General features: G+C 34.1%; 1 protein-coding gene, 2 long non-coding RNA genes and 2 pseudogenes across 3 annotated transcripts; 3 read left to right on the top strand and 2 right to left on the bottom strand.

The window, feature by feature from the left end:
- Positions 1-7,725: 7,725 nt before the first annotated feature.
- LOC120123234 lies at positions 7,726-16,550 on the top strand. Its single transcript, XR_005516177.1, has 3 exons — positions 7,726-7,738; positions 16,240-16,380; positions 16,414-16,550. It is a non-coding gene; the product is annotated as an uncharacterized LOC120123234 (long non-coding RNA).
- Positions 16,551-17,873: 1,323 nt separating this feature from the next.
- LOC120123172 lies at positions 17,874-18,533 on the bottom strand (annotated as a pseudogene).
- Positions 18,534-28,504: 9,971 nt separating this feature from the next.
- On the top strand, positions 28,505-29,735 carry LOC120123229. The gene is made up of 3 exons (XR_005516175.1): positions 28,505-28,704; positions 29,286-29,393; positions 29,480-29,735. It is a non-coding gene; the product is annotated as an uncharacterized LOC120123229 (long non-coding RNA).
- A 3,532-nt stretch (positions 29,736-33,267) lies between these two features.
- On the bottom strand, positions 33,268-35,256 carry LOC120123184 (E3 ubiquitin-protein ligase RNF126-like). The gene is made up of 2 exons (XM_039142130.1): positions 34,739-35,256; positions 33,268-33,493 (listed from the first exon to the last, which is right to left on the bottom strand). The coding sequence occupies exons 1-2, from the start codon at positions 35,254-35,256 to the stop codon at positions 33,268-33,270; spliced, it is 744 nt and encodes a 247-aa protein (XP_038998061.1).
- Positions 35,257-37,228: 1,972 nt separating this feature from the next.
- Positions 37,229-42,013, top strand: LOC120123185 (annotated as a pseudogene).
- The last annotated feature ends 27,925 nt before the right edge of the window (positions 42,014-69,938 follow it).

Here is a 69,938-nt window from a genome sequence, read left to right on the forward strand (position 1 = left end):
CTTATAAATAATTAGAGTTGATCTATACATAATTAGCGGTGCTACACTCCCTATCTCAAGATTGTATCTGATAAGATGTTTGAATGACCTACATTTATAGCATGCTCCAGAAGCTCTATGACACTCACCTGAGTGTCTCCTACCATATTGTCTGTAAGTCGGGGATGCATTGTCCTAATTGAACCATTGGTCTTCACCACAAATACTAAAGTTAGTGGATTCCAACGACCCTCTAATCCTCGTTCACAGTTTAGACCTTGTCCTAATTTTTGGGACTAAGAAGATGAAGGTCTCCACGACCCTCAAGGGTCTCTTCCCTCTTAGCCAAAGTTTGAGATGCTCCAGAAAAGTCAGGGCTCTACAGCTTTACCCATAACGTCACTATATAGTTTGACCCTCTAGTTTAGAACTCACTTGATCGTCTTTTCCTGACGGGTTATCTCTGAAAGATTATGGGTGGATCGACTGCCATATCAGTAAGAATGTCTATGTAAAGGCCTTTCCAGAACCTTTTGTAGTGGTACTCCCTAATGGCCACTAACTCTAGCGCATAGCGCCTCAAACGTAGAAACTTGCTCTCATACTCATAAACGGAGTGGTCATCCAGGGTCAAGTGCAGAAATCGATCTCTCAGGTTATTAGTATGGGTCTCATCGATGTACTTCTGTCTGAACTCTGACAGAAATAACTCCCAAGTTGGTTGCTCATGCTCTAGCGCCAACTTCATAGTCTCACACCAGTCTATCTCATCACCCTTCAATAGGGTAGTGATGCACTTTAGGTTACTCTTGGGGGTAAGATAAAGTTATCGTAAGGTGTGAATGGTCTTTTGGAGCTACTGGTCAGCAACTATAGAGCCATCGTCTCTTGAACCTAAAACATCGGTGATCTTATAATAGTTAAGTCTCTCGATGCGGGACTTCTGAGGGATACTGACAGTGGAATATATGGAGTGGGTGCCCTAGGGATGGCTCTAACAATGTGCCTCAGTACATGCAAGAGGTCATGAAAAAATATATCTCTTTGTCCATCCCCGCCTCTTTCGAGATACACATATCCTTGGAGTCAGGAACAAACTCATCACATGTGTCTCCAGCTAGGGAGAAACAACTCTTCTCACCACCCTCCTGACTATAAGCGGGGTCGTCTACCACAACCTATGATTTCTAAGGAAGAATAAGACTCAACATCGTCATTTCCAGACATTTAAGTATGCTTGACAGTGTAGATGTATGTACTTGATTGATGCCTAACGACTCTAACATGCTATTCTTAGGAATAATTGAATCTGATGCTCTGATACCACTACATATAACACCTTAATCTAATCTGACCTGAAGTCTGAATGATTAGAATGTCACATAGAATCACCCAAGTAGGGTTTATGACTCAAATAATAACGAAGGTATATGACAGTACATGCCCATTAAATTCTTGACACATACTCTAATAAGCAATCAAGTCTGGAAATCTTGAAACCTGGTGACTAGGGATGACAACGGGCCATATCTAGACCGGATCCAGCTAGACACAGACCCAGACCCATTTTCACATACTAGATCCAGATCCGCCCTGGATCCACGAGTATAAAAAATTGGGAACCATATCCAGATCCAACGAATCTCACAGATCTGGGTCTAAAACAGATCCAACACGGGTCTGTTAAATAAGTGATAATTCAATCTATTTTATAACGTAATAAAACTATTATTGACTAATTTCACAACATATCTCCAATAGAAGAAATATTAATTTCAATACAACTAGTAACATAATAAAAAATGATAAACTAAAGTCTAAAAAAAACTCCAACACAATTACACAGATATCTTTTGAATAACAAAAACATTAAAAATGTAGATCAGGAAACATTCTCCGCACTTTTACTTCCTTTAGAGTGCTACTCTTCATCACTACTTAAATCATCAACATCCTATAAAATCAAAGGTGAGCTTTTCTATAAACGAGTAAATGAGTCTAGACCTAGTATCTTAGTGTCAGATCCATACCCATATTTGTACTTTAATAAGAGGTTCCAGATCCGGTCCAGAACCGTCAGGTCTAAAATTTTATGATCCAGACCCTATAAAATAGATCTAGATCTACAGATTTGGGTCGATCCAGGATCCATTGACATCCCTACTGTGACGTGCCCTCCAATTGCACTAAGAGCCTATACACGGAAACACATTCCATACGATGAGCTCACAAGCTCAGTGCCACACAATGTAGATCAGGAAACATTCTCCGCACTTTTACTTCCTTAGAGTGCTACTCTTCACTAAATCATCAACATCCTATAAAATCAAAGGTGAGCTTTTCTATAAACGAGTAAATGAGTCTAGACCTAGTATCTTAGTGTCAGATCCATACCCATATTTGTACTTTAATAAGAGGTTCCAGATCCGGTCCAGAACCGTCAGGTCTAAAATTTTATGATCCAGACCCTATAAAATAGATCTAGATCTACAGATTTGGGTCGATCCAGGATCCATTGACATCCCTACTGTGACGTGCCCTCCAATTGCACTAAAGAGCCTATACACGGAAACACATTCCATACGATGAGCTCACAAGCTCAGTGCCACACAAATAACCCAACTATACTACATGTATCCAATATATGAGCATGTTAAAAATATGATTATGAACATTTACATACATTATCACAACAACAAGAGTATGCATCATGGTGTAGCTCGGGGTCACTTGGCATCACAGAACTCACACCCCTATTTGATTACTAAGAACTTTAGGAGAGACATGGATCACATATCATCAACGTCTCCCTAAAATTCGAGTTGAGTCCGAGTCACATAGCATTAGAAACTCACTCGGTTAGTTTACTCCTCTAGATTACTCAGGATTTGCCCATGTCACCTAACATCAACGTAATATCTATTTAGTAATTTAAAGTGCACAAGCACTAGACTATATATATCTGGATAATCATTTACTCAATCATACCAACTTCGTACACAATTAACTCTGGTGTCTTCAATGTTTCCCGAGCATCAAGCAAAGCATAAGTCTTATGGGATATTACCTCATTAAGATCTTATGATAACACACAATTAATTAAGGTATTCCACTTGTAAGCTTATTAGAAGGTTTTCTTCATCAAACCCCCTGGTTTCCTCTTTCAAATCCGAGATAAGCTTATCGCCCAAACATTCACGATGGTACAGATACTCCTCCTTGAGTATCGGTACCCCCTCTTATGGTATCGATACTTCCTAGACACAAAATTTACATTTTATATTTTGGAAAAATATCTACATGTCAATACTCCTCTGAGAGTATTGATAATGTCCTTCTTGGGTATCGATACTCCCTTGAGTACTGATACCAAATTTTCTTTTGATGTTTTGAAAAATATCTTAGTATCTATACCTCTATGGGGAGTATCGTTACTCTACCCTTTGTATCGATACTTCTATGAGTACTGATAAAAAATTACTTTCGATGTTTTTAATCAAAACCCCAAGTATCAATATTAGGCCCCGAGTATCGATACCACCTGAGTAGTATCGATACTCCTTAATAGGGTATCAATAATCTCATCACAAACCCTTTTGAATTTTTCCTTTACACGACCAGCAGTATCAGTGTTGTTCTTATAGTATTGATACCCTATGCCTAGAAAACTTTGTTTCATTCGTCTAAAACCCTCCAATTTATTCCTAAATTCCTAAAGTGTCCTAAGGTCCCTAAATGGTGTTTAAAGCTTATTTAGTACTTAAGGAACATGAATGGTCATTACTTTATGCATGAACAACAACAAATTCCCGGTTTCATGTTTTAAACCCCTAAATGCACCCAATTGCTTCATAGACTCAAAAAACACCAAAACTACACATGCTGATAAACAAGAAGTAGAGAAAGGTTAGATATGTGTTACCTTTCATCCAAGCTGTAAAAGAACTCTCCAAGATCACTTAGGGACAATTTTTTTTTCCTTATCTTTACATTTGGAGCTATCGCCAACCTCCTTCGCCAATATATTATCTTTTTCACTCGAAGATTCTTGCTTTATTCCGCTTGAAACCATCGAATAGGCATTTATCTGTCGTTTAATACCTTCTCCCTTTTTCATAGGCTTTTCTTCTTCGATCTCAACCATTACTATATCAGAGGCCTGACTAGCAACTGTTTTCGGAATGTTTTTATACATTTATTTTAGGAGAGGGTTCACCAGGTTGAGTGTCCAGTTTCTTTTAGTGAGACATCATGAGGGATGAGGTTCTGTAGTGAGTTCTGTAGTTTAGGGACATCTAGTTTAGGGGACATAAACCATCTCCATGTCTCCGCTTTCCATAAGTAGCAGAATAATTTTAGCTTTTCATATTGAAAATTTGCATAGCATAGTTGTTGTATCATAAAACAAAAGTTTACCAATGAACTTTTCAATTTGTTTTGTGACTTGTAAGATATATATCCCACTAGAATATCGTTAATTTGGACCCAGAAATCTGCTGAATGGAGGGGAACCATCATTGGATCCTCCCCTATTTGTAGTTTGTGTATGACTGAAATATGTGAATTGAAGTACCATGGACCCTCGTTCTCAATTCTATCAACATCAAGTTTGTCATAAAGTCGGAATAAGTACCGCCCTTCCCCTAGTTCTGTGATTGATATTCCTCCAATTGTGTGACGTACGCTCGTCATCATGGTTTTCATCGCCTGGAAGTTTATCAAACTTGATGCTAGATAGAACCCCACAAACAAATCTTAAATAAAATTATGCTCTCAGGGCCTTGTTGAACAATTGGTAGTGCTTCTTCTTCATCATCATCCAGATTTAGCTCCCCCAAAGTGCATTCTAACTCAGTCATTGTTGAAGTAAATACTTGTTAAACTTTAATCGTTGCTTTCTTAGTGTAATTAAAGGAACTTGAAGGTAGAAACCTTATGAGTGACCAGTCGGCCAAGAGAAAAAAAGGCAAAACTCTAATTAATCATCTTAGTTATTTGAGTTACCAATGGTGAAAGACTTGAAATTGGAACATTCAAAATTTAATAAGTTTTATCATCTAATCAGATAGTGAAATTAGTATAATTATATATTCGATCTTTATTACTCATTTATTTTATTAAATTAGTCATAATTTTATTTTAATTTAATAAATTTAATCAGATATATATGACCACCAATTGAAATAATTTTTTTCTTAATTTTATTGTATTTAGTTCAGAAAAATTTTCCTTAAACCATATGATAACATGTATAAATCTATTGTAATTAATGTAATATTAAAATAAAATAAAAGTGGTCAAATGAAGATTCTGACCCAGATCATTTGGAGAGGGTATAGAAACACTTAAGCCCCTAAAATAAATTTAACCACTGTAATGAGTTTTGAAACATTTTCCATCTCTACATTCATTTCTCCTGTGTACGGTTTCCGTCCCCAAAGTTGCTAAACACTGTAATATATATTTTTTTTAAAAATACCCTTTCTTGGTAACTTTTTATTCGTAAAAATACTATTTTATTTTTTTAGTAATTAATAAATTTATTTATTATCCTGAGAGGGTGTTTGAATTCATGGAATGGGCCAGAATAAGCAATGGAAATAGCCCGAGTAACGAGGGACCGAATTTAATCGCCGACGTCGACGCTTCAAACTATACCTAATCTCCCCCTCCCCACGCTCTCACCATGGCGCGTGAGTCTGTTGGTACCCTGAGAAGCTGTATTAGGAACACGCGGCACCATATGATTCGATGGGATTTCTAGTATAGGGCCCCACTCGGTTCTACACACTTTCCTTTTCTCTCTTTTTTTTTACTTTGTCCCACACACTTTCCCTTAGCTTTGAGGAGGCAATTATGCGTTAATGATGAAAGATGTGAGTTTCAGTCAGATTTGACAGTGTCACCAGATGGTCAGGTTAGAGTAGTGTGTCTGAATTGAATCGCTGAGTTGACTTGATTCCCATAGGGGTTCATTTAAGTAAAATGCCTCGAACTTTAACTAATTTTAAATTGGTACCTAAACTTCAAATTTCCAATTGCGATGTCAAATTAATGTCAATATAATCCATATGATCCTAGATATAATTTGAATATGATTCTCAACATCTATTAAATATACATAGATTAAATTATAGATACGAGTGTACCTACTATACTACAACAATAACGTAAATCTAAGGTTTTGAAAAAGTTAGTTTCATATGAGTTAAACATACCCTACATCATATTCAAATTGATATTTAATACCTAAATTGATGGCTAGGCTTACCAAGGCGTCTGTTTAATACTATTTTGATGACATAATTGGAATATTTTTAAAGTTTGAAAACTATATTCAAATATGAGTAATAGTCTAGGAATATTTGATGTAATTGATCTTTACTACTGTTTGCAAATAAAGCACCCACAATAATCTCTCCATTCCCGCCTATTTTAGTTCATGTGCCATATTGACAGCAGGGGCCTGCCCTACCCCATTTAATAAATCTATTTATTAATATTTAATTGCTGGGTACAACTACTATTATTATCTTCTTCATTTGTTCTCACCAACCTTTCATCTATCGTTACATAGACCCATCAAAGCCCTATTTAATGAGTACGATAACACATAAAATATGAGTACGACAATCCATTATAAAAGTAGATGTCATGTTTGTGTGTTAATATTTAAGCTAACATTCAACGTTTAGTAGTGACTAAATTAATAAAAAAAAAAGATTGATACAATACTGATAATAATGCTATTATTAAGGATTTAAATATTAAAAATACGGACAATAATTTAAAATCATGACCATAACTTGAATGGATATAATATAATTAACTCATCTCTCTTTATATAAAAAGTTAGGATAAATTACAAATTTAATCACTAAATTTTACTCTCTTTCTTATTTTGCTCACTTAGAAAACATCTAAGTAATCGAAAAACTCAATGTATTAAGTTTAGTGAGGAAATTGAAAAGATTTAAAGTACAATAAATAAAATAAGAGAGAGAGTAAAGTTTAAATACCAATTTTTTAATTTACCCAAACAATTATTAGGTATATTATCGCTAGAGTTTTTTAAATTTTTTCTATTCATATGAGGTAAGTACAAGGTAATATATGTTCATAGATAACTCTCTACCATTTGACATTGAATGCTCACGCCCCTAGTATTTTTGTGCTCGAACTCGAGACCTCAAAGTTGTTACACTGAAATCACTTGGTTTGTGCAATTTTTTATTAACTCACAAACAGGGTTGAAACTACATTTTACTTGTTTATTTACTTTATTTTATTAAAAATTTAAATGAAGGATACATAACTTTTTTAATGTCACTCTGAATGGAATAATTAGTATCTTCTCCTCTATATATAATTAAAATATGTTCTAAGTCCCCCTATTTTCATTTTTTAGAATTTAATTACTATACACTTTAGATTGAAAATTTTATTAATTCTATTATAAGTCTCAACTATTTTTTTCGAATTATACATAACATATGTTTTGGTTCTATTTTGATCATTTATCATTAAAAAATCAATAATAAAGATGGTGATTAACCATAAGATAATATCACATCATCATTATAAAATCATCACATCAGTTGTATTATTTTATTTAAGGGCATGTGATCAAAACGGAACAAAAACGTAATGTTATATATAATTTAAAAATAGTTTAATGGCCAAAAGAGAACGACAAAAGTAGATGGATGACTGAATACATAATTTACTCTATATTTTAGCAAATAGCAAATCAGATGAGGTTTAGGGCGTAAAAAGCACAATTGACGATGCATGCCTTGATTGGGGATCATTAGTCTACCTCCAACTAAGTCAGACGAAGACTTTCTGTCATTTCTCTTTCATGTCACGTCCATGATAATAAGACAATAATTCTTTTGTGATCCATTATATTGTATTAAGATTCAATTCACTCCAACTGTTTAGCATGCGAATCCACACCCAGTGCACTATTTAGTTTGAACAATGTATAGGGTTTGATATGATAGAATCTATGGCCATAGCTATTGCTCCCAGCTTCTTCCCCATTCCCTCGCCTATCTTAAAGTAATATATTTATTTCCTATTCTGATCCACTGTTTCATGTCAGAATCAGGCCTTTGACACTTTGTATTTAAGCATCAACCTTCACTTCAACTTCAATTTTCTTTTAAAATAAACCATTGGTACAAAGTTAGATCTCTTAAATAAAGTTTTGAGTTTGAGTCTTAAAAATAAAAGGAACAGTGACGAGAACTTGCCTGTTGAAATGGGGGCATAACCTCTTTAGACTTGAGATATAATCCAGACTTTTATAACTGCCTAACTTTGAGACTCGCATACTAAATCCAGGTTTTGATAAAGCTCGGTTGGATTAGCTCGGTTGGATTGGGCCATAGGCTTAAAGAAAAAGAAAGGGTTACTAATTTCCAGCTATATTTTAAAAGTGGTTGTATGAAAAAAAAATTGAAATAAGCTTTCAATTCATTAAAAAAAGGTTAATTCATCGAATAAGGAGAAGAGTTAATCACGGGCCCGAGGAGCCATGAGAGAGACGCTTAGGTGATTTTGGGCTTTGATAGAAGTTATTGAGCAACAGCTACAGTTTCGGGGATCCAGGATAAATATAAATTGATATACAGTTACCTCATACATTGTTAAGATAAGCAATGAGCTCCATCTTTTATGACATGATGAAGATAATATCACAATCGAGCAAAGAACAGAACCGACATGTCGAGGGGGAAGGAAACTGTTATCACTTGTCATAAAAGTCTCTACGTTTAGCTCCAAATGTATTCGTATCTATTTTTCCAGAGTAAAAGGAAAGTTCTTCACATGTCAGGTGCCCACTCAGATGTTGATAGTTTCATAGAACAAGTCAAGCAATACACCATCCAACTTTGTTGGAATAATTCAGCAGCACTCAGTAATCTATACTCAAAGAAGTCAAGGCAACGTTGGCATCCTGAACAGAAAAATATCAGGCACATACCAAACTGTAGGAAACCATGAGATTCAACTGCAATGTAAAAGTGAAACAAAAACCATCGGTTTACAAAAAATACCAATGCCAAATTCAACTGCAGCAGCATCTTCACTTTGGCACATCCGACTAATCTAATTGCCACTTCTTAAAAGATTCTTGTTTAGGACCCTGAATCTACAAAGATATAGTTGAAACACCAAGCAAACTACGTAGTCTTTCTTGTTAAGTCGAAGGAGCACCAAAAAGATATACAAATGAGCAAAGGCTGCGTACAGATAAACTTGAAAATCTCGTATTCCTCAACACAAATTGATAGGGAAGCGGTGACGGATTGATGAACGTTACTCTTGTTGAAGAATCAAACCTAGAAAAGATCTAGACTCGATGAAGAACAATAAGGGATGAATGGGGAAGGTGGCGGCAATAGATAGGGTTCTTTAAGGTTTCTTTTTGGTACTAGAAATAAGATTAAAACAAGATAAAGAAAAAATAAAGGAATTGCAAATAAAATAAGACAACCAAGAAATCAAAAGATCTCCCTTATGAAGGTGAACGGTAAAGATGATTGATGACGTGGATGGATATGTGGAAAATCGATGGATAATGTCCTATTGAGCCCTCCTAGTCGCAATGAAAAGGCAAACACGATAATATGGCTCTAACCAACCCTCCTAGTCGCGATGAAAAGGCAAATTGGAGTGTGAAGATTAATCTCCCTCGCAAGAACTTGAAAGATCTCAAGGAGAAGAAGCTTCGAAGGCACAAGGCAATCAACACTTGCAAAAATGAACTCTCGTTGTATTATTAATCAAAGAAATCTTTAATTACAAAGTTTAATGAAACCTCCTTTATATAGGGGCTGAGTTCTAAAGGTCCTAAATAACTAATGAATAAAATAATAATAAACTAAACATATCTTAACTCTAATTCCTAATAAAATAATAATAACTAAAGATAATATTTTTAACCCAACCTTAATTCCTAATAAAATAATAAATTTAATCCTAAAAGATAATGCATCATCCTATATTAAGTTATATTACAAATAATCAATAAAAATATTGAAAAATCGTAATATTTACAAAAATTCCGTATTAATCCCGTATAGGATTTTCTGCATGCACCGTCTTCAGTAAAATAGTCATATCTTGAGTTCCTGATATCGGATTTATGCAATTCAAGAACCGTTGGAAAGATAAGAGACAGACGGTCGTATCTTAAGAGACATCTTGACTAAATAAGATCAGGATCCCATTAAAAAAGTCGTCGTAAGTCTGTTTCTGTTCTGATCTTCTTTTCCAATGCTTGGACGAGTGGATCATTTGGAAGAGTTATTACTTCTTGCTTTAATGTGAGGCTTGTGATGCATGTATCATCCTCCCTTTCTTCAAAAAGATTCGACCTCGAATCTGAAACATTAAAGGGAGCAACATTAGAATCATTTAATGATTCATTCACATTATATATACTTACCAAATAGATATGCTTTGAATCTTCGAGACTTTGTTCTTCTAATAGGTTCGAGTAGAAACATTTGTCCAAAGAAGCATGTATTATGGACTCTGGTGCATGTATCATTCCCCCACTCCTCAAAAGGATTCGTCCTCGAATATGAAAATCCAAGAGAAAGAGATTTAGATGTGTTGAAAGAAAAACTTGTGAAACATTTACCAGGATCAATGTGATGTGTCTTTATGCATTTTAGTCGAGGTTTCTTCTTTGTAGGAACTGATTTCTTGAAGTCCTGAAATCCTCTTTTGCATACAAGTCTTGTAATCTGATGTTTTGGTTGAAATTCAACATGGCGTCGGCCACTGTTGGCTTTATGTATGATTATTTCAGATAATTTCTCCATGGTTTTATTTGTGTGTGGCGAGAATGAGTGTTTAAAAACCATGTCAACTGGTTTGTTAAAGTAATCCCTTAAGTCTCTTAAGCGGGGTTCATGAATTAATGATTCCCGGGAGGAGCTTTGTGGACTGTAGAACCTGTTTAGTTGGCAAGGAAACTCATATACAAGATAAAGCTCATTAAAAGCACTTTTAAAAGTATGGGCAGAAATATCAAAAATATCCGAGTTATCGTGATATAAATATTTGATATGTTCAATTCTCGGAATAGTAGTATGAGTTTGATAGGTAAGAGTATACCTTCGTGGTAGTGTATCGTCTACTGTGTTTTGCTTATCTCGGTATGTTACGCACTTAAAGGAGTTGTGCTTAGTATGGATGACAACTTCACGAGCCTTACCTTGTAAGAAGGAGAAGAAGTATGTTACAATGTCATTAAAATGAGTAATAAAATACTTACCTTTGGACTCTCGTAAATCATGACTCTTCATTGATATAGCATAGTGATTAGGGCTTTCAGGTGGTAACCTGTCAGGAGGGTCACCTAGCACTATTCGACAACTCTTGGCGATAGAAGATGGTGTGGGCCAGTCTCGTGTTGCTTTTACTTTCTCATCATTTACATGGATTCCCTGTGCATGAACTATAAAGCATGTGGAGTTGTTCAAGTCATGTTTCGTCATTAAGATGACGTTACGACTAAGGCTTTCATGGATGTAGCCTTTTTGTAACAAATTTAACTCTTTGGTTTCTTCGAGATTGTATGTTTGACGAGGTATGATGGAACCTTGAATTAGATTGGTTTGGTGTTGTTTTCCTTTTTCCAATGGTAATCCGTCAGGTGGATCACCTAATTCTTCTTGAAAATCCTGTAACAAAGATGAAAACACACTAGGCAAATCCTTTTTAATGTTAGAAATCGAAACAATTGATTCTCTAAAGCGAACAAGGATGGAAGGTTGTTTGTAAAGAAGGTTCTCTCTCAATTCTTTTGTGCTCACACATAGATTTTGAGTTACTCTTTTCTTCTCACAATTAGGTCCACTCACCTCCCATGGGTCATTATTCTTTTGGCTTTTGTAACTAGTGACCTCTTTTTCTTTTGCCTCTTTCTCAGCTTTTTCTTTTTTTGCTTTCCCTACGTCCTCACAAATTATCATTTGATCTTTAGGGGCTGGAAGTGTGTCATTCTTTGCTGGTTGTTCTTTCTCCTTGTCAGGTTTGTCATCTCTTAGCTTTTTTAGAGAAGATGAAGCAGAAGACGAGGAAGGATTTGAAGGATTACCTTGGTAAGAGGATGAAGTACTTTGGTAATGTTCTCGGAATCTCCTTTGGATTTGTACTTCGATTGTCATTGCTTTCTTTAGTGTATCTTCAAGGTTTTCGTACCCATGGAGGTCAAGAAGATCAGTGATGTTTGAGTTCAAGCCGACGACGAATCTTGACACGGTGACCTCTTCTTTTTCGGTTATGTTAGCCCTATTGAGTAAGGACTGCATCTCCTTGAAGTAGTCTTCAACTGAACTTCTACCTTGTCGAAGTCGGTGTAGTCGTAGTTTAACTTCTCGTGTATAATGTGTCGGTAGGAATCACTTTCTCATGGTTTGTTTGAGGTTGGTCCAAGAAGTGATTGTTGGAATTTGGAAATTCTGGATCTTTTTCCTTGTTTGCATCCACCAAGTTCGAGCATATCCTTTGAATTGCATGGTGATGAGGGGAACTTGTTTAGCTTGGGGGTAGTCATGGTATGCGAATATGAGATCAAATTTTCCTTCCCAATCGATGTACCTGTCCGGATCGTTGTCTCCTTTGAAAGATGGGATCATGAACTTTGGTTTTGCAAAGAGTTCGGGTGCTTGGAAACGTGGTTGTTCTCGCCTGGGTACCAAAAGTTTAGCATTGTTTAGTCTTGGATTCTGGTTTGGTAGATCCAGTTGTGGTTCTTTTTATTCTCTCATGTTATTGGTAAGTTCATCAAATCTTTCAAATTGAGTCATGAGTCGTGCAAGTGCGGCTAAGATAGTCGTAAGTGTCTTGTTGTTATTGTCACACATCCTGAAATCATAACACTCGAAAGAAAATTTTAAAGTAAAATAAAAATAAAAGAAAGAAAATTCAACAAAGCAAGAAACCTCACAAGTCACTCCAAGAAAGTAACACAACGAGAGGAAAGTAAGCCGATCTTGTACTCTTTAAAACTCACTTTACCAAGTAGTCTTTCACAGTTCGTATTGGAGTTTGATTACTAGCAAAGGCGATAAGAAAAACCTAAAAGCTCTAAGAGGCCAAACAAAGGTTAGACTCCAAGAGAACAAGAATGCAAAGAAGGAAGAAGTATGCAAACTCTTTAGTCCTACTAACACAAGGAAGATAATGTGTTAGATAATGCAAAAGAACAATAACAGGGAAAAAAACAAAAGAACCTAAAGTACTAAGAGTCAAAGAAAAAAAAGGACCAAACCAGAAAACCTAGAAAACGCTGGATCAACTTGAGAAACGTTTTTGAGGGTGTTACCGGTATCCAAAAATTCTGGAAAAATTCTTGAATGTCTTTAGATGCGTCAAGAAACCACATGTAAAATTTCAGAACCAAATACCTTCAGTAGTATCTAGTAGACTCTGTTGAACGGTGAGTCATCAAACAATTTGTTTTTCTTGATCACTTTGTTCGAAGTTGTTCTTGATCTTCAAAAATTCTGATTTTTTGTGTGAATGATCTCCAATATATGGAGTTTCAATCTGGAAATTTTCACCACAAAATTCCTCCTGTAGAATTTTTAAGAAATTCGACAATATTCTAGACCGAATCTGCCGATAAAACTTGAATGACGTATTTGAAGGATCTAATGAACTCTGATCAAATTGAATTTTGGACTGGAGATTAAAATTAAGACGAATATGATATCTGAAGAAAATCAGCCCTAAATACCTTCGTTTGCAATTTTTTTTGAAATTTTGGTTTTTTTTTTTGTTTTTTTGTTTTTTTTGTTTTTTTAGAAAACAAATAGCAAACTAACAAGAAGGATTTGAATCTAAATTAAAATTAAATAAAAAAGAACCTGAAACGATGAATCTTTTCTGGACTAGCTCCGTTGGGGTACCTTGACGGTTTTGTGTGCAAGAACAAGCAAGATTGCTTGCTTCTTTCCAAGAATCGGCCCAAATCTGATACCAATTGATAGGGAAGCAGTGGAGGATTGATGAACGTTGCTCTTGTTGAAGAATCAAACCTAGAAAAGATCTAGACTCGATGAAGAACAATAAGGGATGAATGGGGAAGGTGGCGGCAATAGATAGGGTTCTTTAGGGTTTCTTTTTGGTACTAGAAATAAGATAAGAAATAAGATTAAAACAAGATAAAGAAAAGATAACCAAGAAATCAAAAGATCTCCCTTGTGAAGGTGGATGACAAAGGTGATGATGGTGAGGATGAATTTCTGGAAATAGATGGATAATGTCCTATCGAGCCCTCTTAGTTGCAATGAAAAGGCAAACACGATAATATGGCTCTAACCAACCCTCCTAGTCGCGATGAAAAGGCAAATTGGAGTGTGAAGATTAATCTCCCTCGCAAGAACTTGAAAGATATCAAGGAGAAGAAGCTTCGAAGGCATAAGGCAATCAGCACTTGCAAAAATGAACTCTCGTTGTATTATTAATCAAAGAAATCTTTAATTACAAAGTTTAATTATATAGGGGCTGAGTTCTAAAGGTCTTAAATAACTAATGAATAAAATAATAATAAACTAAACATATCTTAACTCTAATTCCTAATAAAATAATAATAACTAAAGATAATATTTTTAACCCAACCTTAATTCCTAATAAAATAATAAATCTAATCCTAAAAGATAATGCATCATCCTATATTAAGTTATGTTACAAATAATCAATAAAAATATTGAAAAATCGTAATATTTACAAAATCTCGTATTAATCTCGTATAGGATTTTCTGCATGTACCGTCTTCAGTAAAATAGCCATATCTTGAGTTCCTGATATCGGATTGATGCGATTCAAGAACCGTTGGAAAGATAAGAGACATACGGTCGTATCTTCAGAAGACATCTTGACTAAATAAGATCAGGATACCATTCAAAAATTCATCGTAAGTCTGCTTCTGTTCTGATCTTCTTTTCCAATGCTTGGACGAGTGGATCATTTGGAAGAGTTATTACTTCTTGCTTTGATGTGAGGCTTGTGATGCATGTATCATCCTCCCTTTCTTCAAAAAGATTCGACCTCGAATCTGAAACATTAAAGGGAGCAACATTAGAATCGTTTAATGATTCATTCACAAATTCTAGAGTTCTTCTAATATGGACTATTTGTGTAATTATCACCTAACCGGCTTCTATCCCTTCCATTCTAATTTGCCTAAGGAGATGGAGAATGTCTACACCGATTGGTGGGTGAACGAGTTTGTGATTTTAACAAGCCTCGGGGCATCTGCTAACGGTTAATCACCACAAAGTAACAAATATCAGTTTGTGCAAATCAAGATGAACACTATCAAACGTTTCTCCTGCAAAATTGAATTGCTAAAAGCTCGACCATTAAATCATTTAAAGGAATTAAAATGAAAAAAAAAGAACTTCATTGAATTCTTCATCAAATTGACCAGGAAATTCAATTATAGAGAGCCGAAAAATCAAAACATCAGCTTAATTTAAGCGATTTAGGTTTTTTTTTGGTAAACTACTCCAATGGTCACTAATGTTTAGGTACATTTTCGTTTTCATCACTGATGTTTCAAAAGTTACAAATCGGTCACTACCGTTATCGTTTGTTACAAATTGGTCACTTGCCGTTAACAGGCGTGACGAAAAACACACGTGGCCTGTTAAAAGCAGTTAACATGCTTACCTGGATGGTATAATTACACAAATAGTCCCATATTATTATATTCTTTAATTTGATTAGTTATTTAAAATTATTTAATTTTAAAAATAATATATTTTAATACAAAATAATTAAATGATATAAAAACAAAAAAATTATCGTATGAATTATTAATTATTGTATGATGAAAAATTAGTACTAAATGCTCTATATAGGAAAGCAATTTTAAAGCAATTTTAGCGACTGACTCGTATTAGTCCACGCATAATTAATCATCCCTGAAGAAGAAAGTTATCGATTTTTTGCAGAAAATTAATGTTCCACAGAAGATGAAAGCAGCTTCGAGTTGGTCAGCACCTAACATCGTTTCTTCCATCTTATTTATCAACACAATTTTGATTCTGTTTTCTTCCCTCAGTTCTGTTTCGCTAGAGATAATATAACAGTAAAAAGTAGACTCTCAGATGGGGAAACTTCATAGCGCAGTGAAGATGATCCATCACCGGGAAACTTCACGTTCGGACTAGATTCTCAATCGCGGCCTGTTGTCATGGAAAAGAGCACCATTTACTGGAGATCAAGTAGAGCAGATGAACTGCCTTCTACATTAGTCATCTTCTGGAATTTCAGCATGAGTAAAACACAAGTTTACCAAGATAAAAGAACGGTGTTGAGTTCTACTGGACATTTACAGTATTGGGAGTTGGATACAGACATGAAAAGGTTTTTTTTTTTTGAAAATACAGACATGAAAAGTTGGAACTTTATATGGTGGGAGCCAAACAACAACTGTAGTATGTTCAATTTTTGTGGCAACTTTGGCACCTGCAATGTCAAAAGTTGGTTGCCATGCAAATGTTTACCCGGTTTCAAACCTAAATTCTTGGAAAAATGAATCGAGATGATATGATTATTGATATGATGAAAAATTAACGATTCATTTTCTTAAAAAAACATTTAATAATAATATCATCACGTTACTTTTTTTGTTTTTATAACTAAAAAAACATTTAATTATTTTGTATAAAAATATATCATTATTTATAAGATTTAAAAATAAATATATTTTAATTTATTAAAACTAGGATTAAATTGAAAGAATATATAAATAACATGGACTATTTGTGTAATTATACCATCTAGGTAAGCATGTTAACTGCTGTTAACAGGTCACGTGTGTTTTCCGTCACGCCTGTTAACGGCGAGTGATCAATTTGTAACAAACGATAACGGTAGTGACAGATTTATAACTTTTGAAACATCAGTGGTGAAAACGAAAACTTACCCAAACATTAATGACCATTGGAGTAGTTTACCCTTTTTTCCGATATTCTTTGTTCACTTGAATTTCCAGGAATTTCTGGTTAAGCAAAAAAAAAAAAACCAAAACTAAATTTCCTTTTCAGCATTTTATTTGTTTTAATAAAAAATATATTATTTTAGAATTATGGTATTATACTAAAAAAAAAGGGATGGGTATTTAACTCTAATATTGAGGTTATAATTAAAGTGTAAGTAAATTTATATGCATAATAGAAAATTTTCATTTTCTGTTAATTCATAAAAAAGAATTCATTATGATTTGCTATGAAATTGAACAAGACGATAAAAAACTTGTAAATAAAGAAAATAGAATGAATGCACAAATCTTAAGTGGAAATTTTTGGCGGCCGATAAATAAAAGAAATTATTATATATATTAAAATTGTATAAAGGAGTTGCATTACAATATGCAGGCATTAAACAAGTAAAGTGACTAGATTTGTATTGCGTCCAGGTCGGTGGTGGGTTATGGTCTTAGCTCTCTTAGGCCTATCGACATCTGCATCTTCTCTCAAAATAGTTATTCTTCAAACCCAAATTGTATTTTCAAGTGTGATTTTACCTGTAAAATCAAAGTTCTATAATCCTATGGGGTAGTTCATAATTTTTTTTTTAAATTTTATACATCTTTAAAAGATTATATTCAATATTCAAGTCAGGCAGATTCCAATCTCAGCTCATATTGAACTCAGTTAGTGAAAACCAAGAACCCAAAACAAATAGATGAATTCGGTAAATCGGTAACTGCTAATGTTTCGCGGTTTCAACTCTCTTTTCCATTGTTCGCCGATGGTTTTACGGCAATATTATTCGCAATCACGACGAAAAAGCTCTTCCATAGCTGTTGGGAATGGAGAACTGAAGGATTTCGTGTTGGAATCAGGCCAACAAAAGCTTGAAACCCAGTTCATGGATTACAAAACAGAATTCATAGAAAGGTCCCTTTAAATCATACACGTAAATCGCAAAAGAAAACAATATAAATAGGTTTTTCATGAAGGATGGACCTTGTTAGTGGAAAGTCCCTTGAAAGCAGATTTCATGGAAGCAGTAGCAGAGTTCATAGCAGCCTCAACATACAATTTAGAGGCAATAATCGCTCCTTTCTCCATCAAAATTCCCCATCTTCCTAGCCTTCTCCGCTGCATCTTCTAGACCGTCGGCTTCGTCCTTGGAATCGCGTTCCATTTCCTCCTCGAACCGCCTGAACTCCTCTCCATGACCGAGTCGAGGTAGTCCTCGGCTTCCTGCATGGTTATCTCGGCTTGTTTTAGTTGCTCTTGGTGTTCCAGCTCCATGGCTGTCCATGCCTGGTAAGACTCGGTCTCGAAGAGCTTCATTAGGTCTTCAATGGCCGATGGATCGAAGTTCTTGTCTTGTAAAGCTTGATCTGATAGGAAGGTGAATTGGGAAAGGAGAGCTTCCATTTTCTTTGATGTGGAAAGAAAGCTTTGAATTCAAGCGCAGACCTACCTGATGAACAATAATTTGCTTCGATGAAGAAAAAGGAAGTTGGTGGGTGAAGAATCATATATCGGATGCCTACTTTAGTCCTAACGTGTCAACTAAATATTACCACTGATTTTATTTAACGAGACTCTTAAAAATTGTAAGATGAATTTTATTTTAAAAAATTAATAAAGTCACAGTAAATTAAAAAATGAAACCAATTCAAGTTTGATTTTAAGATTAAAAATTATTGGACTTAATCTTAAAATAATTGTGTAATTTATATTTATATTTATATATTTAAATATAATTGTTATAGTATATATTTTTTATCTCTGTATTTTTTAATTAAACTTTTATCTTATTTAATAAAAATTAAAAATAAGAATTTTTTATGCATATTTGAGTTGGGTATGAATATGAGTGAATTTTTATGTCAAAACTCGAAACAAATTTTAAATCGAGCAGAGTTTATCTAAATCCAAATCAAATGTAGAAGTATTATACTTTAATAAGAATTAAGTGGATTGAAAAAGTTAATCCGACCCGACTAATAAATTAATTTAAATCCACATTTTCTAAAATAAATAAACCAAAATAAGATTTGATGTAAATGTTAAATAAATTTACCTTTTATCCAGATCGGTGGTTAGAGGAAAGTGGATGGCGTTGGTTCCTTATCTCAAAGGATGGGAATCTTCACCATAGTGAAAAAGGTAGGCCATGGCCATTTGATATTGTCAAGAACCTAAATTGTGAAAAAGTATAGGGCTTTTAATGTTACCAATAATGTAAATTTAGGCCATCATTTTTGTGGGGGGAAGGGTCTGACAGATCACGAGTACACACAAAACGCAATTTAGATTTTATATCCAAAAAAAAATGTGACGTGGACTGCATGAACATAATCATGGCTTCACCTAGTTATTTTTCAAATTTGAAATTTGAATTTATTTTTTTTAAATTATATAGAATATTACAAATGAATGGTTAATTGTATATATTAGTCTATATATTAAGATTGAGTTAAATGTATGTTTAAAAGAAATTCCCAAGTTCATATTTAATGTTCAAATAATGTTGTAAACTTTATTTATAACTATTCAGAAAGACAGTTTCGATATTTCTTACCCTTGATTTTGAACCCATGTCCCAACTTATTCAGTTTAGTCCCTTATGATGATCTTGATGCAATTTGATTTTCATATGTTAATTTAATCCATAGACATGAAAATCATGGTAAATCAAATGTTTGTATGTGTATTTTTACTCAAAAACAAAAAATTTAGTTAAAATTTAATTGATCGATTTTATAATTCTGAGTTCTGACTCGATTTTCAATTAGATCAAGTTGATGGCATTATATTTAAAGCAGACAATAATTATTAAAAAAATTAAAACAAAGTAAACTATTATTATATATATTATATGTAATTTTTAGATTTAATTCTAATTCTCTGATTTGAACATTTTAAATCGAAGTCAACTATTATTTGGATTATAACTAAGATTTTAAAATTCAAAACAGTATAGGACTATAATTGATCAAGTTAGAGTTTAGGACTAAATCAATAATATATTTACAATAATTTGACCTAAATTAAACTTAGAATTTACCAAGAATTATATGATAGGCGACTAGGGTTTTTTTGCCCAATAGGGCACTCGTTTTGATTATTTAGTCCAATAGGGCACCTCTAAAATTAATTTGGAGTCTACGACATTTCCTAGAGTCCTAGGTGAACTCGTCACCTCAACGTGACGAGTTCCATGGGATATAAATTTTATATTTTGGTTCTAATAAATTTAATATTTCATGTGAAACTCGTCATCACGAGTTCTATTAAAAATTATTTTTTCAGATTATTATGTGAATTTATATTGGGAAGAAAAAAATTCACTAGTGACAAGTTTTGTATGATTTTTTTGCTTTAAAAATGTTGGTAGATGTTGAAAAGAACAATAAACTATGAACATTAGATTAGACTTTTAGAAATGCACATTAGGGAAAAAACTACAAACTTAATACATTAATATAAGGACATAAATATGACTAACCTTACGAACACCATAAACATAAAATAAAATCATTAATATAGCAGTATTGATTAAGAAGTTTTAATCTTCGTAATCAGTAGACTAGTCAGTGGTAAGATTAAGTTCTTCAATTTCTCATTCTTTTTGTTGTTGTCGTTCATGTACGAATTGGAACCATTCTTCTGGGTCTCCATCATCTATGTTTTTTTCTTGGTCATTTGTCTAAGTTGGTGGGATATTCGAGTTGGAAGCAACATCCTCAATGGTACGAGCAATATCATGATTATCGAATTCTACAAACAAATCGACATTAGAGAAAGAGTGATAGTAATATCTCTCAATCATTTCAACAAGGTCTACATCATCGCTTAGATGAAACATCGTGCATAATAATGGAAATCTATAATATAAGGAAAATACTCTTCTACTGCTTCCGTATAGAACCCTTGTTTCTATACTGAACTTCAACTTGTGTAGTTGAATGTCTTTCAGTAAACACATGGTTACATATTTGCAATCATAAAAATAGTTGTACAAATAATTGACATGTTTAAAAAAAACTCAAGCTTTGGAAGTGAAAAATTGAAGTTGTTTTGGTTTTTTTTTTGCTTAAAATAAAATGGCTTTCAACTCGCACATATTAATAGTTGCCGAAGATGATTAAATGAGCATTGAAAAATTGGTGAAATGGGTCATTATTTGGCCTATGAGAAACACATTTTTTTCTAATATGAAGTGATAAATGCACCTGTAACCCCCCAGACCCGGTCTGTAAGTTAGACCCAAACCTAAGTGGTCACATGTCCCATTCAGAGATTTTTTTTCCTTAAAATACATTAGATATAATATAGAACAAAATATTAATAATACAAATATATCCAAAACGATAACAAATACATGTCACCAAATATAACCGAAAAACATATAGAGATATATGTTCGTACAAAATAAGTAGTTGATTCTCTCCTTATGCCAAATCTGCTAGCTTACGGTATGCTGTTATCTGAAAAAGGGTAAAAACTACTGAATGATCTAAAAAGCCCAGTGTGCTTCAAACAGTGTATAAAAACATACTAATAAAATATTTCAGTAAAATCATTTCATCAAACATGTTTGTTTTATTTAAATTATGAACACTACTCCCATCCGTCACGAACAAAAGTGTAGGTTCCCCAGAACCATACACCTCGTCACGTCCAGTAAGGCCCTGAGCACAAAGCCGAGGAGCCTGCAAGTATTCTTCCTTCAACAATATTTCCCCCAATGTCAGTAATAAACAAGTATGTATTCAAGTAAAATTGGTGAATAATTCATGCTTTAAAAAAACCATATACCGAAATACAGAAATCAGATATCAGATATCAGAAAATCAATATTCAGGAATCAAGTATCATGTATCATGTCATAACAATATTATGAATTATCACCAATCTAAAACAATTCAAATAATACTTTTAAAACAGTAAAATAACACTGTCATGAAACACAACTGTAACAGTATGAGAAATCAGATAGGGAATCCTATTACTGGGTTTGTCGATCACGCCCTGCGACAGTGCTAGATCCTACGAATTGGAAAAATCCATATTGGAATCCTAATATAAATAATCTTTATTTAAATAATATACGGAAACCTATGGGTAATTCTTGTAGTACGCGATTCAGGTTGATCTGACGAACGAACAACTCCAGACCTAACTGATCCACGCTCAGGTGAAACACGAGTACCTTCATAAAATATTTTATTGAATCAATTCCTTAACCAGAACTCAAATAAAAAAAAATCAAAATATTAAAATACTAAGCCTTTTGGGTTCACATGCTCGATTTGGGGATTTTGGGTCAAAATTTGGCAAAACGGACTTCGGAATCAGATTCAGAACGTCGAAAAACATAAAGTATGACCTTCCGAAATTCTGAATTCTTGGTCAAAATCAAAGTCAACGGGTTTGACTGACAATTTGGAGACTTTCGGGTTTGAATTTGGTGAAACGGACCCCATAAAACGATTCGGAATGTCGAAAACTATCAGGATAGGTATATTCGGAAAAGATTAACGGCCGTTTAATAGCCGGTCAAAGCCGGTCAAAGTTATGGTCAAAGGAGGTCAACAAACTGTCAATCATTTTACAGAAATAACACCCTTTTTAAATTAATTACTAAAATAGCACCTATTTTGAATTAATTACTAAAATAGTACCCGGTCAAAGGTCAACGGTCGGGTCAACGGTCGGGTCGGGTCGGGTCAACGGTCGGGTCAGGTCAGTCAACGGGTCGGATCGGGTTGGAATCGGTCAAACCGGTCAAAACCTTTAAAAACTGGTCAAATCGGTTATTTTTGCCTTCCCCACGCGCAGTGGCGGGACGTGCGGCGTCTATAAGCTTCGTAAAATTTACAGAAAAAATTCTAAAAATTATTTTGAGCGATTTCGAGATACTTACAAAGCTCGGTTCAAATTTTTGAACGGCGGAGAGCTCGATTTCAACAAATTGAAAACTTTGACCGCTTCACCTCCCCACGCGCCACCGTCGACGGAGACCAAGGATGACACTGGTGGACTCGGAATGGCACAAGGGACACGATAGTGCGGGAGGTGTCGTAAACGGAGCAACGATCGGCGATGAATTTAAGATTTTCTCGGCGATTGAGCTAAAAAAACGTCGAGACTTTGACTTGAAATTCACGGTGTTTGGCAGCGTTTCACTTCAATTAATTTAAGGTGTTTGTTCCTCGCTCGATGACGAACGATGGTGGTTTCGATGGTGGTTTCAAACGACGACGGAGGTCGGACGGCGTCGGAATCGTGTTGGAATGAGAGGCTTTTGGAAAGAAAAATTGAATTTCATTCTGATTTCATAATGAATGAACGCATATAATGTGTTTCTGCCGACACTCCAGGGGTAAATTTAGGACTTGGTCCGTCCCTAAAATTTACCATTTTCACAATTAAACCCTCAAATTTCAATTAAATATTTTTTAAAAAATTCTGGGTTGTTACAGCACCAAAAAAAGTTTTCTAATTTGAGTTGATACATCATTGAAAAGTTGCAGAAGATGATAATACACCACTATTTCACCCGTTTACTGAAAAGTTGTTTAAATTATCTTTGAATAACTTTGAAAAGTTGCAGAAGATGATAATGCACCACTATTTCACCCGTTTTGAAAAGTTGTTTAAATTATGCATTGAATGACCTCTAAAAAGTTACAGAAAATGATAATGCACCACTATTTCACATGTTTTCTGAAAAGTTGTTTAAATTATACATTTAATGACCTCTAAACAGAAGATGATACACTACTATTTCACCCCGTTTTCTAAAAAGTTGTTTAATTTGCACTGAATGACCTCTAAAAAGTTGCAGAAGATGATAATGCACCACTATTTCACTCGTTTTCTGAAAATTTGTTTAAATTATGCATTGAATAACCTCTGAAAAGTTGTTGAAGATGATAATGCACCACTATTTCACCATTTTTCTGAAACGTTGTTTAAATTGTGCATTGATGGCATCTAAAAAGTTACAGAAGATGATAATGCACCATTATTTCACCCGTTTTCTGAAAAGTTGTTTAAATTGTGCATTGAATGACCTCTAAAAAGTTGCAGAAGATGATAATGCACTACTATTTTACTCGTTTTCTAAAAAGTTATTTAACTTGTGCATTGAATGACCTCTGAAAAGTTGTAGAAGATGATAATGACCTACTATGATGACATTTCAATGGAGAGTTATGAATGAATGGTAATTATGATTAGTCTATTGTTTTTAAATTGACTCACTTCAGATGAATCTTCACTAGACTTGTTATTTTTACAATTGCATTGAACAAGCAAAAATCAATCTCTCTATGAAGTTATGAAAAACAAGTTTTTCACAACTGTCCACCCAAATGGCCAAGTTGTCGAAACAAAAGATGGTGTTCAGTTCATGCCACATAGGCTCATGAACATGTGTTCCTAGTAGATGTATATCATCAGCAAATAAAGATGCAAATCGAAAAAAATTAGATGGTATGTTTAAGTTTGAGATATCGACACATCATTTCAGAGACTCTGCTCAAATATGGAACAATCCTTCTCGATGATGATGATGATGTAGCTGTTATGGTTAGCCTTCATCAATCTTCCAATAATCAAATAATTGAGATTATTGTCGAAACTGTTGATGTTCCTACTTCATCAATTTTTGCACTAGTGACCGTAGAAGTAGGACCATTAGAAGATGTAGATAACCTCGTCAGGCAATTCGGTGAAATCCTTGGTGATTTTAGCAAGGATGATGAAACTTTTTCTCCATTTATGATGGACAATGGCTCACCAATAATCGATGAATCTGATATTGTCGAGGCTTCTTTAGATGGACAAGCCTTTGATATAGAGGCTGATGTTTGGAAGGCAGTCGTCACTCGTGGCCAAGCAATGCAGAATACTCAGCCAGTTTGGGCACATCTACCAATAACCATGTAAGATGAAAGTTCGTACCCGCATTTGCCTCAATATCGTCATGCAGTTGCAATACGATAAACTATGATGCCATGTGGAATCTTGAGATTCATGATATGCTCAATATTTGCGCAGCCCACTAAGGACCTCAGATGAAAGATCGATAAAGTTTGGAGTTGGTCACAGTTTAAGAGTAAGAAGGATGTAACTATTTGTGAAAGAGTTTTGTATCAAAGCTCATATAGAATTCACTGTTGTGGAGTCTGACCATAAACATATTTGTCATATGTATTAATAACAACGTCGACTGTAAGTGGAGGATACATGTCTCATACCTACACAAAAATGTTGGAAGTGACAAGGTTCTATAACCAGAACAGTTACACGTTCATCTCCTTCACACAAGACCACAAAACACTTAGACTCCGATGCCATTTGTGCATAAGTGAATCTACTGGTAGAGAAAATCCAATGATCCCGGTATCAATGATTGTGGCATTAATACATACAATTTTGGGTATTTTTCGTCTTATTACAAGTCCTAGATGGCCAAACGAAAAGCTATGACACTACTGTACGGTGATTAAGATCAGTCGTACAATGAATTGTCACATCTGTTGCACGTAATGTAATATTTCATCCCAGGGACCATTTTTCGTTTCTACACTTATCATACAACCACATTTGATGGACAAGTTATCCCTGGGGAGAGAGTTTTCGGAGGCTTGTTATGGGCTTTCAAATCACAAATTGAAGGCTTTCGTTATTGCAAATAGATGGTTCAAATGGATGACACTTGTTCGACCATATGTGGGTGGGACTTCTACCTCTTATACTAATAATCTGAATAGAATATGGTGTGATTATGGTCGATTTTTAGCCTTCAGATATCCATGCGCTCACGCGGTTGCTATATGTATACATGTCAATGTAGGCCCATACATTTATACTGATGATTGTTATAGCTTGGATATTATGTGCAACATGTATATTTGCGAGTTTAATTATCTCCCGAACGATGCATATTGGCCACCTACTATCTTTGAAGAATGCTTACCCAATCCGCACTTACGAAGGAAGTTGAAGGGTCATCATGAATCTAATCGAATTCATACTAATATAGATGACCCACAAAGAGAGTAAAGTTTACCGAAGCTATGTGACCACTACAGAGGTAAAAGCCACAATATGAATCACTGTCCACATCTCCCTAGACATCAAACATGCCGATAATCCTTTAACCATTTCCATGTTATATCGACTTTACAAATATCAATGATAATTTTTTTCTTCCTAATGCGCATTTCTGAAAGTCTAATAAAATGTTAATAGTTTATTATTATTTTCAACACAATCTACCACATATTGGAGAGGAAAAAAATACACAGAACTCGTCACCTGGACGTGACGAATTCCAATGAATTTTTTTCTTCCCAATATTAAATTCACGTAATAATAATAAAAATTAATTTTTAATAAAACTCATCACTACAGGAAATATTAAAATATTGAGTCTGTAATATAAAAAATTACATCCCCATGAAACTCGTCACGTCGAGGTGACGAGTTTCTCTAGGATTGTAGAAAATACCGTACTAAAACTCATCACTACAGGAAATATTAAAATATTGAGTCTGTAATATAAAAAATTACATCCCCATGAAACTCGTCACGTCGAGGTGACGAGTTTCTCTAGGATTGTAGAAAATACCGTACATCCTAAATAATTTAAAAGTGCCCTATTAGACTAAATAATTAAAATGGGTGCCTATTGGGGCAAAAAATCCAAGTGACCAGCCTATGCCTGTCATTTGCCCAAAACTGATATGGTCTTTAATACCTCCGCGAGACTACCGTGGAGAGTAATCATCCGGGCTTGAATTAGCGGTCCAATGTTTCGAATATTTGACAATAATATTTATATCATTGTGCACTCAGAACCCGTACCCAAAACCTCAATTGATAATAATAAATCTTTTAATCACTAAAGTCACTTGATTCGTTTTATTTAATTATATTTAAACGAACAATTTTGACTTTTTTATTCAAATTGGTACTTAAACTTGATATTTGTTTTTTAATTAAGTATTTGAATTTGGCTTTTTACTCAAATCAATAATATGAATTAACTGTTTAATTCAATTTAGATAATTTCATATTTAAATTTGTTTAGATAGAACAGACTTAAATGAATTCAAATAATTTTTAAATACAGATATGAATATTTTCATTTAAATATAATTCATTGGACTAAAAACTATAAGTATTAAGTGTTGAACACAAAAGATGGAATTCACGTATCAGTTTCAAACCAATAAATTAAATTCATGTGAACAAAAAAAATTTAAATCAAATTAAGGTTTTAAACTAAATTCAAATACTAAAATTGTATTCCCAAATGAAATTGGAAAATGTAAGGAAAGAAAAGTTGTCCAATAACATAACACTCGTAACACAACACTCACACGGTTGGTAATTATTATTATCCAAAAAACTATACATATGCACCATAAATAATGTATATTTTTTCAATTAAAATTATTAATTTAATAATTCTAATGTCAATTGCCACGTTGCATATAATTCTAATTTATTAAATTATTTTCAATTAAGATTAATTTAATAAAATGTAAAAGTTTTGAATATTAAAATTATTATTATATTCTTTACATCACTATTTTTCTTTAATTACCATTCAAACAATTAGTATTAACATATTTTATAAAAGAAAATAATTAAAATAAAAACGAGAAATAATATATACCAAAAAGGTAATTTACCTTTAAAAGTTATCCAAAGAAAAGTTTGACAATGGTATAAAAAACCATGGACAATAAATACTGATTGAATCTTAATTCATGTGATATCTATTAAAAATAAGGATAAAATTATTATTGATTTAAAATTTTCAATGTTATATTTGATACGTTTGCCATATTATAATATATTAATTATTTAATAATAAAATAATTTAAATAAAAATAAAAAATAAAGAAATCTATGAGATTTAAACATAACAAAAACTAAAATTTAGAATCAAATTGAAATCTATATTGAGAATTAATGCTATTTTCTCTAAAAGAATTTAGATTTGACTTTAAACTTGGAGTCCAAACTCCAACTCTATAGTCGGTGCGTCAATTTTTAGTAGAGAAATTAGTTAAAGATAAAAAAAAAACTATACTCAAGTGCAAAAATTAGTACTTTTTAAAAATTTTAAATACAAGGAAAAAAAAAACAGCAAGACGAGTGTTAGAGATAGAAAGTAAAAGGATGTTGTCAAAATTGAAGATTTAGTAGTTAATGCGGAGAGAGAGAGAGAGAGAGGCATATGCGTTGCCCACCATTAACGCTTGTCTCTCAATCCAGACCCTTCTTCCCACCAATCCTCTGCAAAGTTACTCCTTGTTTGTGGTGGTGTTGGTGAGTGGAGATTTCCAGAGAGAGAAAGTGAAAAAAAGAGAAAAAGTAAAGAACCCAAGGTAATCAGAGGAAGAGAAAGGTAGAAATATTGTTGGGTATTTTCCCTTTTTCCCCAGATGCACTTTCAATGGGGAAAATGAGGACCAAAATCGCAGCAACAAAGAGCAGGGTCTTGAATCAGGGAACAATGAAGGGCACTTGTGGGAGACGTTGGCTTTTCTTGTCGAGCCTTTCTAATGAGTTCAGTTTCAGATGTGTTTTTGTCTTGTTCCTCAGCTTGTCGGTTTGTTGCCTGGGATCCTCTGGATCCTTCCTATGCGATCAGTGAAATCTGGGTTCGATGCTAAACTAGCTATTAAGCTCAGTGGTAAGAATTCTTTCAAACTTAGCTTTTCATCTTCTTTGTGTGATTAGGGCTTAATTCTGTGTTTGTCTGATGTCTCTGCCTCTGGTAAATGGATTTCTTTTCATTGCATTTTTTTATTAATTTAGATCCTCAATTGTTTAGAGTTATTGGGTATTCCCTGATTGATCTATCATTTACTTTTGTAATTATGTATCAATCAGGATTCTTGATGGCCCTGTTGTGAATTGATACCTGATACTTTATTTACCCTTTGGAGGTTGTGAATCATAGATTTTGTATCATAGGAAGTGATTGTTTTCCTTTAATTAGAGTATTTCTCTTTTTAGCAAAAGAAGTAAACACTTAATGGTTGATTCAATGCTTTCCTCCCCCTTTTTCTTGTAAATAAAGATGTCAAATTTGTGAGACAAGGGCTATGTTTTGTTTTTCATACTTTGAATTGATAACAGGTTGATCGGCATAGCACTGGTCATTTGATTTGTTTCTTAATTGATTAATTTGATTCCGACCGTCTTCCTTGACTTGCATATTTTCCCCAAGTAATTCCTTGTTTATTGTATATATTCATTTACTCTTTGCAGCTCCGATTCATGCATGTTTACACTACAGAAACCAGTTTCGGAGCTTGTTCAGCATATTGAACAGTTAGAGTATGATATCTATGAAGAAATGGTGTTCCGCATACCAAGGTTCTACACTCAACTTCTTTGATCACATTACATATGTTTACCTCTATATATGTGAAAATTTGATCTAAAAGCTACTCATTTGACAGATGGCTATCCTATCCATTCATCAGTCGGGTGTTACTCTACTAATGTGGTATTTGGTGTTTTATCCGATCCCATAAAGAGTCCAATAAGTCCAGTACACCTTAGTGTTCTGAATCGTCGTTGGTTGAGCTGTTCCTTCGACAATCCAATCTGACTTTGATGACTTCAATTTTTGGGCATCCTTCTGATTATGGGATCTTGAAGTTTCCCGGGGGCATCACTGTAATCCCTGTACAATCTGCTTCCATCTTTCAGATAACCAGTTTCTGTTAATTTTACTTTGTATACTCAATATCTGAAATAGAGGACAAATGCGTTGAGTTGAAGGATCAGCTAAGTATGGACTACGCCTGAGGTCTTATGAGGTATGACATCAGCTGTATAACAATTTCACCAATGCTTTGGTTTTGGGTGAATCTATGGTAACCTTATAACCCTAGTTTAGGAAATTAGGACCTTGAAGTTTCATCATCTCATGGAACTGAAATTCTGGGTTGTGGGTTTAAGGAAGAGTAGGTTATTTGGCCGTATGGATTTGTATCCTTTGACGCCCTTTTGGTTCCTATATGTTGGTTGTGTTTATAATTATTTTGATTTGTTCATTGCAGAACTGTTTGTGCAATTAACAAACCAAAATGGCTCCACTATGTCTTCACCAGTCTAGTTCAGGCTTCAGTGATGTCTGATAATTATGGTAACCTTCTGCCTCAGAGATTAAAGCAGTTGGCTCAAATCATCACGCACACTCCTGCAAGGAATCTTGGTCTCAATAACTCGGTCTTTGGTAAAGTTAAAGCATTAGTTTATCATCTTGTTTGAAGGGTACACTTCATGCTACCCCTCCCACACCTTCACCGGCTTTGGCTCCAGGGCCATCAATTTCACCACATCCCAAGTCTGTACCAACTCAGGCGCCAGCATGTCACCCAAGATTCATCATTTGCAATTGCACCCTGTCCTAATTGCAATGCTGCTTCTCCATCTGCTCATAGTCCCCTGCATTCACTGGATCCTAGAACCGTACCGTCTCTTCCACCTTCAATTTTCTCCCGCATCTTCTAGGTACGACCCCACCCCTCCCCCTTGTCCTATTCTCGTCCTGTGGTTCCACCAAGCCCACCATTAAGATCTCATTCCAACCTAATTCCTAGCACCCACCAGTAATTATCCCGGTCACAGTTGCCCCCAAGTCTACCACCATTAGCTTCAGTGCCTTATGGATCCCATCCCGGCCAAGGTATGGAGCTTACAAAGGCCCAGTTTCTGCACCAGTTGCTAAGTCTCCATCTGCGCAATCTCCGTCATGTAAGCATCTATGCTAAGCAAACTATGTGATGCTGCTTATGCTCTGTTTTCCATTTTATAAAGAATTATATTACTTAATACATATTGTTCAGCTTGAAGGTAGTATTGCCTTGTCAAGTTTTCAGCATTCGTTAACATTCTTCCAGCTTGCATCTATATATAGCTTGTTAATGGTGGTTTTCAACCATGGAAATGCAGTTGGAAATGCATTTGTTTTTAATTATCAGTCTTATTTCATTATAGCTAATTGTAACGATTGTTTTGTGATCATTGTCCTGCAGCCATAGCAGTACATGTTTTCCCCGAGGTATTCTGTTTACTAGGAGTTTCGGAGTCTTAATCTTCCATCTCCTTTTATGATTGAACAGATCCATTGTGCCATACCACCCTGCGTTCCACAAATCTGAAAGACTGCCAGGTGATGTTCATTTCCATTTTGATATGGCAAGGACTGTAGAACCACCTCTGAATAACACACCCAAAGCGTCCGAGTTTTTCATTTTCCTTCAGTCTATGCAATATATATATATGAACAATAGAAAGATGAACTGCAGGTCAAAGCCGGAAAGTTGGCAGGCCATTTATCTTACTTCGGATAAGATGTCATCACGCAAGATAAACGCAGGATGTTTTTCCCCAAGGGAATAACTCCTAGAGCTGGTTTGACTGCTTAAGAAGCCGGCATACCGTCTCCGATATCGATTCAAGTGTAAAGAATTATGATGTTTCATTTTGAGCAACTATAATGTAGGGTAAATGTAAAAAACTAGTGTTTTATAATAATGAAGGATAGATAAAAGAGTATATACTTGTATTGAATTGAGCATGTTGATTAGATTCTTGTGATGAATGGAATTCTTAAATGGGAGGATCACATTACAAGTTGATGAACCTAGTATGTATGATTCAGGTCATTGCTGGCCTTAGCTTAATATTTCCAGGCAGGTCCACGCAGCCAGGACATTGCTGCTCCACTAAGCAAGTACGGGTGTAATGAGCTGAACATAGATAATGAGGATAGATAAAAGAGTATATACTTGTATTGAATTGAGCATGTTGATTAGATTCTTGTGATGAATGGAATTCTTAAATGGGAGGATCACATTACAAGTTGATGAACCTAGTATGTATGATTCAGGTCATTGCTGGCCTTAGCTTAATATTTCCAGGCAGGTCCACGCAGCCAGGACATTGCTGCTCCACTAAGCAAGTACGGGTGTAAATGAGCTGAACATAGATTGAACGAATAAATTATGTTTGTGTCTGTTTATTTATTTTTGAAGGTATTTATATTTGTGTTCCTTTATTTATTTTTAAAGGTGTTTATGTTAGTTCATTTAATGATTTAATGATCGTGAACGTGTTTGTTTAACATTTGTTTAATGTTCCGTAACTAACATTTTCCCCCCTTTTTATTTGCCAGCCAAAGAAAAATGGTGAAATTACACTATTAGTTCTTAAGTTTTTTAGGCTTTAAAATTTTAACTTTAAGTTTACCTTATATTTAATTGGGTTAATTATAAAGTAATTGTCCATACTATAGAGTTTTTCCAAATAGATGTCTAATTTTTTTTAAATCATTAAGGTGTATAACGTTACTAACGTTACAAATATTACCACTTTAGGTGTTTTGATCTTAACGGCCGTTAAAAAGTCCGATAAGTGACATGTGTTATAATTTATAATTTTGAAATTTTTTTTTTAAAAGCTTTAAAATATTTTATTTTTGAAAATCCCTCATTTTTTTTTTCTAGGATATTGAAAAAAAGTCTCAATTTTTGAAAATGCCCCAAAAAACCCCATTGGTTTACTGGAGTTCACCAACAACTACTAGAAAACGACAATGATACGGGTGGTCAAACAACCAACACTCAGATTGACGACAAAGGGTGAGAATCGGTGGCAAAGGGCAACGTAGCCGTTGTCTCTTCTCTTTTGTGTTTCTCTTCCGTCGCGGCACCACCGGTAGTCGCCTTTTCCGTGTCATCGAAGCTCATCCACCATTCATTAGATTCCAATTCCGGCCACCCCTTTGTCTTTAGCGAAATAGGAAATTATATTTTTGAGATTGGGAATTAGGGTTTTTATGAATTGTGGGGTATTATGTGTAAAATAGAAAGTATGGGCCTTTTTTAATATAATGATATTTTAAAGTTTTATTAAATAAAATTTCCAAATTTACTAGATTACATGTCATTTAATAGGCTTTTTAATAGCTTCGGACATCTAAAACGATAATGTTTGTAACGTTGGACACCTGGATAATTTAAAAAACAAATTTGGACTCCTATTTAAGAAAAACAATATAGTTTGAACACTTATTTTATAATCAAACCTATTTAATTTAATGTCTACTTTCATCAACATTTAAAATCTAAAAAGATAAAAGGAATCAAATAAATAAACTTAGGAAAACTCATACACACATTGATAAAAAATTAGTTCATGATCATAAACGAACTAAATATATTTGTTTATTTATTTATTAAATGAATATAAATTTTTTGTGGGAGAGATATCGGTGTGTCCAATGAGAGAACGCCTGAAGAGTCCTTGAAGAGAGGAACCGAGTTCGCAACCGGGTCAGTCCACTTGCAAGATTGTCGACAACAAAATCGATGTCTCGGAAAAACATTTCAACGGTTCGATCATCGTCGTTGACCGAGGCGGCAGTGTTAACCATGTCATTATCGTCATTGATTTCATACCGATAAATAGGGATGACAAACGGGTGGGTCGGGTGTGGATACCCCCTCTCCTATCCCCATACCCATCTAATATTTTCAAATCCACCACCCGCCCATCACCCATGATGGGTAAAATTTTTCAAATCCACACTCGCCCACACGGGTACATTTTCAAATCTATTCTCACACCCACTACCCAACTAGAGATGTACCTTGCTAGACCCGCCTGACAACAACCTTAAATTATACATAAGCAACAAACATAAAACAAACACGTCCATTTAGAAGCATAATAAAATAAACCAAGGATTATCTGAGTTAAGTGTAACATAGAGCTTAAAGTACATAAACACCATAATAAAAGACAATTAAAGCCTAGAAACATAAATGACAAACACATAATATTTTTGTTCTTTGGCACAACATTCTCAAATTTCAGGCAATACTTGTGACATCTGTTACTCCAATATCACAATCATCATTTTCTATTTCTTCCAATTGAGAGTGTTTCAATTTAAATTCACTACTACCTACATATATAATAGAAGACAAAACTATAAAAGTTAGTAACTAAACTTTAATAAGATAATTAAGCACAATTTGACAACTAACATAGACTAAATAATAATATTACCTTTAATATCGACCTAAAGACAATTCTGAGCACACATTAATGCTTCAATCGTCTCCGAAAGTAGTTGACTACAATAAGGACCAATTACTCTTCCACCTATACTGAATGCAGATTCTGATAGGACAGTGGAGACATGAATACTCAAAATATTCTTGGCTATTTGTTGGAGAGTTGGATAATCATTTCCATTTGTTTTCCACCAGTTAAGAATATCAAAATCATCAACAAGTGGTATGTTGACAGTTTCTATGTACTTGACTAAATCAAATTTTTCTGAAATTGCATAATTATTTTGCTCTACAAATTCAGTAAACTCGTTCAACATTGTTCCTTTGGTTAAATTATCCTTAATATTTGGTTAAATTATAAGTTATATCTTATACAATATTAAGATTTATAAATTAGTCTCTAAAATTATCTAAATTCGTAATAGTCCAAAATTTAATGGGTATTTAGTGGGCGGGCGGATGCGGGCGAGTAAGGTCTCAAACCCATCACCCGCCCACCCGCAACGGATACCACTTTCTAAATCCACACCCGTCTACTACCCACTAAAGTTATACCTATCCCCACCCCAATTAGAGCGGATACGATACGAAATCCACGAAATTATACCTGTTTGCCATCCCTACCGACAAACGGGGCAGGTGTTGTGAATGCTCAGCCAAGGTACAATACAATCAGAGTGATACAAATGGTTACACGGAAGCTCTTTTGCATCGGCATCGACTACGAATTCATCCTTGCATACGGGGCAATGCGTGGCACTGATCAGAAGGTTTTCCGTGATTTTCACCACTGGCAACGCCTCAATGGCCGAAACAGCTGCCGGTGGGGGCTCTGTCCTGTCGGTATCGAAGCCATCTAACTCATTGCCTGTATCTTCAAGTGCATCAACAGCACTCGGCTGCTGTCGAGGTCGTTCGACGAGAGTGATCAAAGGGTCGAGGCCATGATCAGCACGAAGGTTAGGCCATGTGACATCAAGCTCGTGACTAGGTTGACGAAAACAATGGGGACAAAAACTTTCAAAAGGGGTTGAACTTGTGAACCTTATGGTTTTGGCAATGGAGACACCAGAATAATGATAAGTTCTCATCGTTCGGACTCCATTGACATTAACACCAGGACGACGATGGCTGCTTAGAGACATGGTTTTTTTGGCTATGAAAATGGGGATTAATTGTGTGTTTTTAGAAAGCTTTTTTTCTCAGATTATGGAAGAAGGATTCACAGTTCATTATATACGTGAAAAGGAGAGGGAGAATATCTTGGAGACATGCAAGGGATTCCATTTCTCTTCTAACATGTTTCTGTGTTTTCGTGGATATGTGTTCTTAATTTCCCCAGTTTTTCTCGTCTTATCTTGTATGGAAAGCAAAGGATGAATTGAATTAATGGGCTTTATTTTTGAAAAAGATTACAGTTTGAATACGTATATTATTTGTACACAGTTTTCTAATAAAAGAAGTTCCAAATATTACACTAGTTCAAGTCAGCAAGTGTAAAATTAGTGAATTTTATATATATATATTTTAACTTTTTAAAAATTAATATTTTTGAGAGTTATCTATCATAATTATTCACATAGATTATACATGATATCATATTAATTAAAAATTTGTATGATATCAATTATATATTAATAAATTCGTTTATTATAATATTAATTGTAAAAATTAAGGGGTTGTTTGTTTACTTCAGAATGATTAAGCGTTGAATGATTCAAATACTGAATGATTCAGAGGCTCTGTATGAATTAACTCTGAATGTGACATGCTGTTTGATAATGGCTCTGAATCATTCAGAATGTACTTCTGTGTTGAATCATTCAGCACTGTTTTGCTGAATCAGTCAGCACTGAATCATTTAGAGATGCGAAACAAACGCGCTTAATGTTGAACGATTCAGCATTCAACGCTGAATAATTCCATTAAGAGACAAACAAACATCCCCTAAGTGTTAGATGTACATAAATTATACAAATTACTTTTTTATATAATTATTTATATTTGATTTATTGATTGGTTAATCTTAATTAAATATTGTAAAATTTTATTACGAAAAATATGTTCCCATTAATTTTTGAATTGAGTACTATAGGGTCAAATTACGAGAATATGTCCCCAGGCTTTTTTTTCCCATCTTCCTACCCAATTTTCACTACTTATAATACTAAAATTATACCCCTATACTCAGTTAGCGAATCTAACATCTTATTCATAATCAACTGTAAGTTAATATTTATCCTTTTAATAATATGACTTTTAACTACAATTCATCTAAATTTATTTTTAATGAAAATTCCGTGAGTAAATTAAAATATAAAATTTAATAATAGAAAACAAATATCAAAGTATATGTAATATGTGTACATATGACGATCATTATTTTAGGTATAAGATATTATTATTTATATACATGTGATACTGATGTCATGTTAATACTTTAGACTTATAAAATATATCACTTCAGTAATAAATATTGATTATTAGTTAATTAATGATTTCTATCAAATAAAAAAATATTTTTATTTAAAATAAAATATTAAAATTCAAAATGCTTAAAGAAAAAAAGGTTAAAATGTTTATTGAATCGAATATTAAATGTAATTTTTTATATTATATTTAAAATAAACTCACATTTGACAAAATTCACCCAATGGACCGGACGGTAAAAAAACTGAGCTATTAGGTCATTTTCAAAATTAATTTGGATATACAACATTTGTTGTAGTGATTTAGAACTCGTCACGTCAAAATGACGATTTTTAATAAAAATATATTTATTAGAATTTGTCATCCCGACGTAATAAATTTTAAAAATTATATTTTATTAGAACTTGTCAAGTAAATATGATGAATTTAAATAAAAAAATATTATTTAAGCAAATTCTTCATGTGGACGTGACGATTTTTTCATGCACTATAATATTTACAATAGATCCCAAAATAAATTCAAAATTGATTTAAGGAGTTAAATTTTTTACCTGCTTAACTTATTGGGTCAATTTTACCCTCACTTTTGTTGGTATGGCCCATGAGCCCACAACTTGACAGTGATACGACCTAATCTCAAAGAGCCGGCTGATTCGACTCGGTAAAAGTCCACCCGAGTCGACTAACATTTTTTTCCCCGCGGATTGGGTTGGGTCAGCTAAACTATCCATCAAAAGCCACCCCAAATCCCTCCTGCCTCTCTCTTCATTTTCTCTCGGTCTTGTGGGAGGAGGAAAATATAGCCAACAACTTTCTCTCCATCCAAACACGCCATAGAAAATGTCTCATATAGTGTTCCAAGCGTCTCCACTTCCCAAAACGTTGTTGCTAAAGCCGAGCCTGCCGCCTCCGGCTCATCCTGTATCCTGTAAGCACAAGAAGAATCTGACGGTGAGATGTTCGTCTTCTTCTTTAATCGATGGCGTGGATTCCTCCGTCGCTGCTCTCGAGCGTTGTTTCTCGGCATCGCCCTCTTCGGGTTCGGGTGAGGTGGGGCCGCTTATGAAGGGAGGGCAGTACGGTGCGTTTGGTGCGGTCACTTTGGAGAAAGGGAAGCTTGATATGTCTCAGAAGCAGACCACGTCTAGCCCTGAGGTTAGTTTTCAAAATTTTTAGCTCTTGCCTAATGAGTTAAATTAAGCTTTATTAAAGCAGGCAATTGTCTAGTATTGAAGTATCAAATTCATGTAAGTATTTAAAGGATATTTAACGATTTTCGATACTTTGATAAATTTGTTTAATGTGTAGAATGAATTCAGATGGAAAATTTAGCTTATTTCTGTTATTTACGCTTAACGAAGCTAACAGGGAAACATTCCTGCTTGGATGAATTTTGAAAGGTTTATTTTTCATAACGTGTATTTTCAAACAGGAGGTTTAATTATGAGTTTAGGATCCTTAAAACTACCAAAATTTCAAACTGTGGTTTACCTTTCAGTTCATTGGATTGGACATATCGGTGTTCGAATTCGTAAGTTTTAACTAGATGTTCTATCTGACAGGAACTAGCATATATCATACTGAAGCTAGTTTGTATTTGAGTTAAACTAGCTTAATATACCATTTCTATCCCGTCCTTGGAACTCTCCATTTTGCAAGATATGAACAAAACTTTGCATCATACAATGATGAAAATTAATATGCTCGGAGTTGGACCTTTTGGTGTTATTTTTTTGTAGAACTCTTAAACATATGCAGTGTTAAATTAGGAACCCAGGTTTTTTTTTTTTTTTTAAATTTTAAGATATCCTACCCAGTGTTAAAAAGGGCGCAAGACACACTAAGGCAACAGGTATTTTATAGCCAAGGTGCATGCCTTATTGAAGTAAGGTACGCTTTTAAAAAATAAAGATATACATGTTTTTTCTAGTTGTATAGTGAAACAAAAAACAGTTCATGCAATGTAAACACCAAAGAGTATTCATCATTAACATTTTATGTATTAAGCATGGCTTCAAAGTTCTTTATATTCAATAATGAGATTCTTTGAATGTTCAACTTCAACATGAACCAATCAAGGAGAATGTATAATACACATGAAGCAGAGTACTAAACAAGAAAGAAAATTTAGTACTCTAAAAAGGACTATTAAGCTAGAAAGCATATACACATACATAATTAACCAAGATTTGTTAATCTGCTAGAAAGAGATAGTTTGGGATGGGGTTTTTAACCATGAATATTAAGCTAATGTGCTCATGTCAAACTGTGAGATTTCAAGAAAAGAGAGGTTTACTATTAATTTTTTATTCAAAAAAAAAAAAACACAGCCTGATAAAATAGATGGGTGTTACAAACTAGGGCCCTAGTAGGTTCTTTATCCTAAACTCTTTATCTACAAAATACTTATCTCCTAAGAAGATAAAAACCGATCATAAATAGACTTCTAATCTCGTCTGCTTTCTACCCGAATATCATTAGCTAAGTAAATTCTTCTCCCTTAATTCTTTCTTCTCATTGCAATACTATGGGAGTCAAAGACCCCCTAATACATGAAGATGGATGAATCCTATCATAAGACAACTTTCCACATCATAGAATAAAGTTGAATAGAAAAGCCACCATATAACTACGTCAAGAATTGGAAAATATATATATATATATATATATATATATAATATATATATACACACACACAAAATGCAGTAAAGTGGGAAATACACGCATTATTAGGACCTGACAGAGAAATTATGTTTTTTCCTGATTATTTTGCTTACCCACCTACAAACAGCAAAATAGATGAGCATATAGCATCAATTGTAGATAAAAAAATGAGCAGATAAGAGAACATTATGACCTCAATGTTTGGAATGCACACACAAATGGAAACAATGGATTGATGTGTGCATGTATGTATGCTATATCTCCCTCATAACAGCATATGCACACAGTTTTAGCACCACCCAAAAAAATAAATAAATAAATAAATAAATCATAAAAAGACAAAAAGAACAAAAAATTGAAGAAGCTGCGCCTTTTTGCGCCTCAGTGCCTGTTGCTCCTTGGGTGTGCCTTGCTGCTCTTCATTGAAATTGCCTCGCCTAGACCCAATTAGGCGCTTCACCCTCTCCTTGCCTTAGCGCCTAGGCACGCCTCAGCTGCGCCTTTTAAACACTGATCCTACCTACTTGTGTTTAGCATGCATGAGTACATATGACATGGATTTAAATACAGTAGTTGGTTTGTTAAAATATCTTCATAACAAGTTATGGACTTACAACTGGTTTATGCCGGATTTATTGTTTGGACATCTGTATATTAATGCTACTGTCTGTCAGTTGTGTATGAGGAACTGGGTTTGGAGTCTTTGGATGCTCATCCTACTATTCTCAATAATTAGCTTCTAGTGTTTTTAGCATCAGGTTCATTTTTTATCGTAAATTAGATGTTTACTTCTCGGAGTTTAGTATTTGTTTCCTCGAGAATATTGCCAAATGTTTTTGAAGGATCAGCTAATACATTTGAATTAGCTTGCAACAGGGGGAGGCGGTGGAGATATTGGAAAGAAATTAATCATGGAGGGGATGGAGGTGATGATGATGGAGATGATGATGACTATTTTGATGACTTTGATGATGATGGGGAGGGAGACGAGGGTGGATTCTTTAGAAGGCGGATGTTTCTGGAAGAGGTAAGAGATCAAAGTCTAGCAGATTCATGATGCATTTTAACAACTTAGCTAAATGCTTAAGGAATAAATATTCACCTGAAATCTTGGATTTTCCGTAATTTTTTTTACAGCTTTTTGATAGAAAATTTGTAGAGCTGTATTGAACGAGTGGCACAGACAATGATGGACTTGCCTGCTGGCTTCCGACAAGCTTATGACATGTTTAATAACTTTTCTTATTGTTGTATCACATGGTCAAGGCTCTGTTCGTTTGTGGTCAGATGCTGACTATAGTTTTTTTCTTCAGGGATTGGTCAGTTTCAGCGCAAATGGTAAAATTCTTAGCCATTAATGCCAGACCAACCACCAGTAGATTTATTTCTCGAACACTCCCACAAGGAATGTCTCGTGCATTTATTGGCAGGTATTCCCTGATATGATCATGTTCTCCTCTTGAGGATGTATCCAGCAATCTAAATGAAATGAGTATTGATCACAATGTATCGTTGAATCTGTCATTGATACTTACATATAATCTTTCTCTGTTATTAGATGCTTGCGGATCCTGCCTTTTTATAGACTTATTTTAGAGGAGGTTGCTACAATTGGTTCTTCTGTTTGGTGGGAGGTGAAGAATCGAAAGGATAGGTGATTTTAGATTGCATTATGAATGTTTGTCTTGTTTTAACCATTTTGATAAATCAACAAATACTTACTTTACTTTTGTCTACAGGATTAAACAAGAATGGGATCTGGCTCTAATGAATGTTCTCACTGTAGCAGCTTGCAATGCTCTTGTAGTTTGGTCGCTTGCTCCTTGTCGTTCTTATGGCAACACCTTCCAATTTGACTGCAAAACACATTGCAGAAGCTTCCAAACAATATTTTGAACGGAGTTATCCCCTTAGAGAATTCGACTTGCAAAAGAAATCCATTCTCTTTTCTACAAGGCTGCAGAGTTGAGTATTGTTGGATTAGCTGCTGGAGCAGTGCAAGGCTCTTTGTCAAATTTTCTAGCCAGTAAAAGAAGGAAAAGTAAGTAGATTTCGCTTATCCTTTAATTTCTTTTATTTGGAAAGACGAATTTTTTATTCTTGTTAGTAGGCTTCTTTTACTCGTGCATTATTGGTGGCCTTTTTTAACTGTTGGCAGATTATCTGTGACAATTCCGTCTGTGAGTACCAATGCACTTGGTTATGGTGCTTTCCTAGGACTCTATGCAAACCTTAGATATCACTTTTATGTGATTTGATCAGCAGTGGTCAACCATTTTGATGTCATTGGTGTAGCGTTGTTCTTCAGCACCGCTTTAAGGTCTCCATCTCTCTCTCACTCACCTCTGCCTACACACCCCTGTTCTCTGTTTCTCTTGTTTTTGTTGTGCCAAGCTATGTTGCTCAGACTCTTCATTTTTCATGAAGTACCCGTGTCTGACATTAGTATATCATTTTGAAAATCTGTAAATTGATAATTTTGGGGGTACTTTGTTGGTTACTTAAATTGAGTTTGTTGTTTTTTTTGCCTCATCTAACTGGTTATATGCAGGGTTTTGAATGTTCAAATAGGCCAAGAACGCCATTGTTTCAGGTCTTGGACTTCTTGGCATCAGACAAGGAAATGCTGAATCGGTTGCCGACAGGGAAACTAGCACTGCCGTCCAATTTTGTTGTTCGAAGGAATTCGACTCGAGAAAGACTCCCCACAAAGTGTGGACTCGCAACGATCGATCTAGTGCTTTGATTACCTTAAAGAAATCCACATCGCACCATCTATTGAAGAGTAGCTTTAGGAAGAGTTCTTGACTGCTTGTATGGTTTCAATTGAATGTTAAATATTTTGTATATTCATGAAGTGCTACACCAAGTGAGCCCTTAATAAATTGCAAGGGATATAGATGAACGACAATGGAGGTTGTGCAAACTTACATCATCTATCTAGAATGTTTTCCCATGTGTCCCTTCTCTTGTCGAAGACCATTGATTGATTCATATTTTATAGCTGTGATTAGGATTGAGCATTTGATCGAGTTAAATAATTTTTTTTCATGCGTCATATTTTAGAATATAAATTTATTTGAACTTTTTAAAATTGAGTCAATTTTCTGAATTTTTGTTTAAATTTATTTGTAAAATGTTATAGTGTGAATGGATTCAATTTAACGGCTTTATAATTATATAATGGGTAAACTACTATTAACTCTTTTACTTTTGTCATCGAACTTTCAATTTTATAAATCACACCACTTAAATATTTAATTTGTTTAATCAAACTACTATCCGTTAATATTTGAAGGAAATGCATACGTGGCAGTTAAAAGAATTGATATATTTCTACATTTAGTCTTAATATTTATACTCTTAATTTGGTCATAATTTAAATTTATTTTAATAAATTAGCCATTCAATCAGGATCTGACATGTGTCAACACAGGAACATGACATGTGTCACATCCTTATTGGATAGAAAAATTATTTAATTAAATAAATTTAAATTAATAAAAATATCCTCCAATCATGTATTGACATGTGACACGTGTCATGTTTCTATGTGATATATGTCAGATCCTGATTGAATGGTAAAAAAATTTAAATATGACCAAATTGAGAGAATATAAATATAAGGACTAAATGTAGAATATACCAATTCTTTAACTGCCATGTCAACTTTCCGTAAAATATTAACGACTAGTGGTCTGATTGAACAAATTAAATAGTTAGTGGTGTTTATTCACAAAATTAAAAGATCGATAACAAAAGTAAAAAGGTACTAGTTAAAGGATCAACTAAGTAGTTTACCCTTATAATATATATTCTTATAACAATGTATTGAGTAAATCAAATGTTATTTAAATTATAAAATATATTATAATTTTATTTTTTAAAATAATATATTTAAGAGAAAAATTAGTGAGAGTATAAAGGAGATAAGATATTTATGAGAAGAAAGAAATTATAATGAATTATAATAATCATAATTAAATAAAATAAAATAAAATATAAAATTAGAGGATTAAATTATAAAAAAAGAAAATTTATTGTTAAAATAAAAACTAAAGTTATATCGATATTTATAGTGTTACAGGAGTAGGTTGATTAAATTGGACATAATGATGGGTTAATTAGAGGTAGGAGGAATCAGAGATAAGTATTCGAGTTAGTTGAGTGATATGGGTTAATGAATCATATTTTATCTTTTTTTGGGTATAACCACTGACATCCGATCAATTGATCAACTAATTCGGATCAAGTATTGCAGAGGCAAGAACGACACTCCCAACCTAATTTACTCCATTCACATTCGTCAGGATTCAAACCACTAACATTTGGTAAATCGAATCGATTTCTGAATTAAATTGAATTTTACTAGCAACTATCCCAATTTTATTCTCATTTAAAAGCAGCCCACATCAGTCTACATGGCTATCTCCAAGTGCCCTTGCCTTCAGATTTTCTCTACCATGTTATTGCCTCACAATCCCATTTTACTTTTTTACGGTTTCATTTCCTTTGGATCAGGTAACTTTCCCGTCATTACTTCTGTTTTCTTTCCGAGTTTTAGTGGTAATAAAAAAGGATAAACTACACTGTTTGTCATTTTTGTTTCCATCACCAGCGACGTTCGGCGCGAGCGACAGTACAAGATCGCCACTTACATAGCGCGCAACAAGCGATCCATGCACGACCGAGCATCATCTGTTTGGCGTAATCCCATGCTGCCCAAATGCAAGTTTGGCGATCAAGAGAACAGTGCGAAGCCGGTGATCGCATTGATGAAGAAAGCCATCAACTGGCTGTTCTTGCTGCTCGGACAAATGATCGTTGCTACACCCTCGACCAGTTGAAATATTTCTGCAAATACACCAATAAGCATCACACTGGTGCTAAAGATCGCGTTCTTTACCTGACTTATCTCAATCTTTCGAGCAACTAGATCCTACAGGCCCTTTCGATAAAGAATCTTGATGAAATTCCAGTGATTGGTACGTATATCAAGCAGCATTTTTGATGATTTTACGTTGGTTCTTACATTTTCCCAGCAAATTGAAGTGGCAGAAGTCGACGCGAAGAATGCGATCGCTTTCGAATCGGATAGCCAGGAGTTTGATGTTTGACGGCGGCTTGTCATAGCTGGAGGAGGAGGAGATGGGGTGTGCGAGTGCCATAACCATTTTTTAATAAATAAATTTAAAAATAATTATCACTTTATTTTAGAAAATTGAGATTTGATAAATTTGAAATTTAATTTAGATTTAGAGTCGCTTAACCTTAGAATTAGTAGGTCGAATATCTAAAAATTTTTCTAAAATAATTTTAACAAAAATCATTTTTAAGACAAAAATGAGTATGCGTTTAATAAAGATTTATTTTAAAGGGTTCGAGAGTCGACTACACGTGAGGAAAGATGAGCACCCCCACAACGTCCAAAATTGATACCTAATTGCTTATACTTTGTTGTGACAATGAAAACAATAAATTCGATTCAAAATTAAAGTACGATCTTTTTATTAAACTTAATCAAGTTAACTTTTCGTTTGAATATCGTCGAATCGTATCATTTCTACAAGTTGTGTTTTCACACTCATTCTACGATGTGTTCTTGAAACTATTCAAGTAAAAGAAAAATAAATAAACAAGTGGATAGTATAATAATAATAAAAAATATAAAACTATGTAAAATAAAATATATTTGTACGTATTTTAAATACATAAAAAATTTGAATAAATAATAGTAAAAAATATTTTTGGATATTTGTATATTTATACATATATGTATACGTAATATATAATTATTTTAATATATATAAGACAGTAAACTATATAAAAAAAATACTTACTGCATATAAATATATAATTACCAAACTATTTTAACAAGAAATAAAAAACTGAATCAAAACCAATAAAACTAGCTAGGGAGCTATCCAGGCTATTTCATAAAATTTCAAAAAGAAATGGTGACCAAAATGAATTTATAACAAAGTTTTAGTGTCCAAAAGGATAAATTAAATCATTAATATGTAATAGCCATGGAGGACTAACATACAATAAATCATATATCAGCAGTTAAGATCAATACTTTACCCTAAACATAACAATATATAAATGATGATTAAAGTTTAAGTATTGAAAAATTCAAAGCTTGAGATTCGAAAATTAAGGGGGTGTTTGGATCAAGGAATGTGGAATTCCCATGGGAATGAAATCCACATTCCCATGTTTGGTTGGCCGGGAATCTCATTCCCGGTAATGTTTTATTACCAATAGTAGATTTTTTGGGGTATAATACCTGGAATGTTATTACCTCCATTTCCTTATGTATTGTTGAATTACCGGCATTTTGGACTAAAATGCCCTTAAATTTTTTTCTTCTTTCAAAAATATCATTCTTCTGTCATTAAATAATAAAAATTCTACGAAGGTTAAATTACAAATTTATCCTTAAACTATTTTAGATTTACAAAAAAGTCTATAATTAAAATTTTATATGAAGTTCATGGGTTAAAATAAAATTTTACCCTTTCATTAAACCTTTTTATATTTTCAATTTTGTAAAAAATATATATATAAATTTTATGAATGTAAATTTTTAAAGAAAATATATAAATATTTTCCAACTTGTTAGAAAAACAAATATATAATAAGGATAATTTAGTCAAATATACATTCCAATAATCTTTTATTCCTTTAACCAAACACGGTAATCTTACATTCCTGCTAAACCAACCAAACACAAAATACAACATTCACAGTAATCCTATTCCCTGATAACCTTACATTCCCACTGATAATCTTACATTTCGTGAACCAAACGCACCCTAAAAATTATATTTATTGATTGAAACGAAAATATTACAAACGTGATGGACCTAGATTGGAGTTAACTCACAAGCTAAACTGAACACTCTACCTCCCAAAATGACGTTGTTCTATAAGTAAAAACCAAGACTAAATTTAGTCTAGCTTTCTTTAGGGTTGTTCATTCGTGGCCGAATCGATCGAACTACCATTAATCGAATTAACCGAACTTTTTTTTCTTTAACCGTTAACCGAACTGAACTTTTTTTTCGAAAATATTAATCGAGCCGAATAAAGTTCGGTTAATTCGGTTAGTTTTCGAATTAACCAAATTTTTTTAGAATTTCGAATTTATATAAAAATTAAATATTTTTTAATTCAAAAAAATAGTTTATAATTAATTTAAATAATATATAATTATAAAATAAAAAATTTATATAAATTTTTTAATTAATTAATATTGATTTAAGTTTAAAAGTTATTGGATCTTAAATTATTAATTGGGTTTTAAATGGTTTAGGCTTAACCCATATGTTATATATAATGTTAACATGATGATCATGTGGTTATGATAGCAAATCATATTCAACAAAGGAAAAATGGTTGTTCCAGTGCAAACCTTTGAGATTAAAAATTCAAAAAACATGAATTTGTTGATAAAAGTTATCAAGTCATGAGGTTTTTCCGTACCATGGCAACCAAACCCCCCGCAAGAGGCTCCGCCCTTTAAACCCTGCGTAGGAAAAAAAGGTTGTAGGCCCATATCGATAACTTTATTAAATCTGTTAAGACGTGTGTGTGTGTTATGTTTGATATACATGGTGTTTGAAAAGAATGGTTATAACCCAACATTTACAATGTTTGTAATTTTTATAAATATGACATGTGTGTCATGTGTTTCTATATTATTGTTGTAATTTTCTTCTTATATTACTCCCTCATATGTAAAACGAATTTCTAAAAGTTTAATCATATGAAGATTCGTAGGAGCAAAAGAATGGACTGACTAAAGCGAGAAGATGATTGAGAAGCCTTCTTTAGCTTTAGGATTTTTGGTTCTCCCATTGGCTTGGGATGTTCCACCTTAGTTTATGGGTTATAACCATTCCATTTATTTATTGTTTTATGTTTATCATGTATGTGATGCAATAAATGATATGTTAGTGTGCTAATAAATTGATGAGATCAATAAGGGGCTAAAATTGATAAGAACAATGATAAGTTAAATGATTAGATTATTATGAAAATCCCTCTATAAAATCTAAGTTAATCTAACCGTCCGATATTTATCCTCATTTAGGCCTCGATCGATATTATGTGGGTTTTACCAAAGCAGTGGCATGTGAGTCTATCTTGGTTAAATGCGAAGAATAAGCAAGTGATATTCGTTGGTTGAAAAATTAGTAATAACTTTGCTAGGTAATTCTAATAGGATTAGAAACCTAGAGGTTAGTTATTTGGATAAATTATAAGATGATTTGAATAAGACTTGTTCACCAAATGGAGGAATTAAATGAGATGTAATTAGCAACTGTTGCTTACCTAAATAACCATTCTTCTAAGAGAAAAATCAAAGCTGACTTAGGAAAAAGGTGAAATATGGATCTTTACTCACTAGAAAAACTTTAAAGAAATTTTGTCGAAATTAAAACATAAAGGTTTTAATTTTGAATAAAATAGTGGGAGTAATTTATTAATAAAAACCTATTTATGAATTTTAAACTCAATAAAGTTACTTAGAAAATATATTTCCATCATTATAGATTTAATGAAAAACAACAACACACTATCATTACGATTGATCCTTGAGAATGATAAGCTGAATGGCTTGAACTTCCTTGGCTGGTTATGTAATTTGAGAATTGTTCTCAAATAAGAACGGAAGGAATATATCATTGAAGAACCAGTTCCTAGTGAATCAAAAACTAATGCTTTAGAGCTAACAAAGAAAAGTATAAGAAACACTTGGATGACGTGTTGGACATATGATGTCTAATGCTTGCCACCATTACCCCTGAGCTTCAGAAGAAACATGAGGACATGGTTGCATATGATATGATTCAAACCTTTCAAGGGAAGAAACTTTCTAACTTTATACATAAAAATGCTTATTTCATATGTTATAATATATTTATTTTCATATATATATATATATATATATATATATATATATTATCTATAGTTATTATGATAGTAACTTATTCATTAATATGTGAGACATAAATTATTATTATATACTATAGTACACAGTTTCTTATACACATTATATAAGTTTAATACTTAGTTTATTTCCTTATGTTATGTAGGCATATTCGACCAACAATTGGGAGCTAAATTGGAGCTAAATGGAGCATGTAACAATAAGGAAACTTACATAGGGACATTTAGGAGAGCATAAGGAAAAATTGGCGAGAAGTTGTCCAAAGACCCGTGAGCTCATAGCTGGATTGAGCTGAAGATTTGAACTGCAAGATGACTTCAATTCAGCTGGGGAGCTACACCATTATCATCACCACTCATGACACTTCAAATATGTCCTAAGTCAAAATTTGTGAAATCGTACCTTTTCGTGAATAGTTGACACCTCAAGAGGTACATTTTCACAAGAAGTTGCCATAATGTTCACCATGCTACAACTCACCTATGGCCAGCTCACCTCCAACTCATTCACACCAGAACTAGCTCAAACATGAAGGGTTACCTTTCTCAAACATTGTGACCTTCCATAAATGATGTTGCCCATGAAGATGCCCTTTCACCAAGGAGCACATTGGTGAAGAGATCACACCCATTGGAGGTTTAAATCATCAAAGGATAAGAGATAAAGCTCTATGCATATGCATATTCGGCCACACCATATGCCTTGCACTTGAGAGCTTTGGAGCCAAACATGAGAAGGCACATCATCATTCGGCCAAGAAGATGAAATTGGTGCCAAGATGAACAAGCATGCACATTCGACCAATGGAGATGTCTTCTCATCCTTTGCCGAAACATCAAGCCCCTTTATGAAGGGTTAGCCGAACCATCACCAAGCCAAGGGACTTATCTTTTCATTTGAATCATTATGTACTTCCATAGAGATATATACTTAGCTGAAACACTATGTAATCATTCAGCCAAGACCTCTCATTTCCTATAAATTGAGAGGCTTGCCATCATTTGTAAGCTCATCTCATATATAAAACAAACTCTTGTGAGTTAATTTCTCTTCAAAGTTCTTTGTGAACTTTATCGATTAAGCAAGTAATTCATATACTTGTAGCGTCATACCTTCCATCCTAATTCCTAAATTCCTAGATTTATATATAGCGGTTAAAGACACTATCACTACCCTCAAGCTGTTGGGACCGTCGGCGCACCCCATGGCGCAGCGGAAACAAAACTCGACGGTCTCACCAGCGATCCAAGTACGAAAAATCAAAATCGGGAGGAAGAGATGCGAATACTTACAGTGGGTTCCTTGAAAACAGTAAGAACAATAGTGAATACGGTGGTGTAGATCGATTCGAATCGAAAGCCTCCACGAAATCACGTCTCGCCTCTACTCAGTTCCCGATTGAGAGCAATATTCATTTTCTCTCAAAACAGTTTGGGGAAAAAATATTGCTCTCAATCGGGTGAACTGAGTAGAGGCCAATGTGTGATTTCGTGGAGGCTTTCGATTCGAATCGACCTACACCACCGTATTCACTATTGTTCTTGTTGTTTTTAAGGAACCCATTGTAAGTATTCGCATCTCTTCCTCCCGATTTCGTTTTTCGTACTTGGATCGCTGGTGAGACCGTCGAGTTTTGTTTCCGCTGCACCATGGGGTGTGCCGACGGTCCCAACAGTGGTATCAGAGCCACTTTTATGATATGATTTGGGTTAAATTTTTGGTTGATGCGATATGTATGAGATGCATGTTCTAGTTCTATCGATTTCGGTAAATATGTTGATATCATTGTTCGAATCGATACCCATAACGATTAATATGTTAATTTGTTAATATTTTCAATCAATTTGTTACTGGATGATCTATGGGAGTGCGATAGCAGATCGCGTTTAGCAGTGGAACAATGGTTGTTCCGATGCAGAAAACTTCGTGATTAAAAATCCTAAAAGAACGATTCTGTTGATAATTGTTATCAAATCGTGATGTTTTTCATGGAAATAGAAGTATTGTTTTTCAAAAAAAAATCCTATCGGCCGTCGCAGTACAAATTGAAGGCCCATATTAATATTTTTTAACAAAAGCGTAACAACGTGTGTATATATATATGATATGTTTGTTTTGCATGGTGTTTGATATGCATGGTTATAGCCCTTGTTCAATTCACAATGGTTTTTTTTTGAAATACGGTATACGAGTCGTGCCTTTCTATATATCTGTTGTATTTTTTTCTCATCTTACTCCCTCGTTTGTAAAACGAGTTTCTTTTAAAATTGTAAATCTATGAAGATTCACAAGGAGCAGAAGAATGGCGAGAAGATGCCTAGAGAGCAGTCTTAGGCTTTATGGTTCTTGGTTCTCCCATTGGCTTGGGATGTACCACCTTAGTCATTGGTTTGGGCTATAACCATTGCATCTTATTTATTGCTATATTTGTTATGTATGCAATGCATCAAATGATATAATAAGAATAAATATTGATGAGATCAATAAGGCCTAATATTAAAACGAACAATGATGAGATAATTACTCAAATCCCTCTTTATAATCTAAGTCAACTTAACCGTCCAATATTACCCTCTTTAAGGCTTTGATCGATATGTGTGGGCTTTGCCAAAGCATTGGAACATAAATCTATCTTTGTTAAACGCGAAGAATAAGCAAGTGATATTCACCGATTGAAATATTAGTAATAACTTAGCTAGGTTATTGTAATAGGATTAGAAACCTAGAGGTTAAATATTTGGATAAGTCATGAGATAACTTGAACAAAAGTTGTTTACCAAAATGAGGAGTTATGTAACATCCGCAATACCGGGTTAGTGACTAAATTGAAAAGTTTCAGAATTTGGTGACTAACGTAGAAGAATGAAATAATTTAATGATTATTGGAAATATATGTTGAAGGTTATTTAGTAATTATTAAAGGAAATTAAGGGTAAAATGGTCATTTGACCAGAAATATTTTTATCTTTCTTTTAAGGTGATAAAAACGTGGAAAGGGTGAGAAGAAAAGAAAGTTCTGGAGCTGGGTCATCTCCTTCCTCCTCTCTTCCCGTAAGCTCCATGGCAAATGTAAGTTTAATTTCAGTTGGTCAATTCTTGAGTTTTAAGCTTAGTTTTGATTCTTTGGGTATTAAATAAGCTTAAGGAAAGCTTATATGGGATTTAAACAATAAGATAAAGGAATTAAGAAGGAATTTGTAATATGAGTTTTAAGATGAATTTGATATGGTATGGTTGTTGAAGTTTTATGGATGAATTGACTTGTCATCAATCTAATTAAGAAGTATGAAGTGTTAGAATTGGAATTAGAACACTTTGAAAATTTAGTGTGATTCTTGAATGCCATGTAAATGATGGAATTTGGGTTTAAGAAGTGATTATGGAATAGAAATGAGTTTAAATATGTGTATGGGAGTTAGGAATATTAAAGGAAGTAAAATATGAAGGTTTAAGCTGAAATGAAGTGAATTTCGAGCTCAAAAATGTGATTTCTGGGCAAGGGGAATCGATACCCATTCAAGGGGAACAGATACCCCCTCAAACGAACCAGAATTTACAAAATGTCAAAGGGGAATCGATACCACCACAGGAGGGAACCGATTCCACCCTAAAGGAAAATTATGAATATGAGTTTAATAAGTTCGTTTAAGTTGCTAGTATCCAATTACAAGGTGTAGGTATCTAATGATTGCCTCAAAATGTACATTTATGTAGATTCTGCGCGTAAAGCAATTCCGGAATTTGGCAAGTAAGATCGATCAAGGGAAAGATAAGAGATTGGAATTGACTAGTGAGGCCAAGGTGAGTGCATACTAGTGACATGTAGTGTTTAATGGAAATAAGACTTGCGAGTCTGTTTCCTAGAGTAATATGCATGAAGTCATAGACATGATTATGTGTTGGTTATAACTATATGTGATTATATGTATTACATTGATTGTATGTATGCATGACTAAGATAATGATATGCTTTGTATGCTATATGATTTATGTAAGACTTTATTATGTAATAATGGAAGAACATGGAATAAGTTATATGATAGAGTCATAAGAAATGAAATGAACATGAGAGAATAAGATAATCAAGTATAAGTCATATGATATGGTATAAGTGATTATACAAGAAATGTTAGGAGACTTTAAGAGAATAGTATGAATTCGAGGGCATAAATAAGGATACATAAGTTATATAGAGAAGATTGATAAATTAAAGAAAACTATGGTTTATGTATTAAATTGAAGAGCTACAAAGTTTTATTAAAGAGTATTGTGGAAGTCATGAGAAATTGAACTAAATAAATAGATGGTTTATGTGAGTGAAAGGAGAAAATGATATAAAATAAGTTATGAAATTATAGGAATATAGAAGATAAGTCGAGAGATGTAGGGAAATAGAAATAGATGTTTATTAAGAGTCATAGGAGAACAAATATATGTAATATGATAATGAAATATAAGACTATGTGGATATATGGTTATGAGATAAAATATGTAATAATAGGAAAATATGATGAAAGTGAGTTTATAAGAAGTGATATGAACTAGGTAAACATGGGTAACAGTATATGCATAATGGAAAACATGAGTTGGACAAGTACATGGTATGATTTATTATGAGAATTAGTATAATGAAGCTATATGAAAAGATTATAATGAATATATGAAATTGAATTAAGTAAAGAGATTAAATTAGTACCTAAAAAAAACTATTAAATGATATATGTTTAGAAATATGACATAATTTATAATCTAAGGGAATACAAAGAAATGGAGCATAAGGTAGATAATATGATATCCGTTATTATATATCTATATGATATATGTCATCAGGTAATATGAAAGGACTCTGAAAATTGATATAAGCTATGAGAAAGTGTTATAGGTGTTTCTATATGTTATATGAAGCATATATGATCATATGTGAACAAGATATGATATGTATGTTTATATGAATATCTGAGAAATGATCTAAGCTATATGATATGATATATGTGATTATGTGCACTTTGGGATATATGTTATATGATATGGATCTATGGAACTACGTGAGAAAGTATATAAGCTATATGACATGTAAATGTGACTCATATGAAAATGTTCTATGAGTAATTGAACTATGTGTTATGTGAAATGATAAGTATAAAAGAAAATGCCCATGTTATGTGTCTTGAGAGCTAGGGGTATAGTTGGCATGCCAAGAGTTGAGGGTCTACGCGGTCCTTCAGGATATATATGTATTCTTTGGAACATGTGTGGTGAGACACATACTTGATCCTTGGCATATGTATATGATTCTTAAGGAATGATATGTGGTCCTTCGGGACATATATGTATTCTTTGGAACATGTGTGAAGTCTGGTGAGACACATACTTGATCCTTGGCATATGTATATGATTCTTAAGGAATGATATGTGGTCCTTCGGGACATATATGTATTCTTTGGATCATGTGTGAAGTCTGGTGAGACACATACTTGATCCCTAGTATATGTATATGATTCTTAAGGAATGATATGTAGTCCTTATGGACATTATTATATGGCACTACGATGCAATTCTACGCGGCACTCCGGTGCAATTCTACGTGGCACTTCGGTGCAATTATATGAGCTGTGGTGATAGCATAGTGCACAACCTCTATAGACTCACATATCTATAGTTCTCACATGTGTACATGGGCTTTGAAAAGAGAACATAATTTGATATAATGATATGTGTATTTCTCGTGACATGGTAGAAGTGCATATATGTCTTGGTGATATGAGAACAATGTATGTGATATATGTATATGATTTGTGATATGATGTGTGCATGATATGATATATGTGTGATAGAGGTTATGGTATCTGTTACATAATATACATGAATATATGTTGATGTATATGCAAATGAGTTGTATAATTTGATAGCATAAAACAGTCATGCATGATTAGCGGGTATGAATTCCATTAGATGTGTTTTCTTTATGCCTCACTAAGTCATCGACTTAGCGTGTGAGTGTTTCACACGCAGGTTACAGAAAGTGAATATGGAAGCTGTGAGGAGTAATACAGGTCAGCATCTCCCTTACAAGATTTCAGATCAGAAAATAGATGAGTTAAATGATTTTTGTTATTTTGAATATAGTTGGCATGTACTAATTGATTTAGTTAAATATGCTCTGATCGATTTTGGTTATTGTGGTCAAATTATATAAATAAACTGCTTTTACTCTAAGGAAAGTTTTAAATTTTCTTTGAATTTTGTCAAGAGTCAAAGTTTGAGAAGTCAATGTGACACCTCAGACTCGTATCCGGGTCGGGTACGGGTTGGGGTGTTACAAGTTACATGAGATGTAACTAGTCAAGTGTTACTTACCTAAATAATCACTATCCTAAAAGAAAAACCAAAGATGATTTAGGAAATTGATGTATTATGGATCCTCACCCACTAGAAAAATTTTCGTTGATTTTTTCTGAAATTAAAACAAAGAGGGTTTTTAATTTTGAATAAAATAGTGGAGTAATTTGTAAATAAAGTCCTATTTATAAATTTTAATTCGGTAAATTTACTTACTTTAATATTTCTATTGTTGTAGATTTAATGGCAAACAACACTTTATCACTGCGATCACTCCTTGAGAATGATAAACTTAATGGCATAAACTTCCTTGACTGATTTCGTAATTTGAGAATTGTTCTCAAATAGGAAAGGAAGGAATATGTCATTGAGGAACCTTTTCCTGATGAACCGGAAGCTAATGCTTCAAAAGCTGACAAAGATAAATTCAAGAAACATATGGATGATATGTTAGATGTTGGATGTCTAATGCTTGCCACCATGACTCCTGAGCTTCAGAAGCAACATGAGGACATGGTTGCATATGAGATGATTCAAAATATCAAAGAAGTATATGAAGGGTAAGCACGTCAAGAGAGATATAAGACCTCTAAAGCTCTATTTCAATGTAAAATGGCAGAGGGAACTCCTGTAGGAGCTAATGTCATCAAGATGATGGGCTACATCCAAACGTTAGAAAAGCTAGGATTTCCTCTCAAAGATGAATTGGCTACCGATGTTATCCTGCAATTGTTTCCAGATAGCTTTAGCCAATTTGTCTTTAATTTCAACATGAATGAAATTAACAAAACTTTGCCACAGTTACTTGGCATGTTACAAATTGCTGAAAGTAACATGAAAAAGGTTGGACCTAAGCCCATTCTGATGGTCCACAATGACAAAGGAAACGGAAACAAAAAGGTAGTGGCAAAGTATAAGGGAAATGGTAAGACCAAACCAAAAGGGAAAAATTCATTGAAACCCAAAGGGGGAGTTAGCAAAGAAGGAAAATGTTTCCATTGCGATAAGACCGGACACTGGAAGAGAAACTGCCATGTTTACCTTGAATAGGTCAAGAAGGCAAAAGCAAATGAAACGTTTGTTTCAGGTATTTATGTTATTGATGTTAATTTGTCAACATCTACTTCTTGGGTATTAGATACCGGCTGTGGTTCTCATATTTGTACTTCTGTACAGGGACTGCAAAAGAGAAGGAATCTGGCTAAAGGAGACGTGGACCTACGAGTGGGAAATGGAGCAAGAGTTGCTGCATTATCTATAGGGACATATGTTTTATATTTGCCTAGTGGACTTGATTTAAATTTAGAGGATTGTTATAATGTGCCTAGTTTGACTAAGAACATTATTTCTATTTCTTGTTTGGACAAGATTGGCTTTGAGATTATTATTAAGAATAATTATTGTTCTTTTTATCTCGATAATGTTTTTTATGGTTCGACACAATTGGTTAATGGTCTCTATATTTTGGATCAAGATAACACCATTTATAACATAAATATTAAGAGATCAAAAACAAATGACTCGAGTTAAACTTATCTTTGGCATTGTCGTTTAGGCCATATAAATGAGAAACGCATATCAAAACTTCATAAAGATGGATTCTTAGATTCATTTGTTTTCGAACAATATGATGTATGTGAATCTTGCTTGTTGGGAAAATTGACTAAAGCTCCTTTTAATAGTGAAGGTGAGCGAGCAAATGATTTATTGGGGTCAATACATAGTGATGTATGTGGACCAATGAATACACAAGCCAGAGGTGGATTCTATTACTTCATTACTTTTACCGATGACTTCAGTCGGTATTGGTATATTTATCTTATGCGCCATAAATCTGAAGCCCTTCAAAAGTTTAAGGAATTTAAAAATGAAGTACAAAATCAACTAGGAAAGAGTATTAAGGCACTTCGATCAGATCGAGGTGGAGAATACTTAAGCATAGAGTTTGATGAACTCCTAAAAGAATGTGGGATTGTCTCACAGCTTACACCACCTGGTACACCACAATGGAATGGAGTTTCTGAAAGAAGGAATCGAACACTATTAGACATGGTTCGATCAATGATGAGTCATAGTGATCTTCTGACTTCTTTTTGGGGACATGCACTTGAAACAGCCGCTTTCACACTAAATCATGTTCCATCTAAATCGGTTCAAAAGACACTATACGAGATATAGACTGGGAAATGACTCAGTATGTCTTTTATGAAGATTTAAGGTTGTGAAGCTTATGTAAAACATCAGATGTCTACTAAGCTCGAACCTAAATCTCATAAGTTTATATTTGTTGGATATCCTAAAGAAACTAAGGGATACTATTTCTTCAACCCTAACGAGAACAAAGTGTTTGTTGCTCGAACAAGAGTTTTTCTCGAAAGAGAATTTCTCTCAAAGAAAGCGAAGAGTGGAAATATTGAATTTGGAGAAGTTCAAGAGCAACAAATAAATGAACTTGAAGATGATCATGTTTCACAAGTTGTTTAGGAGCATTCAACAGATTTAAAAACACAATCACTGCGTAGATCCACAAGAGAACATCGTGTACCTGAGAGATTTGGATTTCTCGTTACGACACATGGAGATGTTCTTCTTATGGATCAAGATGAACCCAAGACTTATCAAGAGGCAGTGTCTAGCCCAGACTCTGAGAAATGGCTTGCAGCCATGAGATCTGAGATGGATTCCATGTCAGTAAACCAAGTATGGACTTTGGTTGAACCACCTGAAGGGGTCAAACCTATAGGGTGTAAATGGGTTTTCAAGAAGAAAACCGATATAGATGGTAATGTACAAACATACAAGGGGTGATTAGTTGCTAAAGGGTTTTGACAAGTTCATGGTGTAGACTATGACGAAACATTCTCCCTTGTAGCTATGTTTAAGTCCATCCGGATCCTGCTCGTAATAGCTGTATTCCATGATTATGAAATCTGGCAAATGGATGTCAAAATCGCCTTCCTTAATGGAAAACTTGAAGAGGATGTGTATATGATACAACCAGAAGGTTTTGTCTTTCCAGGAAATACTGAAAAGGTTTGTAAGCTACAGAGCTCTATTTATAGACTAAAGCAAGATTCTCGAAGCTGGAATCTTCGTTTCAATGATGCAATCAAAGAGTTTGTTTTTATCAGAAATAAAGATGAGCCTTGTGTTTATAAGAAGGCTAATGAGAGCATTGTTTCTTTCCTAATCTTATATGTAGACGACATACTCATCATAGGAAATGATATACCTACTTTACAGTCTGTTAAGACTTGGTTAAGTAGTTGTTTTTCTATGAAAGATTTAGGTGAGGCAACGTATATCTTAGGAGTTAAGATCTATAGAGACAGATCAAGACGACTTCTAGGTTTGAGTCAAAGTACATATATAGACAAAGTGCTGAAAAGGTTCAGTATGGAAGAATCCAAGAAAGGATTTTTGCCTATGAGACATGTCATTTCTCTTTCTAAGGAAATGTGTCCTTCAACTCCACTAGAAAGAGAACGGATGAATAAGATTCCATATGCTTCGACTATTAGTTCTATAATGTATGCCATGATATGTACTCGACCAGATGTATCGTATGCTCTAAGCATGACGAGTCGGTATCAAGCAAACCCTGTTGAAAATCACTGGGTTGCAGTTAAAAATATCCTTAAGTACTTAAGAAGAACTAAGGATAAATTTCTTGTCTATGGAGGGGAGGAAGATCTTAGTATAAAAGGTTATACTGATGCCAGCTTCCAAACTGAAAAGGATGACTCACGATCGCAATTGGGTTTTGTGTTTTGTCTTAATGGAGGTGCTGTGAGCTGGAAAAGTTCGAAGCAATACACAGTAGCTGATTCTACAACAGAGGCTGAATACATTGTAGCCAGTGAAGCATCAAAAGAGGATGTTTAGATCAAGAAGTTCATATCGGAATTAGGGGTTGTTCCCAGCATATCAGATGATGTAGAACTCCGTTGTGACAATAATGGAGCCATTGCACAAGCAAAGGAACCAAGATCTCATCAATGATCCAAACATATTCTTAGGCGCTTTCATCTCATTCAAGAGATCATTGATCGAGGAGATGTGGAAATATGTAAAGTACACACGGATGACAATATTGCTGATCACTTGACAAAGTCTCTTACACAGCAGAGGCATGATCGTCACACTGAGTCACTCGGTATTAGATATGTGAGTGATTGGTCTTAGTTCTAGTGGGAGATTGTTAGAGTATGCTCAAAGACCAATCATATGATGATTGTAATAATAATTTTATTTACCGATTTTATTGAATAAAGGCATTGCCGCTATTATTTTCATATATGTGTTTAACATAAACTGGAAGATAATAAAGTCCATATAATGACATAATTGTTATTATTAAAAGATCCCTAGTCAAGTATTATTATGGGCATGGAAAATAATAATACGCTTAAGACTAACATGTTATTGATTGATGACAATGAGTTGTCATTGACATAGAGATGTCAGAATTGATACATGATTATATTGTTAGAGAACAATGTATTGGATTGACCGACCATGAGCATATGTCTTGGATTATTATGTGACAGTCATAACATTGCTCATGGTGATGACTATATGTATGATCATCAGACTTGAGATCAATACTATCCCAACATATATTGTTGTATGTTTTGATGCAACTAAACAAGCTCCGTAACTGGTTTCTCTATAAAGACTGTTATTGAATATATCTCAATATATGTAGTGGGTATGTATGATTAAGATAGGATTTGTCCTTCCTACATAATAGGAAATATATCACAGGCCACTTGAATGAGTAAGACTAGAAATGCATGGCCATGCTCGAATAAGTTGATATGAGATATCATAAACTATTCGTTAATTAAAGTCTACTCTAGATATCAAGAAACAATAGATGGGCTATACAAGTGTGACTATTCCAAGACTTGTGCCTATTCTAGATATAAAGGACATAAGGATGTAATACATAAAAGAGTAATCACCAAGATGATATGTCGAATCATAGTTTCTTGTAACTTAGGTGACAATGATATATTGCTAGATGTCACTCATTGTATGTAATATTAGAATTGTTCTAATAATTACTGCTAACGTTACAAGAACCTACAAGGTCACACCCTAGGATTGAAACGAGGAAAGATGTACAATTTTATGTACGTTACTAAAATATATGTTTTAATAATCCCGAATATTTAATTTCAATTAATTAATTAAATATAGATTTAATTAATTTGAAATAATAAAATCCCCAATATGATTAGGGTAACTTGGATATAAGAGGATTATTAAATTCCAATTAATTAAATATATATTTAATTAATTTGAAATAATAAAACCCTAATATGATTAGGGTAACTTGGCTATAAAAGGGTGTGTTAGGTCTAGCAGCCGTTTTTGCAACAAACACACAAACCCTTCAGCCATTTTCTCTTAAAATAGTTTTGGGGAAAACAAATATTTCTCTCAATCGGGTGAACTGAGTAGAGGTCGAGACATGATTTCGTGGAGGCTTTCGATTCGAATCGATCTACACCACCGTATTCACTGCTGTTCTTGCTGTTTTCAAGGAACCCACTGTAAGTATTCGCATCTCTTCCTCTTGATTTTGATTTTTCGTACTTGGATCGTTGTTGAGACCGTCGAGTTTTGTTTCCGCTGCGCCATGGGGTGCGCTGACGGTCCCAACACATATTTGTACTGTGTTCGAGATACTTAAGGAGAAAAAGTTATATGTCAAGCTATCAAAGTGTGGGTTTTGGCTATCAGAAATTGCTTTCTTGGCCATGTGGTCTCGGAAGAAGGCATTGGATGATTGTAATAATAATTTTATTTACCGATTTTATTAAATAAAGGCATTGCCGCTATTATTTTCATATATGTGTTTAACATAAACTGGAAGATAATAAAGTATAAGAAACACTTGGATGACGTGTTGGACATATGATGTCTAATGCTTGCCACCATTACCCCTGAGCTTTAGAAGAAATATGAGGACATGGTTGCATATAATATGATTCAAACCTTTCAAGGGAATAAACTTTCTAACTTTATACATAAAAATGCTTATTTCATATGTTATAATATATATATATATATATATATTATATATTATATCTATAGTTATTATGATAGTAACTTATTCATTAATATGTGAGACATAAGTTATTATTATATACTATAGTACGCAGTTTTATCTTATACACATTATATAAGTTTATATACTTAGTTTATTTCCTTATGTTATGTATGTAGGCATATTCGGCCAACACTTGGGAGCTAAATTGGAGCTAAATGGAGCATGTAACAATAAGGAAACTTACATAGGGACGTTTAGGAGAGCATAATGAACAATTGGTGAGAAGTTGTCCAGAGACCCGTGAGCTCATAGCTGGATTGAGCTGAAGATTTGAGCTACAAGATGACTTCAATTTAGCTAGGGAGCTACACCATCATCATCACCACTCATGACACTTCAAATATGTCCTAATTTAAAATTTGTGAAATCGTACCTTTTCATGAATAGTTGCCACCTCAAGAGGTACCTTTAAACAAGGAGCTGCCATAATGTTCACCATGTTACAACTCACCTATGGCCAGCTCACCTCCAACTCATTCACACCAGAACTAGCTCAAACATGAAGGGTTACCTTTCCCAAATATTATGACCTTCCATAAATGATGTTGCCCATGAAGATACCCTTTCACCAAGGAGCACATTGGTGAAAAGATCACACCCATTGAAGGTCTAAATCATTAAATGACAAGAGATAAAGCTCCATTCCTATTCGGCCACACCACATGCCTTGCAGTTGAGAGCTTTGGCGCCAAACATGAGGCACATCATCATTCGGCCAAGAAGATGAAATTGGTGCCAAGATGAACAAGCATGCACATTTGGCCAACGGAGATGTCTTCTCATCCTTTGCCGAAACATCAAGCCCCTTCATGAAGGGTTAGCCGAACCATCACCAAGCCAAGGGACTTATCTTTTCATTTTGAATTATTATGTACTTCCATAGAGACATATACTTAGCCGAAACACTATGTAATCATTCAGCCAAGACCTCTCATTTCCTATAAATTGAGAGGCTTGCCATCATTTGTAAGAATCTCATCTCATATATAAAACAAACTCTTGTGAGTTAATTTCTCTTCAAAGTTCTTTGTGAACTTTATCGACTAAGCAAGTATAATTCATATACTTGTAGCGACATACCTTCCATCCTGATTCCTAAATTCCTAGATTTATTTCTAGCAGGTTAAAGACACTATCACCACCCCAACGCAAGCAAGTTTGTGAAGATTGAGATAGTGATTCCTAGAATTATTTCCTCTTTGGCGTGCTTGAGATACAACATCACCACCATTGTCATTTCATCATCAATCATATTCAACATACTTCATCAAGACCATCACCAACTTCATACTTCCGTATCCATCTTCTTTCTATCTTTATTTCTATTTCCATTACTTTTATTATTATCCATTTCTTTAATCCATCATTAATATTATTTTTTTCTTACTTTTATTGCAGCCCAAACTTATAATTCAAGGACATCAGTACTTGTCAATCCTAGATCGGGACACAATAAGACTATCTACTCACTTCCATCAAAGCGTGTAGATTCACCTTACATCAAGTGGTATCAGAGCATAGTTGGATTGACAACAAAAGTGTCATTGGCGTGCAAAGCAAAAAGAAAAATAAAAGAAAAGAAAAGAAAAAAAAGACTCCTACAACAATCAAAGGAGATCAAAGACAAAAAGAAGAAAAAAAGAAAAAAAAGAAAAAAAAAAGAAGAATTTCAAAAAGAAAGCAAGTAATGGAAAATGCTCTACCATTGCAAGTACATCAAAGAGGCCTATCTACACTAAGAGAAGATAGCCTTATTGTTTCTTGAGAAAGGTTGCAACAAGTGTTGTTTCTTGAATTGTAAGTCACCTCTTCCTTTTCTAGCTTTTCATTTTCCTTATCTTCAACCATTTCCTTTTTTTTTTAAATACCTTGAATCATTTCTTCTACTTTTCCATTTCTTATATTTCTTTCTACCCTAACATATTTGCAACCGACGCACACAAGGAAAGAATTAACTTGTTCTAATCTTGAGTAAGTTCTTCAAAAGGACTTATCAAGAGAAATTAAGTGGAAAAAAGCTAATTGAAAGAGTGAGATCAGAAGGGGAATTATTAAAAGCCAAATTATATTCCCGAGAGTAAACACGAGTGTTGAATGGAGTGATCTTATCATTTCTTTGAAGTGAATATTGTGAGACTTTGTGAGTGTGCTGGTTAGGTTTAATTTTTTTATTTTGTTTACTAACCATGTCTCAAAGTCCTAAAGATAATGCAGGTCAACCAAACTTGCAAATGCAAGCATTGATTGGAGAAATGATGAGAATGTTTCGTGCGAAGTTTGATGCTCTTCATGATAAATTATACCAATGAAAAAAATCCACCACAAGCTCGGAACAATGATACTCCTCGGAGGTAACAACCTCTTCCAGAAGATGATGTCCTAGATAATTATGATGAAGAATGACCAGCAATGTTACAAGGACCTAGGCGTGCCAAATTTGATGATAATATAAGTAACATAAAAATAAAGATTCCTCAATTCCAAGGAAAAACTGATCCCGAAGCCTATCTTGAATGGGAAAACAAGGTGGAAAATGTTTTTAGTTGCAACAACTATTCCGAACTCTAGAAAGTGAGATTGGCAGCCATGGAGTTTGTCGATTATGCTTTGATATGGTGGGATCAACTTACTATTACCAGAAGGAGGAATGGAGAAAGATAAATCTTAACATGGCTTGAAATGAAAGGTATCATGCGTAAATGTTTCATTTCTACTCATTATCACCGGGACTTGTTTCAGAAACTGTAGAACCTTAAACAAGGCAAATGAAGTGTGGAGGATTACTTTAAGGAGATGGAAGTGGCAATGATCCAAGTCAATATTGAGGAGGATCGTGAAGCAACCATGGCTAGATTTCTTGCCATACTCAATCCAAAAATTACCAACACTTTGGAATTGTATCATTACATAGAGATCAATGAAATGGTGCAAATGGCTATGAAGATAGAAAGGCAACTACGGAGAAGATCTATATCTCGCACTACCATTCCTACACCTTCAAGATGGAGTCCCAACAATTTGAAGAAGTCTACTCCTACTCCTACTCCTACCAAGGAAAAGGCTGAATCATCAAGTGCTTCTCAACTCAACAAGGACAGTCGAGGAAAAGAGACCCTTGAACGATCAAGAGACCTCCGATGCTTTAAATGTCTTGGGATGGGGCATGTATCTACACAATGTTCTAATCGAAACACCATGTTACTACTTGGAAATGGTGAAATTAAATCTGACCATGAAGAATAAGAAAAACCACCAACGGAAGTTGAGAAAGAAGTATAAATTGGTGCTCCAGTGGAAGGCGAAACTTTAGTGGTTAAAAGAAGTATGAGTACTCAAGTGGTAGAAGACAATGCACAACGGGAAAACATCATTCATACCCGATGCCATGTGAATGAAAAGGTGTGTTTCATGATCATAGACAGTGGGAGTTGTACTAATGTTTCCAGCACCATCATAGTGGATAAATTGGGTTTGAAAACGTTGAAGTATCCAAATCCCTACAAACTACAATGACTCGATGAACGAGGAGAACTTAACGTCAATAAATAGGTGATGGTTCATATTTTAATTGGGAAATACAAGGATGAGGTTATGTGTGATGTTGTTCCTATACATGCTAGCCATTTACTCATTGGAAGACCATGTCAATATGATAAGAGGACTATCTATGATTGTTTTACCAATCAATATTCTTTCAACCATAGAGGGAAGAAGATTATCCTAACAGCTTTGACGCGTAAACAAGTCCAAATTGATCAAATCAAGATGAAACAAAGTGTTGAGGCCATGAGGAAAGGAAAATCGAAGTCAAGCAAGGAAGAAACTAGTTCAAAAAACAAGTGCTTATACATCTAAGTGCTTGTTACAAAAATGTTTATTGACGAGACGCAAGGTTGATGAAGATTTTTCTAACCTCGAAAATACAGAAATTTCCTTTGACTTGCAGGATGTTCCAAGCGACACAATTCATCAATTTGGGGGACTAAAGGACATGACCTTTCAAGAGCCAAGAGGTGCGACTAATGAAAGAAAAAGGCAGTCGATTCTTCATCCAAAGGGCACATGACTTATGAGGATTATAAGGACACCATCATTCCAATAGTCATCACCTTTCATGATTCGATGCATACATCTATTGAGGAACTAATAGACATGACTTTTGGAATGATGAATGACATAAACATTCAAGGCAAAATGTCTTTAATAGACATGAACTTTGAACATTCATCTCACATGAAGTATTTTTTAACTTTAATCTTGTTTGATCACATTTTTACTTATGAAAGTTTTCTTTCTTTGCAGATCAAGAGCTTTCAAAGCATTCTTTCAAAAGATATGAACATTTTCATAAAGGTACTTATTGAATTGAAGGACATTATAAAAAGAAAACCTTTCGATTTGAAGACAAATCGATTAAAAGAATGGGAGAATGATGTGATCCAATTCAGCATCATGTTTACATTGACTATTCCAACCTTTCAAGGGAAGAAACTTTCTAACTTTATACATAAAAATACGTATTTCATATATTATAATATATTTATTTTCATATATATATATATATATTATATCTATAGTTATTATGATAGTAATTTATTCATTAATATGTAAAAAATAAGTTATTATTATATATTATAGTACACAGTTTTATCTTATACACATTATATAAGTTTATATACTTAGTTTATTTCCTTATGTTGTGTATGTAGGCATATTCGGCCAACACTTGGGAGCTACATTGGAGCTAAATGGAGTATGTAACAACAAGGAAACTTACATAGGGACGTTTAGGAGAGTATAAGGAACAATTGGTGAGAAGTTATCCGGAGACCCTTAAGCTCATAGCTGGATTGAGTTGAAGATTTGAGCTGCAAGATGACTTCAATTCAGCTGGGGAACTGCACCATCATCATCACCACTCAAGACACTTCAAATATTTCCTAAGTTAAAATTTGTGAAATCGTACCTTTTTTGCGAATAGTTGCCCCTCAAGAGGTACCTTTTCACAAGGAGCTGCCATAATGTTCACCATGCTACAACTCACCTATGGTCAGCTCACCTCTAGCTCATTAACACTAGAACTATCTCAAACATGAAGGGTTACCTTTCCCAACCATTGTGACCTTTCATGAATGATGTTGCCCATGAAGATGCCCTTTAACCAAGGAGCACGTTGGTGAAGAGATCACACCTATTGGAGGTCTAAATCATCAAAGGACAAGAGATAAATCTCCATACCTATTTGGCCACACCACATGCCTTGCATATGAGAGCTTTGGCGCCAAACATGAAGAGGCACATCATCATTCGACCAAGAAGATGAAATTGGCGCCAAGATGAACAAGCATGCACATTCGGCCAAGGGAGATGTCTTCCCATCCTTTGCCGAAACATCAAGCCCCTTTATGAAGGGTTACCCGAACCATCACCAAGCCAAGGGACTTATCTTTTCATTTTGAATCATTATGTACTTCCATAGAGACATATACTTAGCCGAAACACTATGTAATCATTCGACCAAGGCCTCTCATTTCCTATAAATTGAGAGGTTTGCCATTATTTGTAAGCATCTCATCTCATATATAAAACAAACTTTTATGAGTTAATTTCTCTTCAAAGTTATTTGTGAACTTTATCGATTAAGCAAGTATAATTCATATACTTGTGGCGTTATACCTTCCATCCTGATTCCTAAATTCCTAGATTTATATCTAGTGGGTTGTAGACACTATCACCACCCCTCAAGCAAGTTTGTGAAGATCGATATTGTGCTTCCTATAATTGTTTCCTCTTTGGCATGCTTGAGATACAACATCACCACCATTTCCATTTCATCATCAATCATCTTCAACATCTTTCATCAAGACCATCACCAACTTCATACTTCCGCAACCATCTCATTTCTATCTTTATTTCATTTCTTTTCTATTTACATTACTTTTATTATTATCCATTTCTTTAATCCATCACTAATATTATTTCTTTCTTACTTTTATTGCAGCCCAAACTTATAATTCAAGGACATCAGTACTTGTCAATCCTAGATCGGGACACAATAAGGCTATCTACTCACTTCCATCAAAGCGTGTAGATTCACCTTACATCAGGCAAGCACATCAAGAGAGATATGATACCTCTAAAGCTCTATTTTGAATACAAATGAGCAAAGGATCTCCAGTAGGATCTTATGTCAACAAGATGATGGGTTATATCCAAACTTTGAAAAAATTAGAATTCTTTCTTAAAGGTGAATTAGCTACTGATGTCAACCTGCAATCGTTATCAGATAGCTTTAATCAATTTTTCATTAATTTCAATATGAATGAAATTAACAATACTTTGCCAAAGTTACTTGGTATGTTATGAACTACTAAAAGTATCATGAAAAAGGTTGGACCTAAGCACATTTTGATGATCTGCAAGGAAAAAGAAAATTGAAAGAAAAAGGTAGCAACAAAGCCTAAGGGTAATGGCAAGGCCAAACCCAAAATAAATGATGCATTAAAATCTAAAGGAGGAGTAAGCAAGGAAGGAAAATGTTTCCACTGCAACAAGAACAAACACTGAAAAATAAATTGCCTTGTTTTACCTTGAAGAGGTTAGAAAGGCAAAAGCAAACAGAGCATTCGTTCCATGTATTTATGTTATTGATGTTAATTTTTCAACATATACTTCTTGGGTATTAGATACCGGTTGCGGTTCTCATATTTTTACTTTTGTACAGACATTGCAAAAGAGAAGGAATCTAACTAAGGAAGACGTGGTCCTATAAGTGGGAAATGGAGCAATAGTTGTTGCATTAGCTATAGGGACATATGTTTTACCTTTGCCTAGTTGACTTGATTTATATTTATAGAATTACTATTTTGTGCCTAGTTTGACTAAAAATATTATTTCTATTTCTTGTTTGGACAATATTGGTTTTGAGATAATTATCAAGAAGAATTGTTGTTCATTTTATCTCAATTGTATTTTTTATAGATCAACACAAATGGTTAATGATCTTTATATTTTGGATCAAGAAAATACCATTTATAACATAAATACAGAAAGATAAAAAAAACAAATGACTCAAATCAGACTTATCTTTGGCACCGTCGTTTAGGTCATATGAGTGAGAAACGCATATCAAAGCTATATAAAGATAGATTCTTAGATTTATTTGTCTTCAAACAATTTGATGTGTATGAATCTTGCTTGTTGGGAAAATGACTAAAGCTCATTTTAATAATAAAGGCGAGTGAGTAAGAGATTTATTGAGATTAATACATAGTGATGTTTGTAGGCTAATGAATACACAATCCATAGGTGGTTTCCAATACTTTCATTATATTTACTAATGACTTCAATCGGTATGAGTACATTTACCTTATGCAATATAAATCTGAAGCCCTTGAAAAGTTCAAAGAATTTAAAAATGAAGTACATAATCAATTGGGTAAGATTATTAAAGATTCTTCGATCAGATCAAGGTGGAGAATACTTGATCATAGAGTTTGATGAACTCTTGAAAGAGTGTGAGATTGTCTCACAGCTTACACCACCTAGTACGCCACAGAGGAATAAAGTTTCCAAGATGACGAATCGGACGCTGATAGATATGGTTTGATCGATGATGAGTCATAGTGATCTTTTGACTTCTTTCTAGGGATATGCACTTGAAACAAATATTTTCACACTAACTTGTGTTCCATCTAAATAACTCAAAAGACACCATATGTGTAATACCCCAAATTTCCCCAAAATCTAAAACCTAGAATTTAGGATTTTTTTTTCAAATTCCTTTTTTTTATTAGAAATCAAATCTCCCATATTTCTTCACGAGGTCATGATTGTGCAACCTTTTTTCCTTCTTTTGTTTTTATATCAGCATGGTTCAAACCCTTTTTTCCTTTTATTTCTTTGGTTTATGTCGTCGTCCCAAAAATTTGGTCTCATCGTCGCCGTCAACTGTTTAAGTAGGGTCACCAGTCACTACCCGAGACCCCGTCGACACTCATCCTTTACCGTGCAAATGTCGACCAAGACTTTGTAAGTTTAAAACCCGACTTCCCCGCTATTGTTCCCGCGAACCAAATCCATTCATGACTGCTTGACAGTCAGTGTGAGCGGGGCTTCATCAGGCCCACCTGGTAAAGTTGTGCTGGTCACCGACGACCGTGTGGGGCCCTATCAACCTTTTTATTATTTCTATCGCCCATGTCGTTTAACGTTAATTCCCCTTTCGGTCATTTTTCAGTTCTTTCATTACTGTCAAGTGGTGGCCAGCCATTTAAGGCCATGATAAGCCAACCATGTGGTCGTTGGCCTTTGGGACTGCTGCCAGTGAGTTTCATCGTCGACAGTCCCTTTTTGTTATACTGGCAGTTTGCTATTTTTGAACCAAATCGCTTTTAGTTCCCCGATCGAGTCGAAAATAAATTCAATTTGTTGTTAATTATTATTACGTTAACATGAAATTACTAAATTGGGATTTGATTCAGACGTTGTAAATTTTTATCGGATGAATTAAACTAGGAACCGAGTTACTTCCCCCTCCCTCGTTACCCATGAACTTCAAGCTGGCCCATATTACTCGATTTAAAAGTGAGTGATAATTGACATTTTTAGTCATCTAGATTTTTCGGTTATTTAGATTATTTATTTATTAAATTATTTCGTAGGTTCTAATTTGGGCTAATAATGTTTTCCACTATTCGGGCTAACTGTCGAAAACATTATTATCATCGTTAGCTATTTGTCGATGCGTGTCTCTCTATTCGGTGCTACATTATTTTTGTTTAGTTGCTTATTTTCTTGGTTGGTTGAAAATTGATTGAAAGCATGTCGATTGTAAAATTAATTGTGATAAATATAATTTAGAAAAATTCCATATGATACATATTGAATTGTCGGAATCGAAATATTCTTGTGCATATGTAATGTGAATGTGTTAAATTATTGGAATCAAAGTATATTAATCAGAATATTTGATTATGAAATATTTTTATTATGATCGGACATCGGATATGTATGTCATTTTGCTTGTCATATTGGGTTGGATTTTGATAGAGAAAGTTTAGTGCATTCACACGACGGGGTGAATGTCATTTTCAGATTCTGTGGCTTTGCCTTAGTGGTAGACCCCACTTTAGATGGTGTGATTGTAGTTAGAGTGGTTATAGGGAATATACTCTTCGGATGGTGTGGTAGGAGTATGGGTGCATGAGCGTTTGCATAACATTCAAATTGATGGTTATGAATGTTGATTCAGACTATGATTAGTATTGATTGATTCGACCTATTTTATGAAGTATGATTGTTGCACTTTAGAG

This window comes from Hibiscus syriacus, unplaced genomic scaffold, assembly GCF_006381635.1.
Source record: "Hibiscus syriacus cultivar Baekdansim isolate YM2019G1 unplaced genomic scaffold, ASM638163v2 tig00110391_pilon, whole genome shotgun sequence".
Lineage (NCBI taxonomy): Eukaryota > Viridiplantae > Streptophyta > Magnoliopsida > Malvales > Malvaceae > Hibiscus > Hibiscus syriacus.

What these genes read in the sequence shown, in the direction of transcription:
- LOC120123184 (XM_039142130.1), bottom strand. Translation starts at nt 35,256, where the DNA reads ATGTCTCTAAGCAGCCATCGTCGTCCTGGTGTTAATGTCAATGGAGTC. An exon ending in CACAACACCTGCCCCGTTTG is followed by an intron (nt 33,494 to 34,738) that starts TCGGTAGGGATG and finishes CATCCCTATTTA; the next exon opens with TCGGTATGAAATCAATGACG.